The 66,101-nt window shown below is 41.6% G+C and overlaps 4 protein-coding genes and 1 pseudogene across 8 annotated transcripts; 4 read left to right on the top strand and 1 right to left on the bottom strand.

Annotated features, from left to right (window-relative positions):
- The first annotated feature begins 9,660 nt into the window (after window positions 1-9,660).
- On the top strand, window positions 9,661-10,589 carry LOC100977322 (olfactory receptor 7A10-like; annotated as a pseudogene).
- A 3,081-nt stretch (window positions 10,590-13,670) lies between these two features.
- LOC100977661 (olfactory receptor 7A10) lies at window positions 13,671-22,162 on the top strand. Its single transcript, XM_003813596.4, has 2 exons — window positions 13,671-14,093; window positions 20,739-22,162. The coding sequence occupies exon 2, from the start codon at window positions 20,751-20,753 to the stop codon at window positions 21,678-21,680; it is 930 nt and encodes a 309-aa protein (XP_003813644.3). The 5' UTR covers window positions 13,671-14,093; window positions 20,739-20,750; the 3' UTR covers window positions 21,681-22,162.
- A 5,285-nt stretch (window positions 22,163-27,447) lies between these two features.
- LOC100978244 (olfactory receptor 7A5) lies at window positions 27,448-35,745 on the top strand. 4 transcript variants are annotated; one of them, XM_055103207.3, is made up of 3 exons: window positions 27,448-27,559; window positions 30,467-33,336; window positions 33,443-35,745. In XM_055103207.3, exon 3 carries the CDS (start codon window positions 33,456-33,458, stop codon window positions 34,413-34,415), a length of 960 nt encoding a protein of 319 aa, XP_054959182.2. In that variant the 5' UTR covers window positions 27,448-27,559; window positions 30,467-33,336; window positions 33,443-33,455; the 3' UTR covers window positions 34,416-35,745. The 4 variants fall into 4 exon arrangements, with proteins under 4 accessions (XP_054959182.2, XP_003813646.4, XP_034801327.3 ...); XM_003813598.6 differs by lacking the exon at window positions 30,467-33,336; XM_034945436.3 differs by lacking the exon at window positions 27,448-27,559 and having other exon boundaries at window positions 29,150-30,574.
- Window positions 27,461-64,090, top strand: LOC100978567 (olfactory receptor 7C1). 2 transcript variants are annotated; one of them, XM_055103205.3, is made up of 4 exons: window positions 27,461-27,559; window positions 47,384-47,571; window positions 55,758-55,993; window positions 56,082-64,090. In XM_055103205.3, the coding sequence occupies exon 4, from the start codon at window positions 56,390-56,392 to the stop codon at window positions 57,350-57,352; it is 963 nt and encodes a 320-aa protein (XP_054959180.1). In that variant the 5' UTR covers window positions 27,461-27,559; window positions 47,384-47,571; window positions 55,758-55,993; window positions 56,082-56,389; the 3' UTR covers window positions 57,353-64,090. The 2 variants fall into 2 exon arrangements, with proteins under 2 accessions (XP_054959180.1, XP_054959181.1); XM_055103206.3 differs by lacking the exon at window positions 55,758-55,993 and having other exon boundaries at window positions 56,377-64,090.
- LOC117977034 (protein kish-A-like) lies at window positions 63,857-64,277 on the bottom strand. Its single transcript, XM_055103208.2, has one exon. The coding sequence runs from the start codon at window positions 64,205-64,207 to the stop codon at window positions 63,989-63,991; it is 219 nt and encodes a 72-aa protein (XP_054959183.1). The 5' UTR covers window positions 64,208-64,277; the 3' UTR covers window positions 63,857-63,988.
- Between the last annotated feature and the right edge of the window lie 1,824 nt (window positions 64,278-66,101).

The raw sequence follows: 66,101 nt of genomic DNA, 5'->3' as shown, positions 1-66,101 counted from the left end.
ATTAAAAATTGCTTATAAAATACATGTTCCAAGTATAAACTAAACAGAAAGACAAGTGAGCATGCATAAATTGACTTCATCTGGCCTTAAGACTCAGCAATTACCTTCAACATGACAGAATAAAACTTTCAGTCACATATGGAATTACCGTGGAACATCTGAGGCATAGAAGCTTAGTGTCCATGTGTAATGAAGTTTGAGCATCTGAGAGATTTGGTGTCATAGTCCATATAATTTTATTGTATTAGCTCCTCATTTTACTTAAAATTTTTCAGTGCTACCTATAAATACGACTCCTTCCATTGTACTAACAAATATCTTCCCCTTTAAAAATTGTGTCATAAACATTAAAGTGCAGATAAGTGAACAATATGTGTGCTTCGTTTATCAGCAGTTGCTTTATATATTTTATACTCTGAACTCTCTTCAACTCTCACGATCAAAGGAATACACACACGTGAACTTGGATTTCTGCCTATTATTGCCTCTGGGAATAGAAACTTGTGTGAACCAAGGTCACAATTCATTCCTTCAAAAACGTATATGTCCTTGAAAGCTTTCCTGGCTGCCTAGAAAAAAAGGAAACAATACTCTCGTTTTAATACAATTATCTGACATAAGCATCAATATCCAGGTAATCATTAATGCTGCCTCAAATATAAGAACCAATGTTAAAAACTAAGAAGCATTAGAATATTTTGAATGTCTTTAGATCTGTTTGCACTGTTTATTGTATCAGTAAGCTACTGCTGCATAATAAGCCATCCCATTAGTCAACGGTTTAATGTCCTGCTTTTTTATCACATAGGAGTTTATGTTGGGAAAGTTTTTCATTGGGATTAGGACATAGGGATTTTGAAGAGGACAAAATATTCAGTCCATGCGACTATCCAAATCTAGTTAGTTTTTGAATTTTGAATAGGAAGGACAGTTTGACAGAGGAAGATCAAGAGAAGTGGTGGAAACTCACAAGGCCTCTTACAACTTCTTCATAGACATTGGACATCTCGTGAATGCTCACATTCTTTCAGACAAAGCACATCACATATCTATGCTCCACATCAACCAATGTAGGGATATACGTGCCTCCCAATTGAGGTATTAGCAAAGCCCAGAGCCAAAGGTGGAGAAACACAATATTCCTAAAGACAATAGGGGAGTTAATAAATAAGTAAAAATTAAATTTACTGGCATGAGAAACAGACATGCAAGCATTTCATACTTATGTCCACATTAAATGTTAATGAATGATGTGCTATAAACTTGCAATAAAATAAGTGTTCTATGAAGAATTAAAGGAGTTCTTATAAGACTTCCTACAAGAATTGAAGGAGTAATTTGATGAACTAAAGACATAGTCAAGAATAGCTGACATATCCATTGAGCATCTGTTCTGTGCAAGGTAATCTCCAATAAGCTTCAAAATATTGCTTACTTCTCACATAAACTCCATAAGTAGATGGAATTTTTTTTTGAGACAGAGTCTCACTGTGTCACTCAGGCTGGAGTGCAGTGGCACGATCTTGGCTCACTGCAACCTCTGCCTCCTGAGCTCAAGTGATTCTCCTGCCTCAGCCTCCCAGATAGCTGGGACTACAGGCACGTGCCACCACGCCCAGCTAATTTTTGTATTTTTAATAGAGATGGGGTTTCACCATATTGGCCAGGCTGGTCTTAAACTCCTGACCTTGTGATCCACCCGCCTCAGCCTTCCAAAGTGCTGAGATTACAGACGTGAGCCACCACACCCGGCCAGTAGATGGAATTTCTAAAGGTTTCATTTTCTTTCATGAGAGAAGCACACAAGAGGCACATGCAATCTTTATTTATGCAAAAGCTGACCTGCCCAGTCCAACACTGACCACCTGAAGTCAAATATGAGGTGTGTGGTAGGGTTCTTGCTGGAGAAGATCTCAAAGTACTAATATCTGACTCTAACACTGGACCATAGCCTTGATCCTCAAAGAGTGAACCACCCAACAGGTCAGGGAGCATCAACATCAACGGGGAAACCATTACACATGTAGAATGTCTGGACCTATCCTAGAGGCCCCATATGAGAATCTACATTTGAACAAGATCCCTAATTGAATCATACACACATTGAAGTTGGACATATTCTGGACAGAATAGCCTTTCAACCTCTCTAGTGTTAACATTTTTACTGCTTAACTTTCTGTGGTGTGGGCTGTCCCGTTAGTTGCAGGATGTTGAGAAACATCTCTGGATTATTTTTCATAATCACTTGAAAAAATATTATTTCATAGGTCAAATTAGGAATACTCAAGAGTTTTTAATTGCAATTATTTCCTTTCTGCTGAGGTTGAGTATACAGTATTTGTTGGTTTGTTAGCCATTTACTTTCTCTATTGCAGATTTTGCAGGTTCTTTGCTTTTATGTTCTAGAGTGTGAGTGTTTTTATTCTTTTGATTGCATTCATTCAAATGAAGAATTAGAGATTTTTCACCAAGTTTGCTGAATAATAGTTAATTTTTTATGTATGTATAGATGTATGTCAAGGGATTGTGTAAAAGATATATAGATATAGATACATATATATATATATATATATATATATACAGGACGAAGAAAAGAAAGTTTATAAACTTTGTTTTATAAACTTTGTCAAATCTCTCAGTTGGTCCTATCATGAACCCACACTCTCCAATTTTTCTCAACTTAGAAAATTCTTCTGCGTCTTTAGTAGAAGTAAATCATATGTATTTCCACCTTATTTTATAACCCTTTTTCCTTATAGCTACCTTTTTGTCTTTTTTGATGAGATCTTTTATAATTTAGTTTTAAATTTAATTTTTGATGGACCAATAGTAACTGTATATATTTATGAGGTACAACGTGATGTTATGACATATGTATACACTGTTGAATGATTAAGTGGAGCTAATTAACCTATCCATCACCTCACATATCTATCATTTGTTTGTGGAAAGAACATTTAAAATTTAATACTTTAGCAATTTTGAAATATATTCTCAACATTATTCTCAACAATAGTCACCATGTTGTACAATGGAGCACTAGAAATTATTCCTCCTGTCCAGCTGAAACTTTATAGCCTTTGACTAACATTTTCCTTTTTGTATCGACCCTGTCCTCACCCCTATCCTCTGGTAATGTCCATTCTACTCTATACTTCTTTGAGTTTTAATTTTTTATATCCCAGGTATATGTGAGAACACAAAGACCTATTTTTTTAATATTAGTCATCTTCTGCTATTTTATGGAACACGTTCAAGCAGAAGGAGATAAATGTATGAAGGCATTGAGCATTGAAGCTCTGGCTTCTGGTGAAGCTGAAAGTCAAGGTCAACTTGGTCAACTTATGGAAGATTGATGTGGGTTGGGGTAGGGCAGTGTGAAGGTATCAGAGTCAAGCCTTGTGTTTGAAGCTGTAGAATTTCAGCTTCTTTCTCCCATGGGGAATCACAGGGTGGGCATTTAAGCCAGAGTGTTAGGTGATCAGCTGTGAAATATAGATTTTTCTGGATCAATGAGAATATGGGTATATAGAGATGCCAGCCTCAGAAGACTGGAAGAAATCATGAGGAACTAAAACAGGACCATTGAATTGGGTAACTGAGTGATAGAGAAAAAAGGGATACTTTTGAGAGCCAGAAGGAAAAATATGAGCCTCACTTCATCACTGGTGATAACTATTCATTCACTAACAGGAAGGAACAATGTAAAGCACCTTACACAGATTGATTACATCTCCCATCTCAGGAGGATAAGTGCTGCTATCTCACTATTTAGAAAAACATATTAACATTTTGAATGGTCTTGTTGATTCTCCAAGTTCAGACAGCTGATTCAAGGTAGCTCTGACACTCCAAACCTGTTTTCTTCTGATTTCAGAAGTTTTGCATTTATTATTTTTTACAAAACTATGTTACCATTGCATCTGGTTAAAAAAAAAACTCACTATTGTTGCATTTTTTATGTTTTCTTTGGTGAATTCTGGGCTTATTCCCTTCACTCATTTTTCTCATGGGGTATTCAATCTGTAAGGTGTCCTGACACTCTAAATAGACCATGTTTTGTTCATTATTAATTTTTCTTGGCTTCACAGGTATTTAACCAGGCTTGGGTGCTGCTAGAAATGAGGAAGCTTTCTGCATCACGATCTCTCATTGACCACTTGTGCCTATCAGATCTTTTACCCTCTCATGCCTATTTCATTCATCTCTCTCTGTTTATTCAACAGATGTTTTTGTTTTGTTAAATACAGAGCACAAAATGGTTGCAACCTCCACTGCCATGTTCAAGAGATTCTCCTGCCTCAGCCTCCCGAGTAGCTGGGACTACAGGTGTGTGCCACCATGCCCAGCTATTTTTTGTATTTTTAGTAGAGACAGGGTTTCGCCATGTCAGCCAGGCTGGTCTCGAACTCCTGACCTTGGGTGATCTGCCCACCTCAGCCTCCCAAAGTGTTGGAATTACAGGCGGGAGCCACCATGCCTGGCCGGATAGGTAAGCAAATGCTGGTGAGGATGTGGAGAAAAGAGAACCCTCGTACATTGTTTGTGGGAATGTAAATTAGTACAACTACTATGGAGGACAGTTTGGAGGCTCCTCAAAATACTAAAAAAAAGAGCTACCATATGATCCAGTAATCCCACTGCTGGGTGTATACCCAAAAGAAAGGAAATCATAATATCAAAGAGACATCTGCATCCTCATGTTTGTTGCAGCAACATTCACAATAGCCAAGATTTGGAAGCAACCTCAGTGTCCATCAACAAATGAATGAATAAAGAAAATGTGGTACTTACAAACAATGGAGTACCATCCAGCCATAAAAAATAAAGAGATCCTGTCATTTGCAACAGCACAGATGAAACTGGAGGTCATTGTGTTAAGTAAAATAATCCAGGCACAGAAAGATAAACATCACAAGTTTTCACTTTTTGTGGCATCTAAAAATCAAAACAATTGAACTCATGGTCATAGAGAGTAGAAGGATGGTTACTGGCCAGGCACAGCAGCTCACACCTGTAATCCCAGCACTTTGGGAGACTGAGGCGGGCGGATCACTTGAGGTCAGGAGACCAGCCTGACCAACATGGTGAAATGCTGTCTCCACTAAAAATACAAAAATTACCCAGGAATGATGATGCGCACCTGTAATACCAGCTACTAGGGAGGCTGAGGCACGAGAATCGCTTGAACCCAGGAGGCAGAGATTGCAGTGACCCAAGATTGCACCACTGCATTCCAGCCTGGGCAACAGAGTGAGATTACATCTCAAAAAAACAAAAACAAAAAACAAACAAAACACACACACACACAAAAAGGGATGGTTACCAGAGGCTGGGAAGGTAAGTGAGTGACATGGGAAAGGTGGAGATGGTTAATGGGTCCAAAAAAATAGAAAAAAATGAATGAGACTATTTGATAGCACAACAGGGTGATGACCTATGGTCAGTAGTAATTTAGTTGTACATTTTTAAATAATTTAAAGGCTATAATTGGATTGTTTGTAACACAAAGAATGAATGCTTGAAGGAATGGGTACCCCATTCTCCATGATGTGATAATTGTGCATTGCATGGCAGTTTCAAAATATTTCACGTACCCTGTAGTAATATACACACTTACTATGTACCCCCCAAAAAATTAAAAATTGAAAAATAAAAACAAGGCCCCTCTTCCCACCTTCTTCAAGAGATCCATGTAATAACACCCATAGGCTCAAAATCAATGATGGGGAAAGATCTATCACACAAATGGAAAACAAAAGAGAGCAGGGGTCACTATTCTTGTATCAGATAAAACAGAATTTAAACCAACAATAGTCAAAAAGGAGGACGAAGGGCCAGACGTGGTGGCTCACGCCTGTAATCCCAGCACTTTGGGAGGCCAAGGCGGGCGGATCACGAGGTCAGGAGATAGAGACCATCTTGGCTAACATGGTGAAACCCCGTCTCTACCAAAAATACAAAAAATTAGCCGGACGTGGTGGTGGGCACCTGTAGTCCCAGCTACTAGGCAGGCTGAAGCAGGAGGATGGTGTGAACCCGGGAGGCGGAGCTTGCAGTGAGCCGAGATGGCACCACTGCACTCCAGCCTGGGCGACAGAGCAAGACTCTGTCTCAAAAAAAAAAAAAAAAGGAGGATGAGGAAAGGCATTACATGATGATAAAACGTTCAATGTTCAATTCATAAAAAAGATTTAACTATCCAAATATGTACCTACCCAACATCGAAGCCCCATATTCTTCACAAAGCCACTGCTTCTAGACTGAGGAAGAGACATAAACAGCAACACGATAATAGTGTTGTAACTACTGCTGTGTGAGAGATCAAGATGAGCTGTAGTCAGATGATAAAGAAGAATGATTTTTTTTCTTTTCCTTTTTTTTTTTTTTTTCCGAGATGAAGTTTCACTCTTGCTGCCCAGGCTGGAATGCAGTGGCGTGATCTTGGCTCACTGCAACCTCTGTCTCCTGGGTTCAAGCGATTCCCCTGCCTCAGCCTCCCGAGTAGGATTACAGGCACCTGGGATTACAGACACCTGCCACCATGCCCAGCTAATTATTGTATTTTTAGTAAAGACAGAGTTTCACCATGTTGGCCAGGCTGGTCCCAAACTCCTGACCTCAGGTGATCCACCCATCTCCCAAAGTGTTGGGATTACAGGCATGAGCCACCACGCCCGGCCTAAGAATGATTTTTAAATGATAGCCAAAGGTGATGTGATGCAACTTCCAGAAAGAGATCTAATACAAAAAGCCAAAAGTCACAATAAAGAAGAATGAACTGATAAAATCAGGTTGGAAATGTGTGTATAACATGAGATTAACTTAGCCAAACATCTACATTTATAAAGCAAAAAGGGCAACATGCAAGTATGTTCATAAAGCGACACCCCATGCCAGCATTAGACAGATCATTGAAGCAGAAAACTAAACTTTAGAGATCCAAAGGACCTCTTCAGAAGTGCCTCAGTTTAGACTTTGGAGAAAACTTTCACTCCAGGTTGGGTTCAGGTTTCAGACAGGTCTCTGGAAGATAAGCAAGTCCATATAGAAAAAGTAACAAAGGCTGGAGTGGGCTGGGTATGGTGGCTCACACCTGTAATCCCAGCACTTTGGGAGGCCGAGGTGGGTGGATCATGTGAGGTCAGGAGTTCGAGACCAGCCTGGCCAACATGGTGAAACCCCATCTCTACTAAAAATACAAAAATTAGCCAGGCATGGTGGCGCACACCTGTAGTCCCAGCTACTTGGGAGGCTGAGGCAGGAGAATTGCTTGAACCCGGGAGGTGGAGGTTACAGTGAGCCAAGATCGTGCCACTGCACTGCAGCCTGGGTGACAGAGCAAAACTCTGTCTCAAAAAAAAAAAGACTGGATTGACCTGATGTTGACCCTAATGTCTTGGGAACAGAGTATGCAAGAAAAAAAAAAAATTCTTTCAGTGCAGAGCAATGTCCCACAGGGACATCATGTGCTGAGGGTGGGAATAACAAGAGGGAAATGTGCCTAATGAGCAGATACACAAATCCATAAATATCTCCGCTGTCACTGTCCCTCAGCATATGCTACCTTGGACTGGACGGGACATGCTTGTTTCTTTTGGAGTCCTCAATCTGGCTCAAGTACTGATGCCTGACCTTCTCCTGCTGTCTTGTCTCAAGACAGAGCTTCAGTTTCCATCATCAACCATCCAGGGAGGAATTCATACATCCACATGGACGACACCTTCCTTCCAGAAAATCCATCAGGGTGAGTCCAAGTGCACAGTAGGTACTATAGGAAAGGCTCTGGGAAAATGAGAGCCATGAATATAGACCTGAAGTCCCCTGAGAGCCAATACAGCCAAGCCCAGAGCAGAGAGATTGCTTTGGTTGTTTGCTTGCTTGAGTCATTAATTGATTGATGTATTTATTTGCGATGCTAAAAAGAAATGGATGTTGAACTCAGCAATGGAGGATAATAGTTGACAATTAGTAGTAACGGAAATGGAAGTGCCATTAGAAGAGGAAATGGGGGAAGCCTAATTAAAAGAGTAAAAGTAGAACATTTGCCCAGGGATCTTTGCAATTAAGTGGAGAAGAGAAATAGGACATTAGTTGTGGAGGTATATACACTGAAGTGAGGGCATTTCTTTTTTATTTTAAGAAGGAGCGGGCCAGGCATGGTGGCTTACGCCTGTAATCACAGCACTTTGGGAGGCTGACGCGAAGGAATCACAAGGTCAGGAGTTCAAGACCAGCCTGGCCAATATGGTGAAACCCTGTTTCCACTAAAAAAAAAAAAAAAGAAGAAAAAAAAAAAAAGCCCCGCATGATGGCACATGCCTGTAATCCCAGCTACTCAGGAGGCTGAGGCAGGAGAATCTCTTGAACCCAGGAGGCAGAGGGTGCAGTGAGCCGAGATCATGCCACTGCACTCCAGCCTGGGCGACAGAGTAAGACTCCAACAACAACAACAAAAAAAGACAGATACCAGAACTCCAGAACTCAAGGCAAATGAAGAAAATGAAGAGGGGATGCATTTCACTTCATGGGATACCTTTGCAACCAAATTCATACAGGGCAAATGCATCGACATCTGGACAGAGGGCCTCCTTGTGCCTTCCAGTTTCAGCAGCTGTCAGGCCATCTCCTCTGTCAGCATCCTCTGACACCATCTCTCATCCCTCTCATCTTGCTCATTCTCCTGCCACATTGGCTTCCTTGTTGGCCTTGAATATCTGAAAGAAGCACATTTCTCAGGATGCTTTATTGATCCTTCCTTCCACCTTGCACACACTTCTGCACATTCATACCGGGTCTTCATTATGTTCTCTGCTCAGTTGCCACCTTGTCTGCTGGTTTAGCCTGAACACCCAGTAAAAATGATGCCTCATCCACGCTTTTCTTCTTATCTTCTTTCTTTTTCTTCATAAGATTTGTTACCATCTGACATAGTATATGGTATTTTAAAAGTTTACTTATATTATTTCTCCATCATTAGATTGTTGAGGCCTTGGTTTTATGGCACCATTCACTCATCGTCTAAATTTCTGGAATATGTCAAAATTCAATTTACTTTATTAAAGTGCATGAAAAATTTTCTTCTTAAAACTATAGAATACATGCCCTCAGGGAAAGGCTGAGAGTAAGAAGGAACTCCAAATTAGAGATGCAAGGGGATCCCCAACAGGAATCAGATTCACACACAAAATATAGAAATTAACTTCTTGTAAAATGAAGGTTATGAGAAGCTGAGGAGGTTGGGGACGAAGAAAGTTGGGAAGATGTTGGTCAAAGAATAGAAAATGAGAGTTAGTGAGAAGGAATTCATTCGAGAGGTCTATTGTACATCATGGTAACTATAGTTCATGAAGATATTTTGTAATTTCAAAAATGGCAAAAGTGGATGTTAAGTGTTCTCTCCACAAAAATGATAATTATGTGAGATCATGCAGATTTTAATTAGCTACAAATGGCCATTCACTTTGTACTTATACTTAAACATATTATGTTGTACATGATAAATAGATGCAACTTTGTCTGTAATTTTATAAATACATATTTTAGAAAAAGAAATTAACTTCTTGTCTAAAGAATATAAATGACAACATTTCTGTTAGGATTGGAAGGCATGCTTGTGTCATATTCTCCTTCTCTTTTTTTGGTAGTCACATCAACAAGATGAAACCAGGGAATGATACACGAATTTCAGAATTTCTTCTTCTAGGACTTTCAGTGGAACCAGAATTGCAACCCTTCTTCTTTGGGCTGTTCCTGTCCATGTACCTGGTCACTGTGCTCGGGAACCTGCTCATCATCCTGGCCACAATCTCAGACTCTCACCTCCACACTCCCATATACTTCTTCCTCTCCAACCTGTCCTTTGCAGATATCGGTTTTGTGTCTACCACTGTCCCGAAGATGCTGGTGAATATCCAGACACAGAGCAGAGTCATCACCCATGCAGGCTGCATCACCCAGATGTGCTTTTTCCTACTATTTGCAGTGTTGGACAGTCTTCTCCTAGCTGTGATGGCCTATGATCGGTTTGTGGCCATCTGTCATCCTCTGTACTACACAATCATCATGAACCCTCAGTTCTATAGACTGGATTCTTAGTGTCCTGGATTCTTAGTGTCCTGAATTCTCTGTTACAAAGCTTAATGGTGTTGCCACTGCCCTTCTATACAGACATAGCAATCCCCTACTTTTTCTGTGAACTTAATCAGATAATCTGCATTGCCTGTTCTGACACCTTTCTTAATGACATCATGATATATTGTGCAACTGTGCTGCTGGGTGGTGGTCCCCTCACTGGAATCCTTTACTCTTACTCTAAGATAGTTTCCTCCATACGTGCAATCTCATCAGCTCAAGGTAAGTACAAGGCATTTTCCACCTGTGCATCTCACCTCTCAGTTGTCTCCTTGTTTTATGGTACAAGCCTAGGAATGTACCTTAGTTCTGCTGCAACCCACAACTCACCCTCAAGTGCAACAGCCTCAGTGATGTACACTGTGGTCACCCCCATGCTGAACCCCTTTATCTACAGTCTGAGGAATAAAGACCTAAAGGATGCTCTGAAACGCTTCTTCAGAAGGAAGCAATAAAAGGACTCTTCTTCAATTAATGCCTGTGATTTCAGAGCTCTAATTCCCAGAGATAGAAATCATGATTCATTAATGAGATTGTGGAAGTAGAAGTTACTCCTTCTGTTATCTACCTGGAGTTTCCATTTCTTTGATTCCAACTGCTTTATAAAGTTTATGATTTTCCTTTAAAAAGTTTTCTGCTCTCAAGTATCCAACAGTTTTCTTTCCTTTGTCATTTTCCCACTTTCCCAAAGTTATCTCCAAAGTAGGGTTGGAAATAAGGTGGAGGCCAGGCACAGGGGTTCACCCCTGTAATCCCAGCACATTGGGAGGCTGAGGCAGGTGGATCACTTCAGGTCAGGAGTTTGAGACCAGCCTGACCAACATTGCAAAACCCCGTCTCTATTAAAATACAAAAATTAGCCGGACATGGTGGTGGGTACCTGTAATCCCAGCTACTCAGGAGGCTGACACAGGACAATCGCTTGAATCCAGGAGGCGGAGGTTGCAGTGAGCTGAGATCACATCACGGCACTCCAGCCTGGGAGACAGAGCAAGACTCCATCTCAAGAAAAAAACCAACAACAACAACGATAAAAAAAAAAAAAAAGTACAATGAGATTTCGTCTTACCAAAATTAGAATGGATATTATTAAAAAGAAAAAAAAAACAGTTGCTGGGAAGGATAAGGAGAAAAGGGAACTCTTATACACAGTTGGTTAGAATGTAAATTAGTAGATCCTTTATGGAAAATAATATGGAGATTTCTCAAAAAACTAAAATAGAACTACCATCTGATGCAGCAATCCCACTACTGGATCTATAACCATAGGAAAAGAAATCAGTGTATCAAAAAGATACCTGCATTTGCATGTTTACTGCAACGCTATTCACAATAGTTCAGATATGGAATCGACCAAAGTGTCCATCAGTGCACAAATAGATAAAGAAAATGCAGTACATATACACAATTGAATACTATTCAGCCATAAAAAAGAATAAAATTATGACATTTGCAGCAACATGGATGGGACTGGAAGCTGCTATGCTAAGTGAAATAAGCCAGGCACAGAAAGAAAATAATGCTTGTTCTTATTCATATGAAGGAGCTAAAGAAGTTGACCTCATGGAGACAGAGAATAGAATTGTAGATACAAGAGATATAGAAATTTGAAAAAAGAGGGGGAAATTGAGGTGGAAGTTTCGTTGCAGATACCCTGAGTGTATGATTGAGAAGAGATTGGAGTCAGGAGAGAATCCAGGGTACCCAGTAGGGGCCGCATGAAATGATGTACAAGAAGAAATGCCAGCATTCCTTTCAGTGGCAGACAGGACTGTCTGTCTCCACATGTGCAGGAAAAACAACCAACTTCTTCATATGTACAGAAAAAACAACCAACTTTTCTTCTTCCAGTCACCCTATGATACTTTTTAGATTTTTCTGTATGTGAGCCATTCTCCTATGGAGGTCTTCCAATTTGTCAAGACTTTATGTGTCTGTGTGTGTGTGTGTGTCTGTGTATGTGTGTATGTTTCTGTGTCTGTGTGTGTGTGTGTAGCCCCATCAAAAAAGTAAGAATGTACAATAACTGCTTATTAGAAAGTACACATGAAATATAACTGATTTTGATCCCCATGTAGATCTTGTATACATATGACAGGTTACTAATATTATAAAATTTATTGGAATAGTATAGCAAGTTATGGATTGCAATCAATTGCAATTAACAGAACATCAAATGAAAATTGTAACTCTTAATTTGCTAAGTGATACACAATATAAAAAGCTGTAAATTGTGACCTCCAAACCATAAAATGGGTTGGGAGTGAGGGGTGGAATAAAAATGTTGAGTTTAGATATGTGGTCAACGTTATCAGCAAACTACAGATCCAACAAAGTGTTAATATGCAGAATTATGTCCAGAATATCCTGAATCCAAGATGTGAAATCAACATGTCCATCAATGAATGAATGGACTTTAAAATATTATATAATTTCATTATGTATTATACACACACACACACACACACACAATAGAATACTATTCAGCCATAAACAAGAAGGAAATTCTGTCATTTGAGACAACATGGTTGAGTCTGGAGAACACTATGTTAAGTGAAATAAGACAGTCACAGAAAGACAAATACCATGTGATCTCATTCATATGAAATTGAAACAAGTCAATCTCACAGAATTATTGAGTAGAATGGTGGTTACCAGAGGCTGGGGCAGTTGCAGCATGAGGAGTGGGGAGATGTTTGTCCGAGGATACACAATTGTAGTTAGGAGGAATACATTCAAGAGATCTATTGTACAGCAAGGTGACTATATTTAATGATGACATATTGTATTCTTGAAAAATGCCAGCCGGATCACGAGGTCAAGAGATCGAGACCATCCTGGCCAACATGGTGAAACCCCATCTCCACTAAAAATACAAAAATTAGCCGGGTGTGGCGGTGGGTGCCTGTAATCCCAGCTACTCGGGAGGCTGAAGCAAGGAGAATCGCTTGAACCCCGGAGGTGGAGGTTGCAATGAGCCAAGATCGTGCCACTGTACCCCAGCCTGGCAACAGAGCAAGACTCCGTCTCAGAAAAAAAAAAAAGAGAAGAAGAAGAAGAAGAAGAAGAGGAAGAGGAAGAAGAAGAAGAAGAAGAAGAAGAAGAAGAAGAAGGAAAAATGCCAAAGGTGGATATAAAGGAATCTCACTACGAATATGATAGCTACATGAGATAATGCATATATTAATTAGCTAGATTTAACCATTCCACAATGTATATATACTTCAAAGCATCATGTTGGACACCATAAATATATACAATTATATCTGTCCATTTAAATAAATAAATACTTTTTTAAAAAAATTAATGAGATCACTCATAAGGTGCTAATCTAAGGGTAACTTGCATGAAAAGATGTAAATGTATCTCTTACAATTATCAAATGTTTTATAAATGAAGGATTAAATGACGGCTCTTAACCTGTGTTCTTACCACAAGTCAATGCTTTGGAGACTCAAGGGGCTTAGTCAAGAAAGATTCCTCAGTTTAAACTTCGGAGGAAACTTTCCCTCAGGGTTGGAGGGAAGTGATGGGAGGTTAGACCTTTGGAAGGCAGACAAATCCATGGAGAAGGAATAATAACGACTCGATTCGCCTGATGTTTAATCTGATGTCTTGGGAACTGAGTATGCAAGAAAAAAATTTCTTTCCATGAAGAGCAATGTCCCACAGGGACTTAATGTGATCAGGGGTTGAATAACAAGAGGAAATGTCTCCAATGAGCAGGCATATGAAGCTGTAAATTTCTCCGCTGCAGGTGTCCCTCAGCATATGCAACCTTGGGCTGGATGGGACATCCTTGTTTCTTTCGGAGTCTATATCTGCTGGCTCAGGGGTACTGATTCTTTCCTTTCTCCTACTGTCTTGTCTTGGGACACAGCCTCAGTCTCCACCATCAACCATTCAGGGAGGAATTTGCACTTCTAGATTGAGACCTTCATTTCAGAAAACCCAACAGGGTGAGTCCAATAGGTACCGTAGGAAAGGATCAGGGAGATTGCAAGTTGTGAACATAGACCCGAGATCTCGAAAGAGCCAATCCTAGCTGCAACAGAGTGGAGACGCTGCTGTGGGTATTTGCTTGGTGAATGAATTGATTCATATCTTCATTTATGATGCTAAGAAGAGAAGTGCATCTTGAACTCAGCAATGGAGAATGATAGCCGACAATCAAGTAAGGGTAATAAAAGCCCAATTAGAAGAGAAAATGTGGGGTCTAAAGTAGTTCCAGTGAAAGCAGAACATCTGCCCAAGCATCACTGCAATTAAGTGGGAAAGAGAAGTAGGGTATTAGCTATGGGGGATACGAACGGAAGTGAGGGCATTTTTTTTTTTTTTAGACAGAGTCTCACTCTGTCGCCCAGGCTGGAGTGCAGTGGCACAATCTTGGCTCACTGCAACCTCTGCCTCCCGGATTCAAGCAATTCTCCTGCCTCAGCCTCCCAAGTAGCTGGGATTACAGGTGCTCACCACCACACCCAGCTAAATTTGGTATTTTTAGTAGAGACAGGGTTTCACCATGTTGGCCAGGATGGTCTCAATCTCTTGACCTCGTGATCCACCCACCTCGGCCTCCCAAAGTGCTGGGATTACGGGCATGAGCCACCTGGCCCCGCCAATTTTTCATTTTTAAGAAGGGCATATTTGGTCGGGCGTGGTGGCTCACGCATGTAATCCCAGCACTTTGGGAGGCCGAGGCGGGCGGATCACAAGGTAGGGAGATCGAGACCATCCTGGCTAACACAGTGAAACCCCATATCTACTAAAAATACAAAAAACAAATTAGCCTGGCGTGGTGGCGGGCGCTTGTAGTCCCAGCTACTCGGGAGGCTGAGGCAGGAGGATGGCGTCAACCCGGGAGGTGGAGCTTGCATTGAGCCGAGATTGCGCCACTGCACTCCAGCCTGGGCGACAGAGCGAGACTCCATCTCAAAAAAATAAAAATAAATAAAAATAGAAGGGCATATTTGAGTTTGTTTCCATATTGATGAGAAAGATCCAGACCAATAAATTTTTTCCAACTACTACCTGGCAACAGCAGTTTATGAAACGTACAGTTTTCAGCTGCTTTTCTTATGCTAGGTATTCAAATGAATTAAAATTTTATTTAAGAGTTGAAAACTGGTATATTAATGGCCTTTACTTTGCAATTTTTCCTTACTGGTAAGACTGACTACATCTGTGTTTGTCAGACATTTATCACTCTATTGGAAATTATCTATGAAAATTCTTGGCTTTTGTATGATGGATTCAAAGTGATTTTATTCGTGTTTTTTATTACATTCTTTAACATATAAGCATTGGAGTTTTTGCCAATTTTGGCATTTGTCATTTAGTTCTTTTATGTAAATTATTACACAAGGAATGTTCTTATATGTACTTTTTTTTTTTAGCTGTTTTAAGTTCTTTTGTGTAAGTTTCAATGTATTTGAGAGGACTGTGTGCAAGTTTAAAAAGCTTGTGTAGCCAAATCCATCCATCGGTCACATTGTGTCTCCCTAATTGCCTTATAAATGTAGAAAGTTCTTCTGCATCTTTTGGCTGAATAAATCACCTTCTATATATAAATTTCCAACTTCTTTTCACATCTCTGTCATTCCTTATTGTGCCTTTTAGCTTTTTGTATTCAATCCATATCTAGAAGTTGTGTCACATTTATATCTGTCATAAACATGCTTGAATCCTTACATCTTTATATAAGATCAAATTATAACCTTAGACACTATTTCCTTTTCCCTTTTTTTTTTTTTTTTTTTTTTTTGAGATGGAGTCTCGCTCTGTCACCCAGGCTGGAGTGCAGTGACGCGATCTCAGCTCACTGCAACCTCCACCTCCTGGGTTCAAGTGACTCTCCTGCCTCAGCCTCCCGAGTAGCTGGGATTGCAGGCACCAACCACCACACCCAGATAATTTTAAAAGACTTCCTGTCATATTCTTTAGTTTCCATGACTGGTAGTTTAATCTTAAATTTGTAACCCATTTTGATGTTATTAAATTATTACTATTTTATGTGACTATATTAAAATTTTTTCAGATTTTCATTCTATGTTGCTTTAGACAGTTGTTTTGAAACCACTGTGCTTAACCTAATTGCATTTTAACTGTCATTCCTTGTTGTATAAGTTCGTTTCTTTTAAAACTTCTCTTTCTATATTATGCACACTTTTGTATTCATACAACACTTATACAAACACGTAGACAGAATCCTATGCATATCACAAATATGCTATATTTTAGTGCAGTTGTTTTTAGCTTGTCTTCTCCTTTCCTTTCCTATCCTATAAATGCTATAAAAACATTTTGGAATTTTTTCTTTAAGACAGAGTCTTGCTCTTGTCGCCCAGGCTGGAGTGCAATGGTGCAATCTCGGCTTACTGCAACCTCCGCCTCCTGGGTTGAAGCAATTCTCCTGCCTCAGCCTCCCGAAGTAGCTGGGATTACAGGTGCATGCCACCATGCCAGGCTAATTTTGGTATTTCTAGTAGAGACGGGGTTTCACCGTGTTGGTCAGGCTGGTCTTGACTCCTAACCTCCTGATCCGCTCGCTTTGGCCTCCCACATTTTGGAATTTTTATGTTAAAATTGTTGTTCTCACTTGAGTGGGTGGCATGATTTTGTCCCCCAGGGGACATTGAGCAATGACATATTTGGCTTTCACCCTGTAAAGGTCAGCAGACAACAGGGACAGACCCCACCACAATGAATAATGTGGCTTAGAATTTAAGTAGTGCTGAGATTGAGAAACCGAGTGAATGAATATCTGTATTTTTAGTATTTATAGCTGTATCCAGGTGTATCACTTCACATTTATGCCAGCAAAATTAGAGTTTCCCTTCTCTCCCTGTTTGTAAGTTCCAATCCTACTCAATGTGGTAGCTCCTTAAGTTTTTTCCCAGGCTGATGTGTGTGACAGAGATTTCTTGTTGCCTTAAATTATTGCTTGGTTTAAGCAAAATTCATATATATCACCACCATTTTCACTTGTCTTTTTTTTTTTTTTTTTGAGATGGAGTCTTGCTCTGTTGCCCAGGCTGGAGTCCAGGGGTGCAATCTCGGCTCACCACAGCCTCCACCTTCCAGGTTCAAGCAATCCTCCTGCCGCAGCCTCCCCAGTAGCTGGGATTACAGGCGCCCACCACCATGCCCAGCTAATTTTTGTATTTTTAGTAGAGACAGGGTGTCACCATGTTGGTCAGGCTGGTCTCGAACTCCTGACCTCAGGCAGTCCGCCTGCCTCAGCCTCCCAAAGTGCTGGGATTACAGGCATGAGCCACCGTGCCTGGCCTCCATTCCTTCCTAATAGTGAGACTAAGGGTGAGAAGAACAGAGGAGTAACACAGCCCTAGGAGGCCACGATGTGATGCACATGTGTATGCATTGTGTGTGTGTGTGTGTGTGTGTGTGTGTGTGTGTGTGTGTGGTGTGTATGTGTGCACCTCTAGGGCGAGAGGAATTTTCAGAGAAAAAGAACCTGGGACCAATATATTCCAAAAGGCAACTTGTAATTAAAAGACCAGAAGTTGGCCTGGCATGGTGGCTTACGCCTATAATCCCAGCACTTTGGGAGGCCAAGGTGGGCAGATCCCCTGAGGTCAGGAGTTTGAGACCAGCCTGACCAACATGGCGAAACTCCATCTCTACTAAAAATACAAAAATTAGCCGGGTGTGGTAGCAGGCGCCTATAATCCCAGCTACTCAGGGGGTGAGGCAGGAGAATCACTTGAGCCCAGGAGGCGGAGGTTGCAGTGAGCCAAGATCGCACTGCTGTACTCCAGCCTGGGTGACAGAGTGAGACTCCATCTCAAAAAAAAAAAAAAAAAACAAAAAAACACAGAACTCAAGGCAACAGTGAAAAACAAAGAGGAGATGCATTTCAAATAATGGGACACCTTTGCAACCAAATTACCAAAGTGCAAATGCAACAACATCAGGACCGAGGAACTCCTTGTGTTATCAAATTTCAGCATTTAGGAGGTCACCTCATTCCTCATCATCCTCTGACACCATCTCCCATCCCTCTCTTCTTGCTCATTCTCTCGCTACACTGGATTCCTTGTTAGCCTTGAACATCTGCCAGAAGCACATTCCTCAGCGTCTTTCATTGATCTTTCCTTCTGCCTGGCACACACTTCTGCAGGGAAGGTGGTCACTCTGACCCTGTCTTCTGTTCCATTGTCACCTTGTCTGCTGGTCTTACAGGAAAGTAAAGTAAAAACTAACACCTCATCCATGTTTTCTTTTTTGCCTTCTTTCTTTACTTTGTAGGAGCTGTCACGACCTGATGTAGTACAGGATCTGTCGTCATCTGACATAGTATAGGATCTATCATCATCTGACATAGCATGTGGTATTTTACAAATTTACTTGTATTTTCTCTGTGTTTAGAGCATAGGGACTTCTGGAGGGGTTTTTTAAATTATTCTTTAAGTGCTGGGATACATGTGCAGAACGTGCAGGTTGGTTACATAGGTACACATGTGCCATGGTGGTTTGCTGCACCCATCAACCTGTCATCTAGGTTTTAAGCCCCGCATGCATTAGGTGTTTGTTCTAATGCTCTCCCTCCCCTTATCCCGTACCCCCGACAGTCCCCAGTGTGTGATGTTCCCCTCCCTGTGTCCATGTGTTCTCATTGTTCGACTCCCACTTATAAGTGAGAACATGTGGTGTTTGGTTTTCTGTTCCATTCTCAGCAAACTAACACAGAGACTTCTGTTTTATAGCACCACTTACTCACTGTCTAGACAGCATCTGGAACATGTCGAAATTCACTTGATATTCCCCAAATGCATGAAAGATTTTTCTCCCTAAACTTGTGGAGTAGATGCCCTCAGAGAAAGGCTGAGAGTGGGAAGAAATTCAGAGATGGCAAAGGGATCTCCTAACAGGGACCAGATTCACAAACAATATAGAAATTAACTTCTTGTAGAATGGAGGCTGGGGGAAGTGGAGTGGGGAAAGTTAGAAAGATGTTGGCCAATAGACACAAAATTCCAGTTAGACAGGAGGAATAACTTCAAAAGATGTGCTGCACAGCATAGTGACAACAGTTCACCGTGATACACTGTATTCTCAAAAGACACTAAAAGGGTGAATGTCAAGTGCTCTCCTCACAAAAATGATGACAAGGTGACGTCATGTAGATGCTAATTAGCTAGATTTTGCCATTCCACAATGTATTTATACTTCAACACATCATGTTTTAAGTCCTTTGAGAAATCACCAAACTGCTTTCCACAGGGGCTGAACTAATTACATTCCCACCAGCAGTGTATAAGTTTTCCCTTTTCTCCACAAGCTCAGCAGTGTGTGCTATTTTTTGACTTTTCAATTATAGCCATTCTGACTGGTGTAAGATGGTATCTCACTGTGGTTTTAATTTGCATTTATGTAATGATTAGGGACGTTGAGCATTTTTTAATATGCTTGTTGGCCGCATGTATGTCTTTTCCTGAAGTGTCAGCTCGTGTCCTTTGCCCGTATTTTAATGGGGTTGTTTGTTTTTTGCTTGTTAATTTGTTTAAGTTTCTTATAGATTCTGATATTAGACCCTTGGCAATTTCTCAAAGAATTTAAAACAGAACAACCATTTGACCTACCAATCCCATTACTAGGTATATACCCAAAGAAATATAAATTGTTCTACCATAAAGACACATCCACACTTATATTCACCACAGCACTATTCATAATTACAAAGACATAGAATCAACCTAGACGCCCATCAATGGTAGACTGGATAAAGAAAATATGGTACATATATACCATGGAATACTACGAAGCCATAATAAAGAACAAAATAATGTCCTTCGCAGCAACATGGATGTAGCTAAAAGCCATTATTCTAAGCAAACTAATGCAGGAACAAGAAACCAAATACCATATGTTCTTACTAATAAGTGGGAGCTAAACATTGAGTACACATGAACACAAAGAAGAGAATAGTCCAGGCACATGGCTCATGCCTGTAATCCCAGCACTTTGGGAGGCTGAGGCAGGCAGATCTCCTGAGGTCAGGAGTTCAAGACCAGCCTAGCCAACATGGCAAAACTCTGTCTCTACTAAAAATACAAAAATTAGATGGGCGTGGTGGTGCCTACCTGTAATCCCAGCTACTCGGGAAGTTAAGGCACAAGATTCGCTTGAACAAAGAGACAGAGGTTGCAATGAGTTAAGACTGCACCACTGCACTCCAGCTTGGGTGACAGAGCGAGACTCCGTCTCAAAAAAGAAAACAAGAGAATAGATACTGGGACCTATTTGAGGGTGGAAGGTTGGAGGAGAGTAAGGATCGAACACCTATTACGTACTATGGTTATTACCGGGTATTGAAATAACCTATACACTAAACCCCCATGACATGTTACCTGTTTTACAAACCTGCATATGTAACCCTGAAACTAAATAAAACTTTTAAAAACACATCATGTTATATGTGATAAATACATATAATTTTATCTGTCAACTTAAAAATAATTTTTTAAGAAAAAGATATTAACTTCTTGACTGTGGAATATAAATGATAACATTTCTGATAGTTTTGGAATGCATGTTTGTTTCATGTTCTTTCACTCTCTCTCTCTCTCTGTCTCTCTCTCTGGTAGTCACATCACAAGATGAAATCATGGAACAATACAATAATTTTAGAATTTCTTCTCCTGGGAATTTCAGAGGAACCAGAATTGCAGCCCTTCCTCTTTGGGCTGTTCCTGTCCATGTACCTGGTCACTGTGTTCGGGAACCTGCTCATCATCCTGGCCACAATCTCAGACTCCCACCTCCACACCCCCATGTACTTCTTCCTCTCCAACCTGTCCTTCGTAGACATCTGTTTTGCGTCTACCACTGTCCCGAAGATGCTGGTGAACATCCAGACACACAACAAAGTCATCACCTATGCAGGCTGCATCACCCAGATGTGCTTTTTCTTACTCTTTGTAGGATTGGATAACTTCCTTCTGACCGTGATGGCCTATGACCGGTTTGTGGCCATTTGTCACCCTCTGCACTACATGGTCATTATGAACCCTCACCTCTGTGGACTGCTGGTTCTGGCGTCCTGGATCATGGGTGTTCTGAATTCCGTGTTACAAAGCTTAATGGTGTTGCCACTGCCCTTTTGTACGCACATGGAAATCCCTCATTTTTTCTGTGAAATTAATCAGGTGATCCACCTTGCCTGTTCTGACACCTTTCTTAATGACATAGTGATGTATTTTGCAGTAGCGCTGCTGGGCGGTTGTCCCCTCACTGGGATCCTGTACTCTTACTCTAAGATAGTTTCCTCCATACGTGCAATCTCATCAGCTCAGGGGAAGTATAAGGCGTTTTCCACCTGTGCATCTCACCTCTCAATTGTCTCCTTATTTTATGGTACATGTTTAGGGGTGTACCTTAGTTCTGCTGCAACCCACAATTCACACACAGGTGCTGCAGCCTCAGTGATGTACACTGTGGTCACCCCCATGCTGAACCCCTTCATCTACAGTCTGAGGAATAAACACATAAAGGGTGCTATGAAAAGATTCTTCAGAGGGAAGCAATAGAAAGGCTATTTTTCAAGAAAGGCCTGTGACTTCAGAGCTCTAAGCCCCAGAGCCAGAAATGGTGATTTGTTAATAAGATGGTGGAAGGAAGACTTGCCCCTTCCATTTATTTCCTGGAGTTTAAACTTCTTTGTTCCTCAACTACTTTATAGAGTTTACACTATTCTTCTTAGAGTCAGAGATGACCTTAAATATGACGGAATATAATTTTCAATCATACATGAAATAACTATGGAATATTTGTTTTCGTTGGGGTACATCTACTCATTGAAGTAGAGGAGCCTGGTGTCCACGCGTCACTAGGTTTGTTCATCTGAGTGAAGGATTGAGTGCCATGGTGTATGTAATGTCCTTGCATCACTCTGCTACTTCTGCCTAATGTTTTCCAGTGCTGCCTACAAATATGACTCCTTCCATTGTCCTAACATCTCTTCTTTAAAAATGTCATAAGCATCAAAGTGTTGACAAGTGAACAATATATGTATTTACTTTATCTTCAGTTGTTTTCTCTATTTTATACTCTAAACACTCTTCAACTCTCATGATCAAAGGATGACTCACACAAGAGCTCGAATTTCTACCCAGTGTTGCCTCTGGGAATAGAGACTTGTGATTGAAGGTCACAGTTCTTTCCTTCAAAAACATATGTGTTGTTCCATGAAAGGACTATATATGCAAAGCAGTTCCCAAGTGCAGAAGGATCTGAGAAGTCAAAGGACAAGGCAGACAAGCCAGTTTGTTGGGTAGGGTAATTTACCAGGTAAACTTACAGACAGAAGCATGGTCTTAGGTGGCCGCAGGACAAGTGGATCTCCACACCTCCACCACCCCAGACCTGGGGCTTATATCTTGGAGGAAACATTATATATGCTCTGGAAGGAATGTGTAAGCAGCTACAGGCATCGCAGCCTATGATGTATGGAAGAACACCAAGGGTTGTTTTGGAGGAAAGGCAAAAATTACAGTGAACACACATTTCTATAAAAAGAGTAATCCATCAACTAGACATTTTTGGAGGTTTTTCTGGACTCAGCGTTACTCAAAAGTAACCTGGTGGATTAGCATGTGAAAAAAAGTCAGTGTTTTCCCAACATATTTACTTTCAACCTCTCCTAGCTACCTGAAGATAATCTACTAGGCAGTCTCATTTTAATACAGTTATCTGAAATAAATATGAATAACCAGGTAATCATAAATATTTCCTTCAAATAACAGAACAAAGGTCCAGAACAAAGAAACATCAGATTATTCTGAATCTCTTTAGTTGTGTTTGCATTGATTATTGTATCAGTAAGCTACTACTGCATAACAAGTCATCCTAATAGTAAATGGTTTAATGTCATGCTATTTTTTAATCACATAGGAGGCAATGTTGGAGAAGTTTTAACTTTGGGGACTTGGGACATACGAATTTTGGAAGGGACAAAAATATTCAGTCCATAGGGCTATCCAAATCAAGTTCTTGACCTTTGGGACAGCAAGGACAATTTGAGAGAAGAAGCTCAAGAAAAGTGATGGAATCTCTTTTTTTTTTTTTGAGATGGAATCTTGCTGTGTCACCCAGGCTGGAGTGCAGTGGTGCAATCGCGGCTCACAGCAAGCTCCGCCTCCTGGGTTCACGCCTTTCTCCTGCCTCGGGGTCCAGAGTAGCTGGGATGACAGGCACCCGCCACCACGCCTGGCTAATTTTTTTTGTATTTTTAGTACAGACGAGGTTTCACCATGTTAGCCAGGGTAGTCTCGATCTCCTGACCTCATGATCCACCCACCTCAGCCTCCCAAAGTGTTGGGACTACAGGCGTGAGCCACCGTGCCTAGCCAAGTGATGGAATCTCTTACAGCTTCTTCTCAGGCATTGGACATTTCAGGACTATTCACATTTAGCTGAAGTCACATGTCCAAGTTCAGTGTCAACTATTGAAGAGCTATGGTCTCCTTACAATTGAAGCACCCTTAAGACCCAGAGTCCATAGTGGTGATGTACAGTCCTCCTACAGAGAATAGAGGAGTTAATAAATAATTGTAAAAAAAAAAATTATCCGAGAAAGAAACAGACATGCAAGAACTTCATACTTCTGTTGGCAGCAAACATTTGTGAATTACATGCTGTGGAGGTGGAACAAAAAGGATGAGAAAATTTATAGAAATAATTTGATGCAACAAGAAATAGCAGCTTTGCAAATATTCCCAAGAGCAGAACAAGTAAAGTGGATTGAAAGAGTCTAAAAATTCTTGCTGTGGTTATTTGGAGTCAGCATTAGAGGGTCAGAGGCAGGCCCAGGTGCGGTGGCTCACGCTTATAATCCCAGCACTTTGGGAGGCCAAGGCAGGCGGATCACCTGAGATCAGGAGTTCGAGACCAGCCTGGCCAACATAGTGAAACCCCGTCTCTACTAAAAATACAAAAAATTAGCCGGGCGTGGTGGCACAAGCCTGTAATCCCAGCTATTTGGGAGGCTGAGGCAAGAGAATTGCTTGAACCTAGGAGGTGGAGGTTGCAGTGAACCGAGATTGTGCCACTGCACTCCAGCCTGGGCAACAGAGGAAAACTGAGTCTCAAAAAGAATAGGGTCAGAGGCTACATCCTTGAATATAACAAAGCACGGAATGGTGGATTCCCCACATTCTGACCCCTCCTTGAGTCCCTGGGATGAGGTCTCCCTTCAAGATCACAACTAGCTGTATTCCAGGAACAGGAACAGGGTAACGCTAGACTCACATCCTCTCGCAAGAGACATTTCTGGTGTCACAATGAGCTAAGTAAATGCAAAACTGAGACAATAACAATAGCTGCTATTGATCGAACAATTATTCTGTTCCAGTAACTTTCCAAGCTTTAAAATATTACTTACTTTTCACAATAACTTCATAGGATCGATGAAATTTCCAGAACTTATAGATAAGAAATGAAAGTTCTAAAAGTTTCATTTCCTATCATGAGGGATTTACTCAAGAGACACATGTAAACTTGTATATGCAGAAGCTAAATGTGAGTTTGTTTTCTGCTACTATAGCAGAATGCCTGAGACTGGGCAATTTATAATGAACAGAGATGTATTTGGCTAATGGTGAAGTGGCATCGTTTGTCTGGGGAAATACTCAAGGTTCATTGTCCTGCTCTAAGGAAAATGAAGACGCAGATGCACGAGGTGTGGATTTAATAGTGGAAAGTTTAATACGTGGAAGAAACAAGAAAAAAGCTCCCCTATGTAGATGGAGGCGGGTTCCAAACAGATCTCCCTGTTGCCCATGGGATTCGGTTGGTTTTATAGAGGGGCTTGAGGAGGTGGGGTCTGATTTTACATAGGGCCCAGGGAATTGGTTGGACCAAGTGTGTCATTTACATAGCCTGCAAAGAGGCTGGCCATCCCACCCCAATTGTTTATTATGCAGATAGGGGTTTTACCTGGCCAGTGCCATGACTCCATCTTGTCTGCTCCTTACAGTGCACGTGGCTGGCAGAGAAGGGAAGATGGAGCCACCATCTTGAAAACGTCTAGTCCTTAGTTTCTGCCAGCATTCACCCATGCAAACTCCCAGCTTGCTTGTCTATGTCTGCAGCTCAACTTTACAGGCTGCTCTTTGTTAGAAAATGATTTGAGGCTGCTTTTCATTAAAAGAGAAAAGCCTTACTGAGGACTCTCATGCCCTTGCTATCTGCCTAAGTAATTCCTTCTTAACTCCTATATCAGGAGGCACCTAGTGGGAGCTAATCGAATCGTAGGGGCAGTTTTCCCCATACTTTTCTCATGGTACTAAATAAGTCTCATGAGAGCTGATGGTTTTATAAGGGGTTTCCCTTTTCACTTGATTCTTATTCTCGCTTTGCCTGCTGCCATGTGGTAAGACATGCCTTTTGCCTTCCACCATGATTGTGAGGCCTCCCCAGCCATGTGGAACTGTGAGTCCAGAGTCCATTAAACCTCTTTCCTTTATAAATTACCAAGTCTTGGGTATGTCTTTATCAGCAGCGTGAAAACGGACTAATACACATGTAGAATCTCTGGACCCCATCCTAGACCTGATAAATTAGAATCCACATTTGAACAAGATCCAAAAGCAATTCATATAAACTTTGAAGCTGGAGATGTTCTGGTCTAGAATAGTGTTTGCAGCTTCCTCCATGTTAACATTTGTGCTGGATTATCATTTGTGGTGGGGGTATCATTTGCATTGTTGGATCTTGAACAGCATTCTCAACCTCAACCCCCAGGTGCCAGTAACATCTTCCTAGTTGTGACAACCAAAGTTTTCTCAGATATTTTCAAGTGTCCTTTGGTGGCAAAATCATCCCTGCTTTTTGTTTCTTTGTTTTTGTTTTTTTGAGATGGAGTTTTGCTCTGTCACCCAGGCTTGAGTAATGTCAGCTCACTGCAACCTCTGCCTCCCGGGTTCAAGTGATGCTCCTGCCTCAGCCTCCTGAGTAGCTGGGACTACAGGCGTATGCCACCATGCCCAGGTAATTTTTACATTTTTAGTAGAGACGGGGTCTCACCGTGTTGGCCAGGCTGGTCTCGAACTCCGGCCTCAGGTTATCTGCCCGCCTTAGCCTCCCAAAGTGCTGGGATTACAGGTGTGAGCCACCACACGCAGCCTCATTCCTGTTTTTAAACTACTGGCCTCAAGCATGAGAACTGAAAACATCATGAAGGAGTTTCAACCATTCATCCCTTTCTTGGTTTATAATGTTGAGCAGATCACTGAATCTTTCTGAGCCCCATTACTGCATACGTAGAATGATGCTCATGACAGTACCGACCACATAAAATAAACATTTATAAACATTAGATAAAATAATCCTTATAAGGTGCCATTCTCAGGACAATGTGCATAAAAGGGTCTAAATATATCTCTTGTAATTGGTACACATTTTATCAATGAAGAACTAAAAGACAGTTCTTAATTTGTCTGACAAGCATTAAATTACAAATTGTTTTGGTGAAAACATCATGAAGCCAAGGAGTACAGCCAAGCCATGATTTATATCAAAGGAACACAGTACTCCCTCTAGTTGAAGAATGAGATGGAAATTTTCAGATGTTGGGCCAGGCACAGTGGCTCATGCCTGTAATCCCAGCACTGTGGGAGGCCAAGGCGGGTGGATGACCTGAGGTCAGGAGTTCGAGACCAGCCTGGCCAACATGACAAAACCCCTTCTCTACTAAAAATATAAAAATTAGCCGGGCATGGGGGTGAGCACCTGTAGTTCCAGCTACTCGGGAGGCTGAGGCAGAAGAATCACTTGAACCCAGGAGGCGGAGGTTGCAGTGAGCTGAGATCACACCACTGCACTCCAGCCTGGGTGACACAGTGAGACTCCGTCTCAAAAAAAAAGAGAAATTTTCTTATGGTATCAGGGGCTGTATTCCCACAATAAGTCGATGCTTTGGAGATTTAAGGGGAGTAGGCAAGATGGGTTTCTCAGTCTTAGATTTGAAGAAAACTTTGTCTCAGGATTGGAACAGTTGTTACAAAGTTAGACTTCTGGAAGAAAGGAGAGTTCATGTTGAAAGAGTAAGAAAGACTGGTTCATCCAGTCTCTTGGGAACAGAGAATCTGCAGGATTTTTTTTCTTTCTGTGCAAAGCAATGTCCCACAGGGACATAATGTACTCAGGGTTTCAAATAACAAGAAGAAATGTGCCTATTGAGCAGATGTGGGAAGCTATAAATATTTCATCTGCTGTTGTCCCTCAGGCACCCCTGGGTTGAATGGAATATCATTGTTTCTTTTGAAGTCCTAAGTCTGGCTCAGAGACAGACGCTTGACTCTTTCCTGCTGCCTAGTCTGCTGAGCGGAGCTTCAGTCTCCACCATCAATCATCCAGTAAGGAATTTGCACTTACACAAGGAACTGTTCCTCGGAGAGATCCCCTCCTGGTGAGTCGGAGAGCCCAGTGGGAACTGCAGGAAAACAATAGACGGAATAGATGCAGAGAATATTTACCTGAGATCACCTGAGAGCCAGTCCAGCCTAGCCCAGAGCCAAGATATTGCTGCGGTTATTTGCTTGGTTGATTAATTAACTAAGTAATGTCTCGTTTTATGATGCAAAAAAAGAAAAGTGAACACTGAACTAGGCAATGCAAGGGTGACGACTGTTGACATTTAGTGAAGGTCACAGAAGCCCAATTAGAAGGAATAGGAGGTGTAAAATGATTTTTGTAAAAGTACAACATACATCTTTGTAATTAAGGGGAGTAGAGAAATCGTGTATTGGCTGTGGAGGGATATACCGTCATGTAAAGACATTTCCTTTTTACTTTTAAAATGGAGCATATTTCAGTTTGATTCTATGCCCGTGAGAAAAATCCAGATGAACGGATTGCTTGCAAATACCATTTTGCAACAGCAGTTCATAATGCGTATATTTTGCAGGATTTTCTCTTACGCTAGGTGTTCAGATAATACAAAATATTTAATAGGTGAGAGACTATGTACTAATGAGCTGTACTTGCATTTATTTCCTCACTTGCGTGGCTGAATATATTTGTGTGTTGTTTAGACCTGTGATTTGATGCTTCTAAACAACTCACAGTGTATAGGATAGACTTTATCAAAGAGAGTGATCTAGCCCAGAATATCAATAGTGCTGAGATTGAGAAACACTGTGGCGAGGAATATCTGCTGGCTTCCTGGTTTTTGGAGTTTTGTTGTTTGTTTGTTTTTTCTTTGAGACAGAGCCTCACTCTGTCGTGCAAGCCTCTGTCCATGCTACTACTGGAATGCAGTAGCATGATCTCAGCTCACTGCTGCCTCAACCTCCTTGGCTCTGGTGATCCTCCCACCTCAGTCTCCCAAGTAGCTGGAACTACTGGTGTGCACCACCATGCTAGGCTAATTTTTGTATTTCTTTTGTAGAGATGGAGTTTCACCACGTTGTCCAGGCTGGTCTCGAACTCCTGGGCTCAAGCAATTTACTTGCCTCAGCCTCCCAAAGTGCTAGGATTGCAGACGTGTGCCACCACACCCAGCCTGTATGTGTTTTTAATATTTTATCTGTCTGGAGATTGTTTCCACAAGACATTATGACACTTATTTCTGTCACCAAAATTAGAGTACCCGTTTGCCATCTGTTTAAAAATTCCAACACAAATCTATGACAGCTGAGAAAGTTCCCCACTCCATCCCCGCTCAGGCTGATGGACGTGAGATTTCTTACTGTTTTCTTAAAATATTACTGACTTTGAGCAAATATTCATATATTTGATCAAGATCTTGATTGCCTTATGTTTACTATACGCCCATTTTTATATAGTTACCAGCGTTTAAAATTATTTTTTTAATGATTCTTTTTCAGTTGACTTTTGGGGAAATTTATTAGCCATAAAAAGTTTAAAATATTCTTTAGTTAAATATATACCTATCATCTTACTTCTGCAATTATTGCCTTAGTTAAGGTGATTTGCCCACCCACAGATTTCATATGTAGTTTCCCTGTTTTCATGGAAAAGGCATTGTTTACTTTTTTTTTGAGACGGAGTCTCGCCCTGTCAACCAGTAGCATGTCAACCAGGCTGGAATGCAGTGGTGCGATCTTGGCTCACTGCAACCTTCGCTTCCTGGATCCAAGAGATTCTCCCACCTCAGCCTCCTGAGTAGCTTGGACTACAGGCAAGTGCCACCATACCCAGCTAATTTTTGTATTTTTGGTAGAGATGGGGTTTCGCCATGTTGCCCAGGCTGGTCTTGAACTCCCAACCTCAAGTGATCCACCCACCTTGACCTTCCAAAGTGCTGGGATTACAGGCATGAGCCACCGTACCTGGCCGATACTGAGGTTTTTAATTCCTCTGACTTTGTATAAGATGTGTGAGGTAGGTGACCAATTTTATTTATTCCAGACAAATAGCTGTTTATGACAGAATTTATTTAAATATCCAATCCTTTCTAACTAAATTGAAATACAAGCTTGCTGTATATTAAATGCCCATGTATACTGAGAACAAAGTCCTTATTCATTCAGCAAATAATAACTGAGCATCTGCTCTGTGCAAGTTTTTTATGAACAGTGTATGCCATATTCTTTTATATCTAGATTTTTGCCAATTTATTAATTTATGTTGATATGATTAAATTAGTATTATATCATGTCAGTTAATTTTCAATACTTCAACAATTTTATTCACTACAGTTGATTATATTTAACCTGGTTTTATTCTCCTGCCATTCTAATTTTATAATTCTTTTTTTAATAATGCGTACATCGTCACATCTTTTTATGAAAATACGAAGGTGGCCAGGTACTGTGGCTCAGGCCTGTAATCCCAACACTTTGGGAGGCCGAGGTGGGTGGATCACGAGGTCAGGAGATCGAGACCATCCTGGCCAACATGGTGAAACCCCGACTCTATTAAAAATACAAAAATTAGCCAGGTGTTGTGGCTCATGACTGTAATCCCAGCTACTTGGGAGGTTGAGGCAGGAGAATCGCTTGAACCCAGGAGGCGGAGGTTGCCAGTGAGCCGAGATCGCGCCACTGCACTCCAGCCTGGTGACAGAGCAAGGCTCCATTAAAAAAAAAAAAAAGAAAAAAGAAAGAAAGAGAGAGAGAGAGAAGGAAGGAAGGGAGGGAGGGAGGGAAGGAGGGAAAAAAATACGTAAGTAAACATCCATGGTAACATCCCTGCTCATTTTGACCTTGTGCTATAATGGTGAAAATACAGTAGAATTAAATAAAGGTGCATGATGCAATGTCATAAGGTGTAAATCAAATAAAGAATATTTCTTAGTGTAAAGTAATAGAATTGTCAGGCCAAGCGAGGTGACTCATGCCTATAATTCCAGCACTTTGGGAGGCCCAGCTGGGAGGATCACATGAAGCCAAGAGTTTGAGACCAGCCTGGGCAACAAAACAAGACCCTGTCTCTACAAAGCATGAACAAAATTAGCCAGGTATGGTGACACATGCCTTTCGTCCCAGCCATTCAAGAAGCTGAGGCATGAGTATTATATAAGCCCAGAAATTTGAGGCTGCAGTGAGTTATGATTGCACCACTGCACTCCATCTTTAGCAAGAGAGTAAGACCCTATCTCAACAATGAATAAATAGAATACAACAGAATAGAATAGAATAGTCATGATGTGTGCAAAATTTAATATATAATATGGTCTGGGCAGGCATTTTCATGTTGGACAAAGACCAGAAACAAGCTCATTGGATTTGTCAAAAAAGTGATCAAAATTCAAAGTCCACAAGTAGCAAAAAAAAATAAAATAGGCCAGGCGCGGTGGCTCATGCCTGTAATCCCAGCACTTTGGGAGGCCGAGGCAGGCGGATCACGAGGTCGGGAGATCGAGACCATCCTGGCTAACATGGTGAAACCCCATCTCTACTAAAAATACAAAAATTAGCCAGGCGCAGTGGCGGGCACCTGTAATGCCAGCTACTCAGGAAGCTGAGGCAGGAGAATGGCGTGAACCCGGGAGGCTGAGCTTGCAGTGAGCCAATATTGCACCATTGCACTCCAACCTGGGCGACAGAGCGAGACTCTGTCTCAAAAAAAAATAATAAAATAATAAAATAAAATAAAGGCCTCACAGGAAATACAAGAAAAGTGAGAAAGGGACAGCTTCATCCACTCTCAATTCATATAAAAACCAATTGATCAAGTAAATACGGAATAGGCACAGAAAAAAATGAGTCTTTTACTGTTTCATATAAAAATGCCCAAATTTTGTCATTGTTTGTATGTTTCTTTTTGTGAATTGTTGGCTTATTCTCTTTGCTCCATTTTTCTATTAGGATATGCGATCTGTACCTTTGTTGCCAAAAAGGGTATCATTAGTTTTTGTCATGGGTAGCAGCTATCTGGGGCCGGTATCATGTAGGCAGTAAGAATTTACCAAGACAGTTGTAGATAAAGAAAGGCAAATTTAATTAGAGAAAGGATAATAATACATTGCAAGGGTGCAATGGGCAGGTTAGCAAGAAAGGAGCTGACTGCAAGGAGACAAAGGCTTGCTGGGGATTTTATAGGATAGTGCTTGTGCTGTGAGCTGAAGAGGGCTGAGGGCTTTGTGCGGTACTGATAATGCCAAGGTTGCAGTGAACTAACTTGCATTTTTCCATCAGCTGAGGGTCTGGTGATAAGACGGGTGCAGGAAGATTGTGAGTCATTGCCACACGAGGGTTGTGTGTCCTGGACCATGAAGAAAGGCAGACTTAGAGCTTATCTATCTTCTCTTTTTGTTTTTCCCTGCTTCAGCCAGCCTGACTCCATTTCCCTAATTAGGACTCCACAGTCTTGTCTTTTGGATAACTTTATTTACTTATTTCTAGTTCCAAAAGGAAAGCTAAAACTTTAATCATCATTAAAACCGACATAATTAAATACTATTGTTAAATTAAAAACCATGAAGTCAATAAAGATGTCAGAATTCTTTATTTTTGATCTTTTATTTATTTTGCCAGGCATCGAGGAGATACAATGGAAGCTGAAATGTAACCATAACCAGGGAAGCTTTTATTTTCCATCCTATAAGATCCCCAGCAAGGCTTTGTCTCCTTGGAGTCAGTTCCTTTCTTGCTAACCTACCCATTGCACCCTTGCAATGTATTTTTGTCCTTTTTCTGAGGGATTACCTGAGTTTATTAGACCTTTTTCCTTACTGGGGTCTGTTTAATTTCTCTCACTCTGTTTATTGAACAGCTGTTTTATGTTTCTTTAAACACAGGGCTGAAAACAGTCATACCAAAATGGAAGTCCAAGTTTACATGTGTATACAGACTTGTGAACTGGAATTTCTTGTACCAATTCTACATTCTGTAGGGAAAAATGAATCTGATATTAAAAGCTTTCCTTGAGCCAAATGCAGTAGCTCATGCCTGTAATTCCAGCACTTTGGGAGGCCCTCAAAGTTTTTGTACTGCCATTCCTCCTGCCAGGCACCCACTTCAACAGATAACTTCATGACTCTTGCCCTGTCTTCCTTGAGATCTTTTTTCAAACATCACCTTGTTTGCAGGTCTTGAATAATAATCAGCAAACAAACAAACAAAAAACAAAAGAAACACTTCATACCCTCCCTCCTTTTTACCTGCTTTGTTTATTTTCCAAGCGCCTGTTCCCATCTGACATATTATGTGATTGTTTAATTTGTTTATATTCTTTCTTCATCATTAGATTGTAGGGACTTTTGTTTTTCAGCATTGTTCACTCATTATCTAGACAGTGACAAGAACATGGTCAACATTCAATTTATATTCCTCAAATGCATAGAAGAAGTTCTCATTCTTTTTTTTTTTTTTTTTTGAGATGGAGTCTCGCTCTGTCACCAGGCTGGAGTGCAGTGGCATGATCTCAGCTCACTGCAACTTCTGCCTCCCGGGGTCAAGAGATTCTCCTTGCCTCAGCCTCCCAAGTAGCTGGGACTACAGGCGCATGCCACTACACCAGGCTAATTTTTGTATTTTTACTAGAGACAGGGTTTCACCATGTTGGCCAGGATGGTCTCAACCTCTTGACCTCGTGATCCGCCTGCTTTGACCTCCCAAAGTGCTGGGGTTACAGGCATAAGCCACCGTGCCCAGCCAGAAGTTCTTATTCTAACTGCAGAATGTACGCTGTCTTCAGTTAAGGCTGAGAGTGGGAAGGAGTTCCTGATCAGAGATGACATGGAGATCCCTTAAAGAGAACCAGATTCATACACAAAATGTAAGATAATTTATTGGCTATAAAATATAAATGATGGTATTTCTGAAAGGTTAGCAATGCATGCCTGTCTCGTTTCCCTCTTTCTCTCTCTCTCTCTCTCTGATAGTCACTTCAATCAAATGGAACCAGGAAATGATACACAAATTTCAGAATTTCTTCTTCTGGGATTTTCACAAGAACCTGGACTGCAACCCTTCCTCTTTGGGCTGTTCCTGTCCATGTACCTGGTCACTGTGCTCGGGAACCTGCTCATCATCCTGGCCACAATCTCAGACTCCCACCTCCACACCCCCATGTACTTCTTCCTCTCCAACCTGTCCTTTGCTGACATTTGTGTTACTTCCACCACCATTCCAAAAATGCTGATGAACATCCAGACACAGAACAAAGTCATCACCTACACAGCCTGCCTCATGCAGATGTATTTTTTCATACTCTTTGCTGGATTTGAAAACTTCCTCCTGGCCGTGATGGCCTATGATCGGTTTGTGGCCATCTGTCACCCCCTGCACTACATGGTCATTATGAACCCTCACCTCTGTGGACTGCTGGTTCTGGCGTCCTGGACCATGAGTGCTCTGTATTCCTTGCTACAAATCTTAATGGTAGTACGGCTGTCCTTCTGCACAGCCTTAGAAATCCCCCACTTTTTCTGTGAACTTAATCAGGTCATCCAACTTGCTTGTTCTGATAGCTTTCTTAATCACATGGTGATATATTTTACAGTTGCGCTGCTGGGTGGAGGTCCCCTGACTGGGATCCTTTACTCTTACTCTAAGATAATTTCCTCCATACATGAAATCTCATCAGCTCAGGGGAAGTACAAGGCATTTTCCACCTGTGCATCTCACCTCTCAGTTGTCTCCTTATTTTATGGTGCAATCCTAGGGGTGTACCTTAGTTCTGCTGCCACCCGCAACTCACACTCAAGTGCAACAGCCTCAGTGATGTACACTGTGGTCACCCCCATGCTGAACCCCTTTATCTATAGTCTGAGGAATAAAGACATAAAGAGGGCTCTGGGAATACATTTGTTGTGGGGAACAATGAAAGGGCAATTTTTCAAGAAGTGCCCATGATTGCAGGGCTCTAAGCTTCAGAGGTAGTAACTGTCATTCTTCAATCAGATAGTGGAAATAGAACTTGCTCCTTCTATTAATACTTATTATATTTCTGGGAGTTTCAATTTGTTGTGATTTCAACTGGTCTTGTAGAATTTAAGCAACTCCTTTTATTAAGCTTTCTGCTCTCTGATATCCAACAGTTTTTTCTCTTTGTTGTTTTCCTACTTTCTCAAGGTTATTTCCGACTTTGGATCAGAAACACTTTGGAGATTTCCATTTGTCTCATACAGGGAAGAGTTGTATGTCTCCTGTGGCATAGACTACACTTGGCAATTGGGGTAATTGATGTAAATTTATAGTGGAGTATGACCTGAGACCACAATTTGTTCACTTTTGTATTCTTCAGTCCTATGTCTGTCTCTACCTTCAATGCTCCTCCTGATAATGTAGACCTGAACATACTTGTGTATTTTGCAGCTGGTCATGAGATTGTGTTGTCCTCATTAGGACATCATGTCTTTGTCGGTGCCATGTCCACAGTATCTGCCATACTCCCTGGCATAGTACAGTAAGGCAAAAATTGTTTATCAAAAATATGTTCCAAGTGCAATGCCCACTGAAAGACAAACTTGCATATGTTGATTAACTTAATATGGACTTACAGTCAGAGATGACCTTAAATATGATGGAGTAAAATTGTCAATCATACATTGAATTGCTATGGAAGACTTGTTTTTATGATGTGCATGGACTCACTGAAGTATGGAAGCTTAGTGCCCATATATAAGTTTATTTATTGGAGTGATGGTTTTGGTGCCATGGTCTATAATGTTTCATGCATCCATACTTCTGTTTTTGCTTCAAAATTTTTAGTGCTCCCTACAAATACGAATCCTTCTATCCCACTAACCAAAATACCTCCTTCATTATAAAATTTTGTCGTAAACATTAAAGTGCAGGTCAGTGAACAATATTCAATGTATCATCAATTTATTCATCTCTTTTATGCTCTAAATTCTCTTAAATACTCATGATTAAAGAATGACTCACACAAAACCTTGAGCTTCTCCCCAGTCATGCCTCTGGGAATGGGGAATTGTGATTCAGGTGAAAAGGGTGACTCACACCAAACCTTTAACTTATCCCATTATGTCTCTGGGAATGGAAAATTGTGATTCAGGTGCACAAATTATTCCTGCAAAAAACATACATCTCATTCTAACCTCTCCAGATCACCTAGATGGGGAATCTCAACAGTAGTCTTTTTTTTAATACAGTTATCTGAAATATACATGAGTATCCAGGGAATCATGAATGCTTCCAAGTATTAGAACAAATGCCAAAATAAGAAGCAGCAGACTATTCTGAATGTCCTCAGTTCTATTTGCAATGATTATTGTAACAGTAAGCTATTGCTGAATAACAAGTCATCTCATAGTAAATGGTTTAAGATGATGCTTTTCTTGTCTCATAGGGAGTCTACATTGGGGGTGTCTTCTGGTCTCTCCTGTCCTCCTCATGAAGCTGTAGTCAGCTGTGAGTCAACAGTAGGGCTTTGCTGATCTTGCCTGAGTTCTCTTACATTTGGAGGCTTGTTGGCTGTGGGCTGACCTAAGGTGGCCACAGTTGGGACAGCTTGCCAACTGTCTTAACATGGCTTTACATGTCCTCTCCTCCTAAAGCTGGCTGGCCTGGACTTGTTTGCATGGCAGAGGCAGAGTTACAGGAGAGAGCAACAGAAACATGCCAAGTTCCCTTGAGGGACACTCAATTCCACCATATTCTTTTGGCTAAAGCAAATGAAAAGATCCTGAGTCCATCGCCTCAAATAGTTACCTATTTTGGTGGAAAGAGCACCTAAACTCTACTCTTAGAAAATTCACAGTGTACAGTATAATATTTTTAACTATAGTCCTCATAGTGTACATTAGATGTCTAGGCTTATTCATCCTACATAACCACAACTCTGTACGTTTTGACCCACATTTTCCCATTCCCCACTCCTCCCATTCTCACCCCTCCATAGCCAGAATTGTACTCTCTATTTCTATGTATTTTACATTTTAAGCACAAGATCTCAATCTGTCACCCAGACTGAAGTAGAGTGGTGTGATGGTAGCTCACTGAAGCCTCGATGTCCCAGGCTGAAGCCATCCTCTTGCCTCAGCCTCCTGAGTAGCTGGAACCACAGGCTCACACCACCATGCCTGGCTCACTTTTTCACATTTTTAGTAGAGATGACATCTTGCTCTGTTGCCCAGGCTGGTCTCGAATTCCTGAGTTCAAATGGTGATCCCATCTTGACCTCCCAAAATGCTGGGATTACAGGCATGAACCACCACCACACCTGGTCAGTATTTGACATTGTTTAGATTCCACATATAAGTGAAATAATGTAGCATTTTTTATTCCTCTCTCTGGCTTATTTCATGAGCATAATATCCACTTATACACTGTTGGTGGGAATGTAAATTAGTCCAGCCACTGTGGGAAGCAGTTTGGAGATTTCTCAAAAAACTGAGTTGAACTACCATTTGACCCAGAAATCCCATTATTGAGTATATAGCCAAAGGAAAATAAATCATCCTGCCAAAAGGACTCATTCACCCATATGTTCATTGTGGTGCTATTCACAATAGCAAAGACATGGAATCATTGCAGGTGCTCATCAATGGTGTATTGGATAAAGAAAATGTAGTATGTACACACCAGGGAATACTATGCAGCCATAAAAAAGAAAAAGCCATGTCCTTTGTAGCTACATGGAGAGGACTCAAGGCCATTATCCCAAGTGAACTAATGCAGAAACAGAAAACCAAATACTTCATGTTCTCACTTATAAGTGCGAGCTAAACATTGGGTACACATGGACATACAGTTGGGATCAACAGACACTGGAGACTACTATAGTGGGGAGAAAGGGAGTAGGAAAAGGGCTGAAAAACTACCTCTTGGGTACTCACTACCTGGGTGATGGGTTCAGCCATACCCCAAACTTTAGTATCACACAATATATCTTTGTAACAAACCTACACATATACCCCATGATTCCAAAATAAAAGTTGAAAAAGAAAGTTACCTCTTTGTTCTCTTTAGTTTCAAGGGATTCATGAATGCAGAGCCCCATCAACTCCCAGAGCTAAATAATTTAGGATCCTGTCCCTTGGGTGAAAGCCATAAAAGTTAGGGAGCTCCATGTATGGATACATTTATTATCCAGAAAATCTGGGGACTTTGTTTTATTATTCATGTGAATCAGAGGGGAGAAGGTAAATGGAAAGCGCACTGTATTGGGGCACATTGACCAATGGAAAAGAATACAGAGCCCAGAAATAAATCCATGTATTTACAGCCAATTTTTATTTTTGACAAATTGCCAAAAAAAAAAAAAAGCACAATAGTGAGAGTACCATCTCTTCAATAAACGGTGCTGGGAAAACTGGATATCCATATGCAGAAGAATGAAATTAGACCCTCATTTCACCCATATACAAAAATTAAATGAAAATAGGTTAAAGACTTAAACACGGATGAAACTAGAGGCCATTATCTTAAGTGAAATAACTCAGAAATAGTCAAATACTGCATGTTCTCACTTACAAGTGGGAGCTAAATAATGTGGACACATAAATATACAATGTGGAATAATAGACATTGGAGACCCGGAAGGGTGGGAAGATGAGAGGGGGTTAGGACTGATAAATTACTTAATGGGTACAATGTACATTATTTGGGTGATGGTTACACTAAAAGCCCAGACTTCACCACTAGGCAAAATACCCATGCAACAAAACTGCACTTACACCCCTTAAATTTACACAAATTTTATTTATTTTTTATTTTTTTAGACGGAGTCTTGCTCTGTCACCCAGACTGGAGTGCAGTGGCACAACCTTGGCTCACCACAACCTCCACCTCCCAAGTTCAAGCAATCCTTTTGCCTCAGCCTCCCGAGTAGCTGGGATTACAGGCACATGCCACCACGCCCACCTAATTTTTTTATTTTTAGTAGAGATGGGGTTTCGCCATGTTTGCCAGGCTGGTCTCGAACTCTAGACCTCAAGTGATCTGACCGTCTCAGCCTCCCAAAGTTCTGGGATTACAGGCATGAACCACTGCACCCAACCAATTTACGCAAATTTTTAAAAACATTTAAGGATAACACCTGAAGCTATAAACCTTCCAGAATAAAATATAGGCAGAAAGCAGTAGTCTGGGCAATGGTTTTAAAATATACCCCTCAAAACACAGGCAACGAAAGTGAAAATAGACAAGAGGGATTACATCAAATTAAAAACCTTCTGCACAGCAAAGAAAACAATCAACAGAGAGGCAACCTATGGAAGGAGAGAAAACATTTGCAAACCACACATATGATAAGGGGTTAATATCCCAATACAGAAGAAACTCAACAGCAAGGAAACAAGTAACCCAGTTTAAAAAAAATAAAATAGGCAGAGGACATGAAGAGACATGTCTCAATAGAAGACATACAGCTGGCCAACAGGTACATGAAAAAATGCTCAACATCACTGATCATCAGAGAAATGTACATTATAACCACAATGAGATGTCACCTCAAACCTGTTAGGACGGCTATTATAAAAAAGGCAGGTGGCTGGGCGCAGTGGCTCATGCCTGTAATCCCAGCACTTTGGGAGGCTGAGGCGGGTGGATCACGAGGTCAAGAGTTCAAGACCAGCCTGGCCAAGACGGTGAAACCCCATCTCTACTAAAAATACAAAAATTAGCCGGGCGCAGTGGTGGGCACCTGTAATGCCAGCTACTCAGGAGGCTGAGGCAAGAGAACGCCATGAACCCGGGAGGCGGAGCTTGCAGTGAGCTGAGATCGTGCCACTACTGCGCTCCAGTCTAGGGGACAGAGCGAGACTCCGTCTCAAAAATAAATAAATAAATAAATAAAATAAAATGTATGACTTATTAACTGCTGTGGCAAGGTAGCATTTGCAAATAATACATTGGTGTGATCTTTTTAATGGATACAGGAACATACTCAAATACACCCAATATTAAAAATATTTTAAAAGCCCTCAGTTTGCTGTATATCCTTTACACTTAATACTCAGTTTTTTTTCTCTCTTACCTGCAAAACTCCTTGACTATGAACTGATGTTACCAGCACCACTTTTTAGCTCCCATTCCTTCTTCAGTCTTACCAGTTGGAATTCCATTCCCACCACTTAATTGTCAGCAGTGGTCTCTGCATTGCTGAGTCTAACAGACGCTGCTCTTTTTAGCATACTAAATAGATTGATTATGAAATAATCAGTCAACTAAGCAAACAAACATAGCAACCTCTTGGCGCTGGCCTAAGTTGGATTGGCTCTCAGGTGACTTCAGGTAAACGTTCCCAGCTTCCGTTCTCTCTGAACCTTTCCCATGAAACCTGCTGAGGGCTCCTGGGCTCACCTGGACGGGGTCTCAGAGAAGAGGATCTCCAGATGGAAGTCTGAATTTTACCCTGAATGGTTGATGATAGAGGATGAAGCTCTGTCCCCAGACGAGACAGCAGGAAAGAGTGAGGCATAGGTCCTCTAGCCAGATTTATGTTCTACATAGCAGCAAAAGATGACCACTATTTTTTAAAGTAGATCAATTAATTGGAGCGAAAACATGGACTCGACCTAAATGCCCATCAACAACAGACTGGTTGAAGAAAGCGTGGTACATATACACCATGGAATACTATGCAGCCATAAAAAGGAATGAGATCATGTCCTTTGCAGAGTCTTAACAATTGGACTTCCATTCCCACCTGGAATGGGCTGAAGGGTCCCATTCAGCCCAGTCCCCAGTCTGGGACTCAGATTAGCTAGCCTACTTTTGGGGTATGATAGCAAGCTTTACTTTGCAATTATTTCCTTGTGAGGGTTAATCTATTAGTGGGTTTGTTAGACATTTTTTTTCTCTATTGTATTCTCTGAGGGCCACAGCTCCCTGTATCTGCTCATTAGGCACCTCCCCTCTTACTGCTGGAACTTACTAACCCGTAAGTGTCTGATTTCTCTGTGGACTCCTGTCTGGACAGTAAGGAAATTTTTCCTGCTCATTCTCTGTTCCCAAGAGACCATGTTAGACAATCGGTGAACCCAATTATTTATTTGATTAATTTTTACTCCTTCTCCAATAACTCACCTGCCTTCCAGATATCTAACCTCCTAGCACCTTCTATTTGTCAGGCTTCTCTAGAGGGACAGAACTAATAGGATAGATGTATATATGAAGTGGAGTTTATTAAGGAGTATTGACTCACATGATCGCAAGGTGAAGTCCTACAACAGATCATCTTCAAGCTGAGCAGAAAGGAAGACAATCTGAGTCCCACAATCTCAAAATTAGGGAAGCCAATAGTGCAGCCTTCAGTCTGTGGCTGAAGGCCCAAGAACCTCTGGTAAACCACTGCTGTAAGTCCAAGAGTCCAAAAGCTGAAGAACTTGGAGTCTGATGTTCGAGGGCAGGAAGCATTCAGCATGGGAGAAAGATGAAAGCTGGAAGACTCAGCAAGTCGGCTCCTTCCAATTTCTTCTGCCTGCTCTATTCTAGCCACGCTGGCAGCTGACTAGATGGTGCCCACACGGATTGAGGGTGGGTCTGCCTCTTTCCGTTCACTGACTCAAATGTTAATCGTTTTTGGCAACACCCTCACAGACACACCCAGGATCAATACTTTGCATCCTTCAGTTTAATCAAGTTGACACTCAGTATTAACCATCACACACCTTATCACTCCTTTCTTTAACTTTTTAAAAAAATTTTTGTGGGTGTATAGTAGATGTATACACTTATGGGGTACGCTCCTTTCACTGAAAGTTTCCTCTAAAGTCAGAGACTCAGCAGAACATGGCGGCTCATGTCTGTAATCCCAACATTTTGGGAGGCCAAGTGGGGAGGATTACTTAAGCCCAGGAGTTCAAGACCAGCCTGGGCAACATAGCAAGACCCCATCTCTAAAAAACATTTTTTAAAAATTAACTGGGCATGGTGGCAGGTTCCTGTAGTCCCAGCTACCTGGGAGGTTGAGGTGGGAGGATGGCTTGAGCTGGGGAGGTGGAGGCTGCAGTGAGCCATGATTGCACCACTGTACGCCTGCCTGGGCAACAGAGCAAGACCTTGTCTCAACACACACACACACACAGACACACACACACACACACACACACACACACACACAAACTCAGAGACTCAAGGAAACTCTCTTGATTAGGTCCTTAGGATCATCAAAAAGCATTGACTTGCGGTGGGGACACAGCCCTTGATATCTCCAGAAAATTGTTTTTCCCTTCTAAACTAAGGGAAACATGTTTATGTGGCTACGTTAACTTTTAAACCCCCCACAATTTATAAATTTAGAAAAGGAAAGGAGACTTTATTTCTTGTAAAGGGTTACAGCCTGCAAGATGGCAATCCCACAGACTGGGAAGCACAGCCTCTAGCCAATACCAGAGAGACAGGCATTTCTAAGGAGGAGGGGTTGGGGTAAGAGCTAAGAGCTTTATGCTCAATGGGTTGGCTAGACATACATATTCAACAGGTTATAGGAGGAGATATGAATATTCATGAAGCTGGCCCTGGTGCACGTGTATGAAACAAACACTCATGCAACATACAACCCATGCCCACTTTGGAGTGGAGACTTTAACATTTAAATGTATTACAAGTAGACCCTATCCCTCAAAAGTTCTTTTCAGAACAGAAAAGCACGCAAGTGAGCAGCCTCTGTAGACGAGCCAGAGCCAGTCCACAGTCAGTGGTCTTCTTATCAGGAGAAAGTTGCCCAATCAGTCTCTTGCCCAATCAAAGCAGTAGTTATGGCTGCTGGAATAGGGGCTGGGGGTCAGTTAGCATCTGGTGGAGCTGCAAATTGTTTTAATATTGCTGACCCTGAGTCCAGAGCTTGTTTAGCTGCTAGAGAAAAATAAAAACCATGTGGCAGGTAGAACATAAATTCTTCTTTAAGGGTAGGGTGTGTGACTTAATGCTTGCCGGGCATGGCGTTAGGCCCTGCTTATAATTGGGTATCTTATTGCCACAAGAAGTCTGTTCTGCCAGTCTCATGGTCTCTATTTTATTAATGCTGGTTGGTTGTTGTGTAGTGAACCATGAAAAGGAAGGGGTATAACGAGGTGTGTTTGACCTCTCGTCCCGTCATGGCTGGAAGTGAAGTTTTAAAAGTTTTTCTGGGATTCCTTTGGCCAAGAAGAGGTCTGTTCAGTTAAGAAGCATTTTCCCGGCCAGGCACGGTGGCTCACGCCTGTAATCCCAGCACTTTGGGAGGCCGAGGCAGGTGGATCACCTGAGGTCAGGAGTTCGAGACCAGCCTGGCCAGCATGGTGAAACCCCTGTCTCTACTAAAAATACAAAAATTAGCTGGGCATGATGGTGGGTGCCTGTAATCCCAGCTACTCAGGAGACTGAGGCAGGAGAATCTCTTGAACCCGGGAGGTGGAGGTTGCAGTGAGCCGAGATCGCACCATTGCACTCCAGCCTGGGCAACAAGAATGAAACTCTGTCTCAAAAAAAAATAAATAAATAAAGGAGCATTTTCCATATTCCTGTTGGCCATTTTGTATATCTATCCAGGTTCTTTGTCCATTTTTTAAGATCAGGATATATGTTTTATTGCTATTGAGCTGTTTGGGTTCCTTATATATTTTGGATATGAATCCCTTATCAGATGGGTGGTTTGTGAATGTTTCCTGCCAACCCATAGGTTGTCTTTTCACTCTGCTCATTGCTTTTCTTTGCCATTCAGAAGTTTTTAGTTTGATGTAATCTCATTTTACATTTTGTCTCCTTTTGTCGCCTGTGCTTCTGGGGTCATTTCCAAAAAATTATTGCCCAGACCAATGTCATGCAGTCTTTCCACTATGTTTTCATCTAGTAGCTCTACAGTTTCAGGTCTTATGTTTAAGTCTTTAATCCATTTTGAGTGAATTTTATATACGGCGTGAAATAGGATCCAATTTCACTCTTACACATGCGGATTTCAAGTTTTCCCAATGGCATTTATTAAAGAGACTGACCTAACCTAAATCCTGTTGGTCATGGTGTACAATATGGTATGGCTCAGTGTCCCTACCCAAATCTCATCTCGAATTGTAATCCCCATGTGTCAAGGAAGGGGCCTGGTGGGAGGTGATTGGGTCATGGGGGCAGATTTCCCCCTTGCTGTGCTTGTGATAGTGAGTGAGTTCTCACAAGATCTGGCTGTTTGATAAGTGTCTGGCATGCCCCCCTTCTCTCTCTCTCTCTGCCTCTCTTTCCTGCTGCCTTGTGAAGACGTGTCTGGCTTCCCCTCCATTACTGTAAGTTTCCTGAGGCCTCCCCAGTCATAAGGACCTGTGAGGCAATTAAACCTTTTTTGTTTATAAATTACCCAGTATCGGGTAGTATCTTTTTTTTGATACGGAGTCTCACTCTGTCGCTGGGGCTGGAGTGCAGTGGCACAATCTTGGCTCACTGCAAGCTCCGCCTCCTGGGTTCACGCCATTCTCCTGCCTCAGCCTCCCAAGTAGCTGGGACTACAGGCGCCCACCACCATGCCTGGCCAATTTTTTGTATTTTTAGTAGAGACAGGGTTTCACCGAGTTAGATCAGGATGGTCTCAATCTCCTGACTTTGTGATCCGCCCACCTCAGCCTCCCAAAGTGCTGGGATTACAGGCGTGAGCCACTGCGCCCGGCAGGGTAGTATCTTTATAGCAGTATGAAAATGGACTAATACAGTGTATAATTATTTTTGTACATTTTGGATTTAATTTGTTAATTTTGTTGAGAATTTCTGCATCCATGTTCATGGGGTATATTGGTTTGAAGATTTCCTTTCTTGTAAATGTTTTCTGGTTTGGACACTCGGATAACTTTTTTTTTTTTTTTTTTTTTGAGATGGAATCTCGCTGTGTCGCCCAAGCTGGAGTGCTGGAGCGCAGTGGTGCAACCTTGGCTCACTGCAACCTCCGCCTCCCAGGTTTAAGTGATTCTCCTGCCTCAGCCTCCCAAGTAGCTGGGACTACAGGCGTGCACCACTATGCCTGGCTAATTTTTTGTATATTTAGTAGAGATGGGGTTTCACCATGCTGGCAAGGCCGGTCTTGAACTCCTGACCTCAAGTGATCCACCCGCCTCGGCCTCCCAAAGTGCTGGGATTACAGGCATGAGCCACCATGCCCAGCCATCACCAGGATAACTTTTGCCTCATAAAATGAGGTAGGAAGTGTTCCCTCTAATTCTATATTATGGTGTAGCAGGACGAGCCGCAAACAAAACCCCTCAGACACCGAGATAGTGAAGGGAGTGGCTTTAATCAGCTGGGAGCATTGGCAGGCTAGCGTCTTAAAATCCATGCTCCCCGAGTGAGAAATTCCTGTCCCTTTTAAGGGCTCACAACTCTAAGGATTTCACATGAAAGGGTCGTGATTGATTTGAGCAAGCAGGGGGTACGTGACAGGGCATGCATGCACTGGTGGCCAGAGTGGAACAGAACAGAGCAGGGAGTTTCAAAGTTCTTTTATACAATGTCTGGAATCTATGGATAACATCGGTTTCTAAGTCATGAGTTGATTTTTAACTACTATGTTTACGCCAGGCAGGCCCAGGCCTGGTTTTGGGCCTGGCACCGGGCTGCCTGTCTTTGACTTCACTTCTTTGTTTTTTTCTTAAAACAGGTACTGAGTATAAAACAATATAAAACAATATGAGAGGGTCTCTCTCTTCCCTCAATGGAAGAGATTATAGAAAGCATGCCAGCTCTAAGTGTAGCCCCTAAGAGACCTTGCATATTTCTGCTGAGCAGTAAAGCCTCTGCTATTTCAATAAGAGCATGCCCTTGCTAATCCACTGACAAGACATATGGAGTAGAACCATCCCAGCCTGTCCACAGCACGAAGCAGAGCTGCCCCAGTCACTGCAGCAAAGACTGAACAACACACACCAGGAAGCTCAATAAAAAGCACCTACACCCCATAGGTCCACAGTAGTAAATAACTTAGTGCAGGGGTCCCCAGCCCCTGGGCCACAGACCAGTACTGGCCCACAGCCTGTTAGGAGCTAGGCCGCACGGGAGGAGGTGAGCAGCGGGTGAGCAAGTGAAGCTTCATCTGTATTTACAGCTTGCATAATAAAAGATTAGAGTATGGTGGATAGTCTGACAGTCCTTTTAATAGGTGAATTACAGTAGCAGAAATGAAGCCATATTTAACTTTTCTTTAAATTTTAGTGTCCTCTGTGATTATCAGCTCCCTGTATCTGAATCTACCCTCTAAGTTGGGGGTCAGCAAACTACTGCCCACAGGCCAAATCCTACCCACAGCCTCTTTGTAAAAAGGCTTTATTTGAGCACAGTAAGTTTGGTGAGTTGAATGTTGGCCCCCCTAAGGGATAAGCTCACATCCTCACCCCTAGTGCCAGTGAATGTAGCCTTATTTGGACGAAGAGTCTTTACAGATACAATTAGGCATCTTGAGATGAGATCATCCTGGATTATCCAGGTGGACCTTAAATTCAATGACACAGTGTCTTTATAAGCGACATGCACAGGAGAAAACACACACAGGTGCAGAGGAAACCAAATGACACAGAGAGAGAGAGATTGGAATGACGCAGCTGCAAGGTCGGGAACACCTGGAGCCATAGAGCATGGAAAAGCCGAGGAACAGAATCACCGTTAGAGACTCTGGAGGAAGCCTGGCCCTTCTTGCACCTTGATTTTGGACTTCTGGACTCCAGAACTATAAGAGAATACATTCCTGTTGCTTTCAGCCACCCAGTTTGTGGTTATATGTGACAGCAGCCACAGGAGGCTAATACAAACAGCCACGCCCATTAGTGTCAGTATTGCATACACCTGCATTCACAGCAATGGCAGAGTTAAGTATCGTGACAGAGAACACAGGACCCAAAAAGCCTAAAATATGTACCACTGAGCCCTTTACAAAAATGTTTGCCAGTGCATGCTCTTAGTCACTGTCAGGTACTGATTATTTTTTATCCAAATTCCTTCCCATTGGGAAGAAATGCTCCAAATAACATACATAGAAATATAGCCCAAAAAATTAGATCATGTGGATTAAAAATATGTGTTTAGCCCAGATGAAGAAACCGAATAACTGAACTCAGAGAAACTGAGACAAGAAAACGCTAACTCTGCAGCCAAAATGAGCCTTTTTTACTCTCTACCAAGGGAAATGGCCCATTAATTTTTCTCCAGAATCTGTCTCCAGTGTCCAGAATAGAAGCCAGGACAAAGCTGCAGTTAACAGCTCATTTCGGGCCTGGCGCCGTGGCTCATGCCTGTAATCCCAGCACTTTGGGAGGCTGAGGCGGGCGGATCATGAGGTCAGGAGATTGAGACCATCCTGGCTAACATGGTGAAACGCTATCTCCACTATAAAAAAAAAAAAAAAAAAAAATTAGCCGGGCGTGGTGGCGGGCGCCTGTAGTCCCAGCTACTCGGGAGGCTGAGGCAGGAGAATGGTGTGAACCCGGGAGGTGGAGCTTGCAGTGAGCCGAGATCGCACCACTGCACTCCAGCCTGGGCGACAGAGCAAGACTCCGTCTCAAAAAACAAAAACAAACAAAAAAAAAAACTCATTTTGGTTGAATGTGGTTAGGGGACAAAACCATATGTCTAAGTCTAACACTGGAAACCGAGTGTCCCTCAGAAACTTGGAGATTCATGAGGTGGTTCCTGAGATGTGCCCTGGAAGAGGGGTCATTTCCAGTGTTGGGGGAAGGATGTTCATTCTAAGGGAGATGAAAACCATCGAATAGAAAGGAATATGTGTCTAGTCCCAAAGGTGAGCCCACGGGGAATGAACTGGCAGAAACACTTTTTATTTATATTGCTTGGCCTCCAAGGAGCTGAACTGCTTGGAGAACTGAGCAACAATAAAACAACTTATTTAATGAGGAGCCCTGAGTATTCAGCCTCCGGTTCTCCATAAACTGTAAATTCTCCCTTTGCAGAACCCACCTGCAGTTCACCAGCCCCAGACCAAGAGCAGCTTCTCTACGCCTCTCTGAAATGTCCATCCACTCCAGAGAACCAGCCCCTGACACCCACCCCCTTGCCCTGCCTGCACCGATTGTGCAAGGAGGGAAGGTCAACAGAGCCAAGTCCATTGAGGGATATCAAGAGAAGCCAGAGTAAACCCGTAAGTACTGTGGGAAAGTTTTGTGGAGGGAAGAAAAGCTTTTATTAACCATGTCTTCTGGGATACAGCCAGAAATGATGAGATGGTGAAAGAGGATTGATTCAAAGTCCTGAGCAGTTTGTGTCCCTCGCTCTGAAGGGGATTCTTGCAGCCGGTCCTCTCTCTGTTCTTGCTTCCAATCTCTGTTTCTTCTTGCTTCCAATCTCTGTTTCTTCTTGCTTTCAATCTCTGTTTCTTCTTGCTTTCAATCTCTGTTTCTTCTTGCTTTCAATCTCTGTTTCTTCTTGCTTTCAATCTGTTTCTTGCTCTCCATTACTGTTTCTTCTTGCTTTCAATCTCTGTTTCTTGCTTTCAATCTGGCACAATTCCAGGGCCACTCTCTTCCTGCAGCCGGATCTGACCTTCCTTTACGTATGTGCAAGCCTCGGGATTCGGCTCTATTTCAACTTTACCATCTCCTCATATTTATGAAGCATTGTGAGTGAGAAAGGCCCTGACTTGGAGTTGGGCAGGTGTGAGTTTTACTTCAGCGTTTTCCCTCTAGAACCTGACCCCAGAGATGTTTCTTACATTCTGTGGATCAATCCCTCATCAGCACAACAGTGAGTTTAAGGAGATCTCAGAGAATGCTTTTGAAAGTAGAGATACAATGGGTCAAATTCAGGGCTGAGTGTCACTCGAAACACACCATTGATTTATTTGTTCATTTACATAACATGTTCCAAAAGAATTTCAAGAAACCTACTCAATATGCAAAACAAAGAAAAATATCTTAAATGTATATGACAAAGGAAATATTGTAACAGAAGTAAAAAAAGGGGGGCATACAACGAGGTGCATAATTACAGAAGTAATCAAAATATATTTCACCAAATGTTACATAGTAGCCCAAATTGGGCCCCGATATGACTCTATGAGTTCTAATGAGGACAAAGCATTCTGGGCTGTTAGGTTGAAATGTGTCTACATAAATGGAAAAACTTTTATTTTACAGATGTAATGAATGCAAGTACGTTTGTGTTACATAGATACATTGCATAGTGGTGAAGTCTGGACTATTAGTGTAACCATCACTCAAATAGTGTACATTGTACCCAATAGGTAATTTCTCAAACCTCATCCCTCCCACCCTCCCACTTTTTGGAGTCTCCAATGCCTACTATTATTCCATTATCTATGCCCATGGTATACATTGTTTGGCTTCTGCTTATAAGTGAAAACATATGGTATTTGATTTTCTGTTTCCAAGTTATTTTACTTAGGATAATGGCCTCCAGTTCCATCCATGTTGCTGCACAAGACATGAATTCATTCTTTTTATGGCTGAGTAGTATTCTGTTGGCTGTATATATACCACATTTTATTTATCCAATCATACATCGGTGGACACTTAACTTGATTCTATGACTTGGCTATTGTGAATAGTGCTGTGATAAATGTATTAGTTCAGGTGTCTTTTGTGTAATGATTTCTTTTCTTTGGGGTATATACCCACTAGTGGGGTTGCTGGATTGAATGGTAGTCCTACTTTTAGTTCTTTGGGAAATCTCCATACTGTTTTCCATAGAGACTGAATTAATTTGCGTTCCCACCAACAGCGCATAAGCAGTCCCTTTTCTCTGCATCCTCACCAACACCTGTTTTTTTTTTTTTTTAATTTCTTTAAAATAACCATTCTGACTGGTGTAAGATGGTGTCTCATCGTGGTTTTAATTTGCATTTATCTGATGATTACACCAGTCAGAATGGTTTATTATTAAAGAAATAAAAAAATATGTTGGTGAGGATGTAGAGAAATTTTTGAGCAATTTTTCATGTTTGTTGACTGCTTCTAAAGACTGTTTGTTTGTTTTTTTTTTTTTTGAGACTGAGTCTCGCTCTATCACCCAGGCTGGAGTGCAGTGGCACAATCTCGGCTCACTGCAAGCTCCGCCTCCTGGGTTCACGCCATTCTCCTTCCTCAGCCTCCTGAGTAGCTGGGACTACAGGCACCCACCACTACGCCCGGCTGAATTTTTGTATTTTTAGTAGAGACAGGGTTTCACCGTGTTAGCCAGGATGGTCTCAGTCTCCTGACCTCGTGATCCACCACTGTTTTAATTCAATCAGGAGTTAATGTGTCTCCTCCCTAAAAGAATGGGTCACCATGATCACTCTGTGCTAACCTGAGGCACAAGGGTTTACTCTATCTCTCTGCTGCCCCATCTTTAATGTGTTGTTTTCCAAGATATATCAGCTAAGGGAATTCCAGTGTCATGTGCAAATTCCAGGCAAGAAAGAGATGAACAGAGGGGAAGGATTCTAAAGAGGATTCCAGGATTCCCATCAAATAAATTCCTATGCTTCACCAACTCTCCATGATTTTGCAATAGATAGTGGAAAATATAGTATCTTAGCTGGACACATGACCACTTCCAAATATAATTGAGTTCTATTAATAACAAAAAAAGAATGGATATATTGGGTAGGCAATCTCTGGCACAATGATCAATTACAAGATTAGCAGGATCCATAACATTAAAACAAAAAAGTGCTTAATAGAAGCATGGCCATCCCTACATGAACAGACACTTCTCAAAAGAAGACAGTTATGCGGCCAACAAACATGAAAAAAAGCTCAACATCACTGATCATTAGAGAAATGCAAATCAAAACCACAATGAGATACCATCTCATGTCAGTCAGAATGGCAATTATTAAAAAGTTAAGAAATAACAGATGCTGGCAAGACTGTGGAGAAATAGGAATGTTTTTACACTGTTGGTGGTAACCTATATTAGTTCAACCATTGTGGAAGACAATGTGGCAATTCCTCAAGGATCTAGAACCAGAAATACCATTTGGCCCAGCAATCCCATTACTGGGTATATACCTAAAGGAATATAATTCATCCTATTATAAATATACATCCACACATATGTTTATTGCAGCACTATTCACAATAACAAAGACATGGAATCAACCCAAATGCCCATCAATGATAGACTGGATAAACAAAATTTTGTGCATATACACCACAGAATACTACGCAGCCATAAAAAGGGACAAGACCATGTCCTTTGCAGGGACATGGATGAAGCTGGAAGCCATCATCCTCAGCAAACTAACACAGGAACGGAAAACCAAACACCTCATGTTCTCACTCATAAGTGGGATCTGAACAATGAGAATGCATGGACACAGGGAGGGGAACAACACATACTGACGCCTGTCAGTGGGAGTTGGCAGAGGGAGCGCATCAGGATAAATAGCTAATGCATGCGGGGCTGAATACCTAGGTGATGGGTTGACAGGTGCAGCAAACCACCATGGCACACATTTACCTGTGTAACAAATCTGCATGTCCTGTACATGTATCCTGGAACTTAAAATAAAACTTAGCAACATGGCCATTCCTGACATGAAGGCATAAAATACATTAATGACTGTTTCTCTTAAAGCAGTCACATTGTGTGATGGAAGGAGCAATGTTTCCAGCCAATTCCCTTGAAGGAATCCAAAAACACATTTTTAGATTCTTGAAATGTTCCTTAATGTAGGCTAAAGACCTCACACACAGTAACAGCCACACAGCGGGAGAGGGGAGCCAAGGACACTAGGTATTGCCCAGGTATTCAGGAGCCCTGAAAAAAATAGCAGTAAACCTTGTCTTGAGTTAAAGCACATCTCATTGAGTGACAAGAACATTTAGACTCTAAATAGTACAGACTTATTGTATAATACCATCATAGTTAGAGGACAATATTCTGTATTATTAACATTAATTTGGTGTCTCCAATTAACAAGTCACCATCTGGTCTTACTTTGATGTCCAAATTACATTTTTGGATTGACTCATATCAGTATATGTCCCAGAACTGTTGTAATTTTTAGATAGCAGTCTTATATAAATGGGATAATAAAAATAGCTGGTCCCTCTCAAAGTTTGTGACTTAAAAATGTTATTACTAGATCCCTAATGGATGGTCACATGTGGAAGGTAGAAAAAGAAAACCCAATGAAGCTGGTCATTCAGATTATTTTTTGTCACACAGAAATAATTTCCCAGGCCGGGCATGGTGGCTCACGCCTATAATCCCAGCACTTTGGGAGGCCGAGAAAAGTGGATCGCTTAAGGTCAGGAGTTCGAGACCAGCCTGGGCACATGGTAAAACTCTGTCTCTACTAAAAATACAAAACAAGGCCGGCTGTGGTGGCACATGCCTTTTATCCCAGCTACTCAGCAGGCTGAGGCAGGAGAATCGCTTGAACCCAGTAGGCGGAGGTTGCAGTGAGCTGTGATCATACCACTGCACCCCAGCCTGGGCGACAGTGAGATTCTGTCTCAAAAAAAAAAAAAAAAAAAAAAGAAATTATTTTCCTGTTTCTTGGGTCCTGCCTCAGTGGACCATCATGGGAGACATGAAGATGCTCCAGGGATGGTCCTAGATTACAGAAGGCACCAGGGTCCCAATGAACCTTGAATCAATGTGCATCTCATTCCCCTTGAGTGTGAGGAAGCTCTAGCCCCAAGGACTCTCAGATTTTTTTTTGCAGGCAGGGGGAGTGGAGACTGAGGACCTTCTTTGGGCATTCTGCAGAGTCAAAGCTGAACAAAGAAATGTTCCTTCTAACCCCCGTGCTTGTGAATTCAAACATTGAGGCCATATATATAGCAGAAGAATTTAATAGGAATTCAATAGGCAATCAAACTTCCTATCTATCTAGATCCACTAGCTTCTGGGTGTGACGGTGCATTCTTGTAGTCTCAGCTACTTTGGAGGCTGAGATGTGAGGATTGCTTGAGCCCAGGAGGTCAAGGCTACAGTGAGTCATGATTGCACCACTGCACTCCAGCCTGGGCAACAAAACAAGACCTTGTCTCAAAAAAAAAATTATTGAGATGAAATTAATATAACATAAATTAACCAGTTGCTTGAAAGCAAGCAATTGAGTGCCATTCACTACATTCTGTGTTTTGCACAACCACCATCTCTATCTAGTTTCAAAACATTTCCATTACTCTTAAATAAAACCACTTACACATTACAGTAGCACTTTATCCTCATCCCCTACCCCCGCTCCCCAGTCCCTGCAACTCGTTATCCTACATTTTATGTATTGTGGCTATTTCATGTAAATGAGATTGCATGTAAACGAAGAAGCCCAGGCATTGAGCCTCAGTAAAGGCTTCCTTGGGGTCAGGTTCTACTAATTAATTATTCTTTCCTTTCCTATACTTTCTTGTTTCATTGCATGTCTCATAATATTTCATTACAACTAAATATTTTGAATATTATAGTGTGGCGACTCTGGAAATCAAAATTTCTCTCCTCCTTGGGGTTTATGGTTGCTGCTTTTTGTAATTTGCAGTTGTTTACTTGCCTAATGAGTCTTCTAATTTTATAAAGATTGCATATTTGTCCAGTGTGTGGTTGCTGAAGTCTGTAGGCTGTTAGCTTAATGGCCAGAGAGTGATTTGATAAGAGATTTCCTTAAACAGTGGAGCCCAAAACCAAAATCTCCCAACCTTTGCAGTTTGGCTCTGTATGTGCTTTGAGACAGGCCTTTACCACTAAGCTGAGCATTTTTCAACTCCAGCCTTTGCCTTAACTTCCTACTTGCACAGAGCTTGAATATCAGCTACAGGTGAGAGGTCAGGGCCTTCTGGATGTTTACTTAGCATGCAATCCTGGGTAGGACACCTATGTATCCTACATTCCCAGGAATCTTTCTGATATAGGAGTTAAAAAGAAATATTTAGGCCAGGCGCGGTGGTTCACGCCTGTAATCCCAGCACTTTTGGAGGCCGAGGCAGGTGGATCACGAGATCAGGAGATCAAGACCATCATGGCTAACACGGTGAAACCCCGTCTCTACTAAAAATACAAAAAATTAGCTGGGCTTTGTGGCACGCGCCTGTAGTCCCAGCTACTCGGGAGGCTGAGGCAGGAGAATCACTTGAACCCAGGAGGCAGAGGTTGAAGTGAGCCGAGATCGCGCCACTGCACTCCAGCCTGGGTGACACAGCGACACTCCGTCTCAAAAAAAATAATAATTATTATTATTATTATTTAGGTAGATAGGGAGGGTAAGGAAGTCCTTGGTAAGGTTTCCCTTTTAATAAAAAGCAGCCCCCAAATAATTTCTTTTCTAACAAAAAGCAGCCTGTAAAATCAAGCTGCAGATATAGATAATCAAGCTGGAACCCTGCACGGGTGAATGCCGGCAGCTGTGACAAATAGGAAAAGGCTGTCTGGGAGCCAGGCATGTTCAACATGGCTACTCCATCTTCCCTTTTCCTTGCAAACCACGTGTACAGTAAGGAGAAGCCAACATGGCAGCGACCCGCAAAGACCCCATTTGCATAATAGAAGATTAGGATGGAGCAGCCAGCTTCCTCCGGACTATGTAAACGTCACACCTGGTCCAACCAATCTTTTCTTTTTTTGGAGACATAGTCTCCCTCTATCACCCAGGCTGGAGTGCAGTGGTGTGATCTCGGCTCACTGCAACCTCCATCTCCCAGGTTCAAGTGACTCTCGTGCCTCAGGCTCCCAAGTAGCTGGGATTACAGATGCGCACCACCACACCCAGCTAATTTTTGTATTTTTAGTAGAGACGGGGTTTCACCATGTTGGCCAGGCTGGTCTTGAACTCCTGACCTCAGGTGATCCACCTGCTTCAGCCTCCCAAAGTGCTGAGATTACAGGCGTGAGCCACCATGCCCGGCCCATTGGACATATTAAAACAGAACATTGCCATACATTTCTGCTATCTTCAGCACCAGGAACTGGTGGGACTGTGGGGTTGTCATATTCAGCACTGCCACTGAGCCAGGAAAGATGGTGGGAAAATGATAAATTGCCACAAAGCTGTCCAACCTGGTTTCAGTCACCTTTTTTAAAAAAATTAAGGATTCACTTTGTTGCTCTAAACCTTTGACTGTTTTCCAGATTCCTGACTGATATGGTTTGGCTGTGTCCCCACCCAAATCTCATCTCGAATTATAATCCCCAAGGTTGAGGGAGGGGCCTGGTGGGAGGTGATTGGATCACAGGGGCAGTTTCTAATGGTTTAGCACCATCCCCCTAGTGCTGTCTTGTGATGGGATTCTCATGAAATCTGGTTGTTTAAAAGTATGGTGCTACCGCCTTAGCGCGCGCTCTCTCTCTCTCTCTGCTGCCATGTGAAAAAGGATGCTTGCTTCCTCTTCCCCTTCCACCATAATTGTAAGTTTCCTGAGGCCTCCCAAGTCATACAGAACTGTGAATCAACTAAACCACTTTCTTTATAAATTACCCAGTCTCGGGTAGTTCTTTACAGCAGCGTGAGAATGGACTAATACACTGATCAAGTTGATTATGACAGCTGCCACGGTATTATCTGTGTTTCTGTGAAGTATTGGTACTTTGGAGTTCTCTACCTAAAATTCAGAATATATCCTAAAATTGCATTAATTTAATATGCAGTACCTATAAAATTTTTTAACCATATTTTACCAAAATATTTTTTAAAGCATAATGTCTGACTGGCTTTCCAGTGACAGAACAGAAACTCACAAAACGAACATGTAAAATAATGTAACATATGATCACATAAACAGTGCAAATTATTGTAAACATGTCAGATGTTTGCACTGAAAAAATGAAACATTGGCTTTATAAACAAAGGTTGGAATAGCTGAGAACAATGTGTGAAAAGTATCAAATCCATGCAGATAGCAGGGGGAAAAAGCATAGTTATTGAGCTCCTATTTTGCATGCATATTAAGTAATGAGGAATGAGAGAAGACATGGAGGAGAACAAGGGTGAGAAGAGCTGAGAACTAGAAGCTGTAAGTGTCCAAGACCATTGCTACTCAAATATTAATGAAGCTGCTACATTGTCTGGAGTATATACCCTGGGGTTCATTGGCATGCACTAGGAAAATTTAGAACACGGACACACACGAGGAGTTCAGAGGCGGAGGTTTAATAGGGAGAAGAGAAGAAAAAGAGAAACACCTCTCTCCATAGACAAAAGGGTCTCCGAGAGGAGAGGACAGGCTGGTGGTGAATGCGCAGAGTTTAATAGTCCCCTTTGAGGAGGCAGTGTCTGATTTACATCAGGCTCACAGATTGGTTCGATCAGGTATGACATTTTCATAGTGCTCAGGGAAGGCTGGTGGCCCCACCCTAATCTTACTTTGCAATTGGACTTTCCAGTTGATCTGCGCCATCTTGTCTGCTCGTGGCTGACAAAGAGAAGGGAAGATGGAGCCACCATCTTGAAAACGTCTAGTCCTTAGTTCCTGCCGGCATTCACCCGTGCAAGCTCCCAGCTTGTTTGTGTCTGCAGCTCGCCTTTACAGGATGCTCTTTGTTAGAAAAAGATTTGGGGCTGCTTTTCATTAAAAAGAAAAGCCTCGCTGAGGACTCCCATAACCTTACTATCTATCTGCGTAAGTGATTTTTTCTTAACTCCTATATCAGTAATATGCATGTGAAACCCTTGGTGATATTGTTAAAATGTAGATTCTGAATCCGTAGGTCTGACCAGGGATTCTGCATTCAAAGAAACTCTTGTTGATCTTGTTGGTTCATGGACAACACTTTGAGAAGCCAGGCTATAGAGGGTACAAGTATTATGGAACTAACACTACATTTCCAGATTCCAATGGTAGCAAAGAAAAGGATGGAAGAATTTCAGATGCCCCAGATAAAGACAGCAAGAAAAAGGCAATCTTTTGTTAATTGATTCCTTCACTTAAAATTAAATGTAACCAAATTTCCATGTTGCCAGTGTGTTGATAATTGACTGTTGCTTTTTTCTCTCTTGTGGCAGTTATTTTATCCCCATGGAAACAGGAAATCAAACACATGCCCCAGAATTTCTCCTCCTGGGATTTTCAGCAACGTCAGAGATTCAGTTCATTGTCTTTGGGCTGTTCCTCTCCATGTACCTAGTGACTTTCACCGGGAACCTGCTCATCATCCTGGCCATATGCTCAGACTCCCACCTCCACACCCCCATGTACTTCTTCCTCTCCGACCTGTCCTTTGCTGACCTCTGTTTTACCTCCACGACCGTCCCAAAGATGTTACTGAATATACTGACACAGAACAAATTCATAACATATGCAGGCTGTCTCGGTCAGATTTTTTTTTTCACTTCATTTGGATGCCTGGACAATTTACTCTTGACCGTGATGGCCTATGACCGCTTCGTGGCCATCTGTCACCCCCTGCACTATACGGTCATCATGAACCCCCGGCTCTGTGGACTGCTGATTCTGGGGTCCTGGTGCATCAGTGTCATGGGTTCCCTGCTCGAGACCTTGACTGTTTTGAGGCTGTCCTTCTGCACCAAAATGGAAATTCCACACTTTTTTTGTGATCTTCTTGAAGTCCTGAAGCTCGCCTGTTCTGACACCTTCATTAATAACGTGGTGATATACTTTGCAACTGGCGTCCTGGGTGTGATTCCCTTCACTGGAATATTTTTCTCTTACTATAAAATTGTTTTCTCTATACTGAGGATTTCCTCAGCTGGGAGAAAGCACAAAGCGTTTTCCACCTGTGGTTCCCACCTCTCAGTGGTCACCTTGTTCTATGGCACGGGCTTTGGGGTCTATCTCAGTTCTGCAGCCACACCATCTTCTAGGACAAGTCTGGTGGCCTCAGTGATGTACACCATGGTCACCCCCATGCTGAACCCCTTCATCTACAGCCTGAGGAACACGGACATGAAGAGGGCCCTGGGGAGACTCCTCAGTAGGGCAACATTTTTTAATGGTGACATCACTGCAGGACTTTCATAAGTAGCAAGGCTTGGACCATTGGGAGGCACTTTTGGTGGTTCTTGAATGTATCCAAACATCAATGTATTCTCTTTTAGTTCTGGAATTACCATATCTTATCGTGTCTTTGATACAGGAGCTAGAAAGAAATTATTTAGGTAGATAGGGAGGGCCACAGAGTCCTTGGCAAGGTTTCCCCGTTAACAAAAAGCAGCCCTCAAAATCATTTCTTTTCTAACAAAGAACAGCCTGAAAAATCGAGCTGCAGACATAGATAAGCAAGCTGGAAGCTTGCATGAGTGAATGCCGGCTGCTGCGCCAATAGAAAAGGGCTAGGTGGGGGCCAGGCATGTTCAACATGGAGGCTCCCTCTTCCTTTTCTTTGTCAACCACGTGTACAGCAAAGGAACAGGCAACATGGGGCTGCCCAGGTAAAGAATCCATCTGTATAATAAAAGATTAGGGTAGGGCAGCCAGCTTCTCCACATGCTATGCAAATGGCACACCTGATCCAACCAATCTTTTATGGCCTATGTAAATCAGACAACACCTCCTCAAGCTAGTTTATAAAACCCTGTGCATTTCACCATGGAAGTGGCAACCCATTTTCTCTGGGACCCCTCTCTGCACATAGAGCTCTTCTCTTTCTCTCACCTATTAAACTTCTGCTCTTAACCTCACTCTGGTGTGTCCACATCCCAGTCTTCTTCCATGGCTGTGGGACAACAAACCTCAGGTGTTACCCCAGACAACTATGCTGCTTCATCTTGATTTTGACAATTTTTGAAGACGGTGTATTAACTTTCTAGGGCATCTGTAACAATGTGCCACAAATTGGGTGAGTTAAACAATAGCAATTGATTGTCTCACATTTCTGTAGACTATGACGCCTGAAATCAAGGTGTTGGCAGGGCTGGTTCCACTTGAAGGCTGTGAGAAAGATTCTGTTCCATGCCTTACCCCTAGCTTCTGCCGGTTGCTGGCAGTCTTTGGCTTTCCTTGACAATATAGAAGCATCACCCCAATCTCTGCTTTCATCTTCAGGTGATGTTCTCCCTCTAGGTGTGTCTGTGTCCAAATTTCCCCTTCTTATATGGACAACATTCAGATTAGAGGCCAACTCTACTCCACTATGGACCTCATCTTAGCTTAACTAATTACATTCACCGCAGCCCTATTTCTAACTGAGGGCTTTAATGTAACATATGATCACATAAGCAATGCAAACTATTGTGAACATCTCAGATATTTGCAATGAAAAAATTAAACATTGGCTTCACAAAGGTCAGAATAGCTGAGACCACATTCTGAAGTTTTGGCGGTAAGGACTTCAACATATGAATTTGTAGAGAATGAAAATTCAACCCATAAAAGACAGTTTCATCAAGACTAGCTTTAAATGCAAAGAATGACCAGCATCCCAAATTGCCCATTTCTGTTTTTTTGTTTTTTTGCAAATAAAATTTTATTGGCATATAGCCACACCCACTTGTGTACATATTATCTGTGGCTGCTTTCATGTTACAAGAGCAGATATGAGTAACTGCCACAGAAATCATCTGACCTGGAAAACCTACCTAAAATATTTACTCTCTGGCCTTTTTCACTGTGAAGGTTTGCTGACCCCTGAATTAAAACATTGCTCTCACTTCATCTCGTCTAAGTTAGATTTTTTTTTTTTTTTTTTTTTTTGAGATGGAGTCTTGCTTTCTCACCCAGTCTGGAGTGCAGTGGCGCAATCTCGGCTCCCTGCAAGCTCCGCCTCCCGAGTTCATGCCATTCTCCCACCTCAACCTCCCGAATAGCTGGGACTACAGGCACATGCCACCACACCCAGCTGATTTTGTTTTTGTATTTTTAGTAGAGACGGGGTTTCACTGTGTTAGCCATGATGGTCTCAATCTCCTGACCTCGTGATTCGCCTGCTTCAGCCTCCCCAAGTTCTGGGATTACAAGCATGAGCCACAGCACCCAGCCTAAGTTAGATTTTTTTTAAGCATCTCAGCATACCATTAAAATTGTCTAATGTACATGAAATTCTTTGCAAAACTCCATTCTTATTACTGTGTAATTAGAAGGGTTTTGTTCTATACATAGAATGCTAACTCAAACAATAAGTGATCCTTTCCTAGTAATCTAAATATTAATTCTCATGATGGGTGGGACCTTCATACCCCCTCTGTGTAGCAAAATCTCTGACATAGAAGGAAAGTGTGGTAAATTCTTGTTGAATAGGTAAACCTAAACTAGTATATGCACATCTTGAATAAATAAGTAGAATTAACAAAGCTGTGAAGCTAGAAAAACTTTCAGCTACTCTGTAGTTAAGTCTCACAGAGATTTTGAGTAACACCCTTATGTGAAGTTGCCGTTGTAAGATTATGTCATTATTCACCATCACGCACATGTTAAAGCTAATTCAGTGCCATCGTCTTCCAGGGGAGTGATGTAGAACAGCAAAGACTGAATGAATGGTCAACTTTTCATGTAACTCACTCAATTCGTGGAAATGGTCCTTCCATTTCTTTGTCTTTTTTTTTTTTTTTTTTTTTTTTTGAGATGGAGTCTCACTCTGTTGCCAAGCTGGAGTGGGGAGTGCAGTGGCACGATCTCAGCTCACCGCAAACTCCACCTCCCGGATTCAAGTGATTCTCCTGCCTCAGCCTCCTGAGTAGCTGGGACTATACGCACGTGCCACCACGCCCAGCTGATTTTTGTATTTTTAGTAGAGACAGAGTTTCACCATGTTGGCCAGGATGGTCTTGATCACTTGACCTTGTGATCTGCCTGCCTCAGCCTCCCAAAGTGCTAGGATTACAGGCGTGAGCCACTGCACCCGGCCTGGTCCTTCCATTTCTAATTGAGGAGAGTGATGCTGAAACTGCCTTTGCAAAAAATTATCGCTGAGAACATTATGACGGTGAAAGTGGTCTGACCTAACTAACTCCATCTTGCCTCTAACCTCCAAGCTGTCCTTGCTCATTCCTGGGCTCTAACTTTGGGAGAAACTTAGTTTATAGTTTAACTTTGAAACAAAGACGGTAACAGCCCTTTCCCAAAACCAATTCCCTTCCTACTGGGAGACTAGACTGCCTTCGTAGGACTAACATATTAGCCACAAGATCAGAAACTATGGTTTAAAAGTCACGCAGTTGGCCGGGTGCGGTGGCTCACGCCTGTAACCTGAGCACTTTGGGAGGCCAAGGCGGGTGGATCACAAGGTGAGGAGATCGAGACCATCCTGGCTGACATGGTGAAACCCCGTCTCTACTAAAAATACAAAAAAATTAGATGGGCGTGGTGGTGGGCACCTGTTGTCCCAGCTACTCTGGAGGCCGAGGCAGGAGAATGGCGTGAACCAGGGAGGCAGAGCTTGCAGTGAGCCGGGATTGTGCCACTACATTCCAGCCTAGGCGACAGAGCGAGACTCTGTCTCAAAAAAAAAAAAAAAAAAAGAAAAGAAAAAAAAAAGTCACGCAGCTGGAGACTGCAAGATTCTGAACCTCCCCAAATCGCTTCTGGGGACAACATCACTATTGTAAAACCTAAGATTGGTGCTTGAGCTATTTTGCAGACCCTGTACTCCACTGCTCAGCTGGCACCACCCAGACTGATTAACTCATCTGGTCTTGTGGCCCCTCCCAGGAACTGACTCAGCACAAAAGGACAGCTTTGACTTCCTATGATTTCATCTCTAACCCAATCAATCAGCACTCCCCACTTCCCAACTCCTACCCACCAAATTATTCTTTAAAACCCCAATCCCCAGATTTTCAGGGAGACTAATTTGAGTAATAATAAAACTGCGGTCTCCTGTACAGCTGGCTCTACATGAATTAAACTCTATTGCAATTCTCCTGTCTTCATAAAGCAGCTCTGTCTAGGCAGCAGGCAAGGTGAACCCATCGGGCAGTTACAATGGTGCAATCAACTCTATTGTTGGACAGCTCCCAGCATTAGAGATTGAAAAATCTGAGTCAAAATTGCCTTCCCTATAACGTCTATGATTAGTTATTTTGAAGGAATCGATCAATTTTCAACACTCTTCCATGAAACCACTAGTCATTTCTTAGACAAAAGGTTTATTCCTGTCTTCACCCCTACGAGTTTTCTATACTCCTTAGAAGGTGGAATGAGTTCCTTTGTCTACAACTCCTCTTCCACTGACATTCTATATTCACTCAGTTCTATCACTGCTGCTTCTAAATTGTGAGACACAAGAATGCACCCAACACTCCAGGCATTTACTGATGAGCACTGAGCATGCTTCCTTGAATAATCTGCAGCCCCAGGCCAATGTGCATGTGTCTGTGTTGTAAGCCACAAGACACATATTAAACATTAATTAGTAAAGTTGGATAAATATAAAAGGTCAGCGTTGGGGGTGGGCGGGGCAGAGAGAGTGGGAGAATTGTCAAAAGAGAAGAGTTTCATGGAAGAAATGTTGGGAAGTGAAATGTCAGGATAATTAAATGAGTGACCATCAGATGTGGCTACTAGTAGATCACCAGGGATATAAACAGGTACTAGTTGGTTGGTGTTAAAGCTGAAACCCAGATTGGCTCCTCCTCATCTTCTCAAGTTCTCAGTGCTGCAACATTCCATGATTTCGTCTTCTAGCCTCTTCTTTTCCCTACCTGTCCTCACTTTTCCCTATCTGTCTCTCACCATGTGTCTCTCTAGTTAATGTCATGCTGTCTCATAGACTTAAGATCATATATGGAGGCTAAAGAATCCAAAATGCGTATCTTCAGACAAGATGACTCCAGATTCATAGACCCAACTGCCTCTTAGACAACTCCACTTGGAAGCTTAACACACATTTCAAACCTGACATGCCCAAAATCTTAATCCTAATTACTCCCAGCCTTCTCCACTCACAATATTCCCATCTATGTACATGGCAAAACTCCATTATTCCAGCATCTCAAGTCAGAATCCTTTGAGTTGTACTTAACTTCTTTCTCTCTCTCTCTGTCTCTCTCTCTCTCTCGATTGTATATAAATGGAATCATACACTATTTTGACTTTGTGAGTGGCTTCTTTCACTTAGCTTAATGCTTTCAAGGTTCATCCATGTTGTAGCATGTATTGGTATTTCATTATCTATTTTGCCAAATAGTACTCCATTGTATAGATAGACTATATTTTGATATCCACTCATCAATATGAGAGACACTTCAGTTTTTCCACTTTTGGACTATTATGAATATTCTTATAAACGCTTGTGTACAATTTTTTTTTTTTTTTTTTTTGAGACAGAGTTTCACTCGTTGCCCAGGCTGGAGTGCAATGGCGCCTTCTTGGCTCACTGCAACCTCCACCTCTCAGGTTCAAGCAATTCTCCTGACTCAGCCTCCCTAGTAGCTGGGATTACAGGCACCCACCACCACACCTGGCTAATTTTTTTGTATTTTTAGTAAGACGGGTTTCACTATGTTGGCCAGGTTGGTCTCGAACTCCTGGCCTCAGGTGGTAGGCCCGCCTCAGCCTCCCAAAGTGCTGGGATTACAGGCGTGAGCCACCATGCCCAGCCTTGTGTACAAATTTTTGTGTAGACATATGTTTCCATTTCTCTTGAATATATGCCTTGGAGTAGAATTACTGGGTTGTATGGTAATGCTATGTTTAACATATTGAGGAACTGCCACAATGTTTTTCTTAGTGACTGCACCATTTTCATCTCCACCAACAATGTAGGAGTGTTCCAATTTCCCCATATTCTCATCAAAACTTGTTAATTGCTTGTCTTTTGTTTTATTTTAGCCATTCCAACAGATGTGGAGTGGTAACTCGGTGTGGTTTTAATTTGCATTCCCTAATGACTTATGATAAGACTCTTTACAAGTGTATATTGACCATTTACATATCTTCTTTGGGGAAATATCTATTCAAATTATTTGCCCATTTTTAATTGGGTTATTTGAATTTTATTGTTAAGTTGTAAAAGTTCTATGTATGTTCTGGATATAAGTCTCTTGCCAGATGATTTTGATGCATAAACATTTTTAATTTTGATGCAGTCCTATTTATCTAATTTTGTATTTTGTCATTTGTGCTTTGGATACCATATCTAAAAATCCACTGCCTAAACCAAGGTCAAAAAGATTTACTTCTGGTTTTTTTTCTACAAGTTTTACAGTTTTAGCTCTTACTTTTAGGCCTATGATCCATGTGGAGTTGATTATTTAATGCAGTGTGAGGTAGGGGCTTAACTTCATTCTTTTTTTTTTTTTTACACAAATTGAGCCATTTTAATAAAAAAAAGCTAGTCCAAAAAAGGGTCTCATTCTATAAAGATTAAATCATTTCCAAATCACAGTGAAACGAACTTAATTAACCAATTTTGTTTTCTACTATATGCCTTAGAGATACCTCACTAAAATTTCGTATCTGATACAACAGAATAACATTTGCAGAATGTAATATTGTAGTGACAGTACTGAGGTTCATTGTTACAGACTATTAAATGGTTACATCTTAATTATTTATACAGAATATTGGTCCAATAACATTAAAATAGAGAACAGCATCTGGAAATTTATCTCATTCAATGTTCGGAGATAAAAGAGTTAAACATCCTTTCCATTATTTTCTGCAGTAAGTCCTTGTTCACAATGAAATCTGATGGCAATTAAATTCTGGCATTTTCCCCAGCTACTGTATGAAGAGGATGCTGAAGGCCATTACTATACAGCATACTTCAACATAAAGACTCTTCCGTTCACCAATTCTGGCACACTTCCAAAATATACCCAACAATCCAGTTTTATTTCTGTCCAGGAGGCTGAGTGCCAAGGATCGAATATAAGCACAGGTACATATAAGCAGCAAGATTACAGTCAATAGACTCTGAATATTGAAAATGGCAGACATAGCGAGGCCGGCGATGCCACAGCCACATCACCCTTCCAGGCCCCAGGCAGAAGCTTAACTTCATTCTTTTGCATGCTGAAATACAGTTGTCCCAGAAACATTTCTTAAATAGACCATTCTTTCTCCCCAGTGAATTGTCTTCACATCCTTGCTGAAAATCTATAGACCATAAATGTAAGAGTCTATTTCTGTACTCTTGATTCTATTTCATCGGGCTATATGTCTAATCCTTATGCCCATACCACACTGTCTTGATTACTGTAGCTTTGTAGTAAGTTTTAAAATCAGGAAATGTGAGTCTTCAAGTTGGTTCTTCTTTTCCAAGATTCTTTGACTATTGTGAATCCTCTACCATTCCACATAAATTTTAGGGTCATCCTGTCAATTTACACAAAAAAGTTAACTGGGCTTGTGGTAGGGACTATGTTAAATTCATCAAGTTGGGGAGTACTTCTATCTTATCAATACTAAGCCTCCCAATTCATGAACATGGGATGTCTTTCCATTTCTTTAGATCTTTAACTTCTTCCAACAATGTTTCATAATTTTCAATGTACAAGCCTTGCACTTCTTTATACAGTAGTATTTGTACATCTTCTTTCACAGGATAATTATAATGAGCAGCTAAACCAGATGATCCTGTCTCCTGGAAAATGAGGACAATATTGAACTGAGCCAGGAGTATCTTAAAAATGCTTTTTCATGTTTGTTACAAATAACTTTTCATGGCACCATTATAAAAGAAAATTTCCAGGAAATGTTTGACATTCATTTGCTGTAGAATTTAGGTGTTCTGATCCGTAGAGCATGCTCAGCTAACTCCCATTGCAGGTAAGGTGCTATGGCCCAATTTCACACATACTTTGTATTAAGTCCTCTGCTTCAACCTCCTTTTCTAAAAAGATCTTCCTCAAGTTGAAAATATATAACCAGGAAAACCAGCCTTAACAGACTTTCTTAAAATAGCATAAGAGAGGAAATTACTGTTCAGTCCAGGACCTTCATGTAAAGCAAACAACTGATCTCAATTGCCCAGCACTTTCCTGGTTTAGTACAAAAAGCCCCAATCCCAGAAAAACATATCAGTTACAGGAAAACCAGGTCACCTGAGCTCCCTACCTGCATGCCCCATGTTCTTCACTCTCCTTTTCTAAAGAGTCACTAATTTAATTCATTCAACAAATATATTTTTATTACTCACCAAGTGCAGCACACAGATCAATAAAGATTCAATTCCTGCCTTTACAGCGCTTACAGATAATTTTTTAATGTTTCCTGGCTAGAGTAAAATCAGAACTTTGTAAATAGAATCTCTTCACTCTTCCATTTTATAAACTGAGCTATGGAAGTAGGCAAATATTTCTACTGCACATTTTGTAAAATGTATTTATAGATAACGTTATTTCATCCTCGGCATGATATCTAAATCCAGAGCAGTTCCACCTAAAATAATATTCCCTCTGGGCTCCCACTGACCAAATTCATACCGATTCAACATCAAGGAAAATGACTTTAAATTATTATAACCTATTAAATAAAAAATATCCATGAGTTCATAGTGATACATAAAATACCAGCCAATAAATGTAGAAGACATGAAAGAATTAGAAAATCATGATTTTTCAATATCCAGTAAATGACCACTAAAAATGTTGCATATTGGAGAACAGGGTATCCCTACAGTGCCGAAGAATCATCTCACAAATTACTGATTAATTACAAGTGCCAAAGTGTACATTTACAATGTGGAGATCTGATAGTCACTATCTGAACTCAGTCTCAGGCTTAACATTATCAGTACAGGGGCAACCTGACATTATATGTCTCCTGATAAGACATGAAGTCACAAAATCATGTTTGTGGCAAATAAAGAATTATTGACAAATCAGCCTAA

Source organism: Pan paniscus, chromosome 20 (genome assembly GCF_029289425.2).
Source record: "Pan paniscus chromosome 20, NHGRI_mPanPan1-v2.0_pri, whole genome shotgun sequence".
NCBI classification, from domain to species: Eukaryota; Metazoa; Chordata; class Mammalia; order Primates; family Hominidae; genus Pan; species Pan paniscus.
This window is presented reverse-complemented; position numbering and strand designations above follow the sequence as displayed.

What these genes read in the sequence shown, in the direction of transcription:
- LOC100977661 (XM_003813596.4), top strand. Translation starts at nt 20,751, where the DNA reads ATGAAATCATGGAACAATACAATAATTTTAGAATTTCTTCTCCTGGGA.
- LOC100978244 (XM_003813598.6), top strand. Translation starts at nt 33,456, where the DNA reads ATGGAACCAGGAAATGATACACAAATTTCAGAATTTCTTCTTCTGGGA.
- LOC100978567 (XM_055103206.3), top strand. Translation starts at nt 56,390, where the DNA reads ATGGAAACAGGAAATCAAACACATGCCCCAGAATTTCTCCTCCTGGGA.
- LOC117977034 (XM_055103208.2), bottom strand. Translation starts at nt 64,207, where the DNA reads ATGTCTGCCATTTTCAATATTCAGAGTCTATTGACTGTAATCTTGCTG.